Source organism: Vidua chalybeata, chromosome 5 (assembly GCF_026979565.1).
Source record: "Vidua chalybeata isolate OUT-0048 chromosome 5, bVidCha1 merged haplotype, whole genome shotgun sequence".
In the NCBI taxonomy this organism is placed as follows: Eukaryota; Metazoa; Chordata; class Aves; order Passeriformes; family Viduidae; genus Vidua; species Vidua chalybeata.
Genome location: NC_071534.1, coordinates 40,975,260 through 41,047,348, shown reverse-complemented (window position 1 = coordinate 41,047,348; position 72,089 = coordinate 40,975,260). Strand labels below are relative to the sequence as shown.

Genomic DNA, 72,089 nt, shown 5'->3' with positions numbered 1-72,089 from the left:
AAAATCTCATTTAGATGATGCATTTAAGCATCAAGCTTGCTGACATGAATATCAATATTTCCTTCAATGCAATTAGTTAAACTAGATTAAGTTACATTGAAGTAGTGCCAATTTTATCACACCGCTATGGATCATACTATCAGAGTTGTCAAAAGTTTTCAATCTTGCCTATTTTCATTAAATGATAGAATAAAAAGGAGATTGCATTAATAAAGGCCAGTGATCTTCATTTGTGTTATAATGTATTAACAGTGCAAGAGGCTCTGCTGCCCTGTTAAATGAGAGGAAAGCAAAGCCACACACTGGACCCACACAGCAATATCCTCTACAGCAGTCAAAATAAGCATGCTGAGATTTTTGTTGTGTTTCTCACTGTATGATTAGGCTATTCTTCTCATTTACATGCAAGTTTATCACCCAACAAAACTGAAAGAAAGGTAATGGAAACAGATGGGAAGCTTTCAACACTTCCTGGCTCCTGACCACAAACTTTCTTGTTTTCTGCTTTAAATTCAAACATTTCTCATTTTCATTAAACTCATCTTCTGGAGTTTCAAAGACAGAAAAGAAAATTCATAGGTGTGGTGGGGCATGCCTGTCCAGAGAGGGTGTGGAGTCTTCCTCACTGGAGATACTCCAGAATTGTCTGAGTGTTCTAGGATGACCCTGCCTGTGCAGGGAGGTTGGATCAAATGACCCTTCCCAACCTTATACTTTCTGCAATTCTGAGCACAGACACAACTTTTTTCGTGCAACAACAGTAAACAAAGTAAGCACATATAATGAGACAGGAAAAGAAGGTTAGGGTTTCTACTGCTTTACATATTGAAACAAAATATTATTTCTATTTAAATTTAAATTTTAAATTAAGATTCTTATTAGGAGCAATAAGAAAGTCTTCTTCAAATTTAATACACTCAACCTTGGGAATGGGAAAAGAAATACACTAGGACACTAACAAACTTCCACATAAATTTGGTGAAGATTACAGAAATAATGTTCTCAGAACACCCAGTTCTATAAGTATTTGTTTACTTTTACAGACATCCAAAACATCTATTTTTCCATTCAGATATGCATATTATCGCAATGAATTTTTTTGGAAATCAATAGCTAGACACTTTCACAGTAGCTCTGACATATTCCAAGTTTCCTAATTCACCCAAAAGTTTCGAACAACAGTACTGCTAGGCCAAATATATGTAATCGCATAATTTAAGCTCATTTTGCAAAACCTGAATAAATATATACAACTTTACACTTTCTTCTTTCCGTAGTACAGAGAAGTTTGCATTTATATATTTTAAATAATGGAATTTGATAGAAGGATTTTATCAATCCTCATTGAAACTAATAGCACTCGAGATCAATCAGATTTTTTATATTTAGATCTGCACAGCTGGATTTTGTAAGGCATTATTGAACTAAAGAAAATGTTTGACCAACATAGATAAAAGGAAAGAAGTAAAAAGCTGCAGGAGCTCAGACAAGTGAGGTGACAACCAAAAGACACAATAAGACACAGAGAAATGATGAAGAGAAAGGCATCTTGATTTTTACTGTTTTGATTTGTGCATTGCTTACAGCAGCAAAAAGCAAACAGCTAAGCAATGAAGCAAGCAGCAACAAGGAGTGAAAGCAGTGAATACAAGTGTCAATTTACCATCGTGTATTTTGCTGACTAATAAAAAGAACAACTAATTTGATTTAGAATTTGCAGTGAAACTCTTGAATGGACTTCTCATTTTCAACATACTGCAATCTTTTTAAAAAAGAATAGTGTTTGTTTTTTAGAGCAATGTATTTGTTCGTTTCACTGGAAAGAATAAACTGATCTTAAATTCAAACTGGTCTCATAGAGGAAAACTAGAGGAGCATTTTTCTAATTAGAAGCTTTAAATGACACACATAGATTAGTTCAGGTCACATCTGTTTTAAATGGGATTTCATAAATATAATGATTTAAACCTCTTGAACAATAAGTCTAAAAGGAAAGAGTCTTCTTTTCTAAACTACTTCCCCAGAACTAAAATAGAATAAAAGTTAATGCAGTTATCCTCTGGGCAGCTTTGCTGGCATGCTTTATGGTTTGTGATCATAAAACATCTCAGTAAACTGAATTTTAAGTAGCTGAATTCTAGTCAAGAATTTTTTATCCCACTTAAGAATTGGTTCATAGTGACAGAATTTATTCACCTTGTGAGCTCAAACATTGTCAGAGAGGAAAGGCATTTTACTTTCTGGTGATCTGCTTTTGAATATAAAAAGGCATTTATTAAAAACTATTATCTCAGTCATTTAATATATATAATCATGAGTGCTAGAATTTCCTCTGGTTTTCTCTCTAAATAAAAACAATTGGAGAGCTGCTCTGGTCCCAACAAATCCATAAATATTCCTGGCAAAAATAAAGCTTAGGGAAAGGGAGAGGAAAAGCATGCTTGTTCTATTTTGGAGAGTAAAATGTGAAAATTCAGGGCAGAGACTAAATATCCTCTTATTTTCACAGTAGAAGGAAAGTGTCAGTCTTTTCTTATACTGTTCTCTCTCATTTTTTTTTCTAAGGCTGAAAATAATACATACAAAAACTTCTGTCTAATGGTTTCTTTCCATATAAAAGCTCCACCAAAGATGCAAATTAATATCTGTGTAAATATATATTTAAAATAGGGGAAACAGTCTTAAATTAAAGAGAGGGAATATTTGTGAATAAATGTCCTAGGGTTTCCAATTTATCACCTTTTTTTTGGTCCAAAAATCTCAAAAGTCTGCTGAAGTTTACTGGATGGGGAGTAATTTATTTATATATTTATTGTCAAAGGCTGGACCTGAACAAAGAATCAATACAAATAACAACTCTAACCAGCATCAAATAAAGATTTCAGGTTTATTATAGCTTCTATCACTATATCTGAGAGTGACTAGTCAGAAAGGTGATTTATAGTAATGTTTTGCACTGGAGGAACCTGCCAGCTACACTGAGTATAATGAGCTTCATGACAGTTCTCACACAGCCTTGACTTTCTGTGTTGGGTTAACCCTGTCTGGATACCAGGTTCCCACCAAGCCAGTCTATCACTCCCATCCTCAGCAACACAGGGCACGGGGAACAGGAAGTAAGATAGAAAAAAAAAACTCTCATGGCCCAAGATAAAGGTCGTTTAATAAAGTAAAAGCAAAAGTTGTGCATGAAAGCAAAGGAGAAAATAGTTTTTATTCTGTAGTTCCCATCAGCAGGCAGGCAATGCCCAGTCACTTCCTAGGAAGCTGGGCTTCAGTACCTGGTTGCTTTGGATAGCAAACATTGTAATAACAAATGTTTTCTCCTCCTCCTCCTTTCTCTCAGCTTTTAGGGTTGAGCAGATGTCATATGATGTGGAATATTCCTTTGGTCAGAAAGGGTCAGTTATCCTAGCTGTGCTCCCATCCAGGATCTTACCCACCCCCAAGATACTGGTGATGTGTGAATTGGAGAGACAGTGCTGATCAGAATCCATCAATCAGAAACCCAGAGGTCAGGGCTGCTCAGCTGTATCCAAAACACAGATTGTTATCAGCACCTTTCTAGCTACCGATGGAAAGCTCAGCACTATGACAGCTGCTACAGGGAAAAAAAAACTTCATCTCAGCTGGACTCAATACATTTTCAGGTAAGAAATAACTCCTTTTGCACAGGCCTATAGTAGCTGGCAGGAGGCAAGTAACACTTTGGGAAGACACAGGAGAACATCAAGAATGCAGACACTATTGAAGCACAATGAGGGTCAATCTACACACAGTCTGAGAAAAATACAATTAATGGCATTGAACTGAAAGTTATCTTCTCTTTAATGTGTTCACTTTTCTCTTCTTTCCTTTCTTTTTTCTTTTTTTTTTTCTTTTCTTCACTTTAATTGATTGGGTTGTGCAGTCCTATGAGCAAGCTCTCATTTAAAACAGATTTCCTACATAGCAAGGTCAAGCTTTGCTGCACTGATAACCCTGAAGCAAGCTTGGCTGGGAGCCCTCAGTCATGGTGAGGTTTTTATTAGTGAGCAACAGGATATTGAAAAAGAAAACTGAAAATCAGAAAAGAAACTTCTAAGAAGCAAAACTATTAGGATTATCAGGACTAATTTTATTATCTGCATCTCTTTTTTGGGACGTGTGTATGCATATACACTTAGATGGACAGAACTTACATACTTTACTTACATATTTTACTTTACTTACATATTTTTCACTGTACACATGCACACATATGCAAATATATTTGCAAACAGAAGAAATATGCTTGTGCCTTTGCACACTTATGCAAAGTTATAATGCAGACACTTTTATGCACAGGAAAGAGGGGAAATTCTAATACCCTACAGTCTTATCTTACTTTGTCTCCAGGCAAAGTGGCACAATTTTTTAACATTCCAACAAAAATGTGTGCCTGAATTTGTTCCCAGATTTCATATATATATTTATATATATGCATACATGTATGTGCATAATGAATTATGAGTATTGATCTCCCTAAACTGATTTCCCTAAACTTCCTTGATTTCCCTAAACTGTTGTATTAAAATTATCATCCTACATTTCAACACTTGAAAAAGACCAATTATCTACTGTCTATTTTATATTTTGCCTCATATTCAATTCAACAGTTCATCAATTAATTTTGTGGGAAGCAATTATAACATTCTACTTAATGTTCCAGTCTCAGCCCGAGTCTTTTACATTGAATATTGCCTTTACTGCAAGATGGAAAAGTTTAATATTCCAAAGTAACCATTCTTGCTGAGTGATAGATATAAAAAATTGATGTTAAAAGATGTCGTAGCTAGAGATTTTACTGAAACAAAATCCTGAGATGGGCAATAAATTATTTCTATGCAAAAATTGTGAGAATACTTTTGTCAAATTCAAATTTTATCTTTCAGAGTCACAGGCATGGCTCCAACACATACTTTCAGGGATATTCACAACATTTGTTGGAAACAATCATAAAAAGCCCTCAAAAACCAAAACAAAGAAAAACCTCCATACAAATATGTTTGTATCCAAGAAAAACGAGCCACAGAGAAGAGCTAAACTTATAACAGCATTACTTAGAGTTTGGCTAGACAGAGCAGAAGTAGATACTCTTCACTGAAAGAGCCTTATATGGGAAAATATCAATTACTAAAAACCAAAATGTCTTTAGAAAACATAATAGCAAAAGCACAGAAAGCATAAAGAACAGAAGAACACTGAGACTGCGCTTTCAATCAAAGGGGGTTCAATCCAGAAAATTTCTGGGTAGTTGCTCTGATACCATTTCTAGATCACCCTAGTCTTATCTATTCTGTCTAGGAGTTTGGAACACAGTGGAGAGATTTTCCTGGCTTTTCCGGTTGGAGAATTAAATAAATAATAACCATTGTGGCAGGCACCTGAACATCAATTTTTCCTACTCTAATGTTATATCTTCCAGGCTGCTCTTTCTTTCTTGAGATGAAAGATGGTGTAGAAAGTTACTTAGGACCTTTTTTGTCCAATTGTTCCCAATACTTATTTTTCTTTCTATTCAGAATTCATTTTAGCTCATGTTTCTCTCACTTTTCTCTCGATCCCACATACTGTCACTTAATTAAAGCAAACACCTTTAGTTATTTGGCATAAAAGATTTTTACAAAATCTGCGATCATTTTACTTAACAGACACTTCAAAGCCTGTGTTATGAATAAGTCCAAACTGTGACCTGCTCTTCAGGTGTTTTGAGCATTTGTGAAACTTCACAGAAATCTCAGATGAGGAATAGCTCTCAAGATTTCTTACATTTTAACATCAGATTTTTTTTAAAAAAATCTTAGTATTTCAGCTACTTTGACTTCCTGGAGTGTCCAAAGGATCTTATGAAACAACCAAATCCCCAAACTAACAAGCCTGAGAAATGGCACATGTGCTTTACATTGAAAAATGTTCTTGAACATTGACACATCATTTTTTTTTTCCAGATTCACTTCCCATATTTGCTGAGAGAGAATCTTAAGCCTGAAACTTATATCTTCACTAATTCTGCTCCATGCTCAAAACCATCTAAAGTGAAGACCACCATTGTAATGTGGCTGAAGTCTTCAAGATTAAAAAAATCCACCGATGTTCCTGAATGGTGTGAAGCCTGAAAGGTGATTCCAGTAAATGAATGACTGGACACTAAATGATAGGATGAAATTATGTGACTTAGAGGTCTCACCCTAAAGTTCTTTCCCTTTTGAAAACAGCAAGTGGCAGACAAGGTCAGGCTGTAAAAATCACTCACTATCATGGAAATGAGTAAAAGTTCCCTCTACAGGATACTACTTATTTTCTTTGAGGTGGACTTAGAATTACTTTATGTCATATACAGTTACTGGGTTTGAGTCCTCATCAATATGAAAGAAGACAGACACCTTTCTGCCTTCCACAGTTCCTTTTTATGAGCTCTCATCTTTATCCACGTTTCATAGAATTCATTTTAATTAGCAACGAACCTCTCTCACATTCATTTTTGGCACGTATAAATGAAAATTATTGGTCTATATCAGAAATAGCTATTCAAAGGCAGTGTTTTTTCAAAAGTTAAGAAACATTAATATTAGCCAAAAATACTGAAATCTATACTATTTTTGCATTCACCTGCATGTACAGAACTTGGAGATCTTAAGCTTTCTTACATCTACAATAAAATATTCAGAGGTACTAAGCCCACAGAATCAGCTTTTCTGAGTCATTAAAAAAAAAGTAGAAAATAGTCCATGTGGCATAATTAATGTCTCAGAGACTGGTGAAAAAGGATCATTTGTAGACTAAATGGAAGCATCAGAGCCAGAGGAGAGTGTTGTTGTTGATATGACAGTGATTCTCTGCTAAATTTGAGTGAAATGTGTCCTAGGAAATGAGGAGTAAGTTAAAACAGCTGTGAAAGTGGCTTAATTGATGTCAAGGTCAGTGCAAAGTTGGTTTAAAGACATTCCAATTCCCATGCCTGCTCTGAGACCACTACAGGTCTGAGCTTTGTGATTTCAACCCAAACAAACAAAATCAAAAAACAGACAAATAATCAAACCCAAACCACTACAATAACATTTGCTTATTTAAAGATCACAAATAGTTAAATCCTCTGCTCTCATACCAGGACATAAATTCATCCCTTAGGCCTTTTTGGGCAGTAGCTTATTGAGTCTGAAATCACAGTGGCTATGGATAAAGATTCAGCAGTGAGCTTATTACAAACAACTTTGCATTCAATTCCTTCATTTAGATTTCTCAAACCCAATAACTGAACACCCCAGGCTACAGACAGTTGCTACCCTGTTTTAACCAATAAGCAAAGGCATATTAAAAAAAAAAAAAAATCTTTATCCATCCACATGGAACCAAAAGCAGGAAACTCAGAACATACACCCCTGTGGGATTTAGTGGACTACTTCACCAAAGCAGACTTAAGAAAAAAAATTGACAGAACAAAACAACAGCAAAGAAAACAACCAAACAAAAATATAAAAGAGACTACAGATATTTCCCTTTTTTTCAAACTATGTAAATATCAAGTCTTTTTGGATCTCAGCTGAAACTAAGTTCCAAGAGCTACAAAAGCAATGGCAGCAACAGGTGCAGGATATTCAAAGGGATGAGTCATTCGTCTGGAAAATACATACTTTAACAGTTGTAATTGCACTGATTGTTTTGGTTGGTTGGTTTTTTCTAGGAAATCTTTCATCACTCTAAGAGGGCTTGTGTGTAGAAAAATACAAAAATAATTTTTCTTTGCTGGTCCATTTTCTGTGACTATTTATACAAAGAGGAACACCTCAAAAGTGTGTTTCAGATTATTACTAATTATTCAGAGGAAATACAATGTGGATGATTAAGTATTAATATTTCTCTTGGAAACCTAAAGGAGCGATATCATTGTACTGGGACTCTAGAAGCAGTTACAGCTTTGTTTCTTGTGTCTGCCTGTCCATGTCTCCCTTTTGGTGTGGTGTCAGTGTGTCCTTAATCCATGTCCTTAACCCTTGGGAGGCAGGTAGCTGAATTCCAGGATGTTTAGTTTATGTGGGATTAAGAATAAAGTACAAGTCTCAAAAAAGTAGGAAGATAGAACTAAGTAGTAGACAGTGCATCTTCAACAGAAATTACCAGTGCACTAGGAAGTCCTTACAGTTTTAATGAAAACGTGGCTTAATTTGACAACAAAAGAGAGAGGGAAGGAAAAGAGAAGGATCTTTCCTCTGAAGTCCATTTGCCTTGCCCTCATCACTACTGGCATGAGGATGGCATGATCAGTATCATATTATGCATACAAAGTAGATACCTAACTGACTTATGGTGATTAATTGCCTGATTCTGAAATTGAATTACCATTGGCTAGCAAATTTTATTACACCCATTTATGCTGCTCTGCACCTTTTCTGTATTTTACAACAATTCTTCAATTAAATTACAATTTGTTTACAAGTACATAGGTTACGTAACTCAATATAGCACTTGCAGCATTAAGTTACAATAGCAAAAAATTATGACGATAATCAAGAAAAAGAAATTTATAGTACAGTGATGTAAAGTATATCACAGCAGAAGAACAGCATATTAAAGTCATTAACTAAATTAAACATAAAACTTGTAATTTTTCCATATTCTATTTGTTATTAAAAAAAAATTCACTGACTTCAGTGTTCTGTCTGAGTGACAAGAGTTGCATCAATGAAAAGTTAAAATGTTTAAGTTTACTTTGAAGATCAGTCATGGTATCAGTCACTGAAGATTAGAAGTGACAATGACTTCCCTATTAAGAGAAGAATCACATTAGTTCAAAACAGATAACAAGCACAAGGGTTTTAATTATATATTTTAGTGTGATTCTCCAAAGTATTGCTGGTAATTTTAATTAAGCACATGTTATCAAGCTCAAGCAGAATGTTCATCTCAGCAGTGTTAGTATGTTTACTGGATGGAGTAAGTTCCATTCAACTTAATAATTGGTCTCTGAATGCATTAGTGAAAAGAAGGAATAAGATCTTTTTTTAATTTTTTAAGATCTTTTATGTATCAGCTTGCCTTTGCAATCCTTCAGTTACACACATCCCTTGCCTCAGTTACTTTGAGCACATTCTATTCCCATTAATTTCTCTCCTAGCACTCCTAGTATCTTATAGCCATATCTACTCTACATACATCCAAGTATTGCATAATCTCATATTTGTATTTGAGCCCTGAAGTTCTAGTCATTCTATGAAAAATATCAAACTCAAATTATGCGGATAAATAATGCCAAAATTTTGGCATAGCTAGACCTTGGTCTAGTTGAACACAGGCTGACTCCATGTCAGTTTTTCTTTTAGAACAAGGGCTGGCATTCTGTACCAGCATCAGCCAGCCCTGGCCAGAAATTATCATTGCATCAGGCACTGTAAAAAATGAGAACCCAAAAAGTTGGGTACTGAACAAGTTGCTACCTTCCCTTACTGCTTGGTAGATTCTGCAGTCTTAGAGTCAAATATGTAAATGTGTCATTTTTAAGAGAGCAATTTATTTTTGAAAGCCTTGACATGTACCGAAGCAGGAGTCAGTGATAAACTGCTCACAAGGACTGCCAGCAGGCGACTTCACACACTGTAAGCACTTTACTACTGAGTGATTAATACTTATCACAAGGGAAAATAATATGCCATCCTTTCTTGCTAAGAACATAAAAGAAGCTGCTTAGGTCACCAGGAGCAGAGCTGTGGACATGGTCACAGTAGTTACAGCTACACTGAGATGCTCAGGTCAGGAATGGGACATGGTTATTCAAAGCACAAGATAAAAAGTAATGCTTAAAGGCCATATGTGTGTTAGCTGAGTAAATGAATAGTCAAACTACTTATGAACTTCATATTTATTAAAATGCAAATGTCAGTTGGAATTAGACTGCATGAGAAATGTTTTATGTCTCTGTTATGCAAATGGTCCCTTCACAAGTCATTCAAACACTTGCTCAATGTCTGGACAACTCCCACTCACTGAATTGAGTTCTGGACCCCTTGTTCCTAGGGTGACTCCCTAAATCTCAGTAGCTGGCATAGCTTTTGGGAGACATCAATAAAAACCACTGGATACAGATTTGCATTGTTTCAATTCAGACCAAGGGCCATGTGAAATGCAACAATGAAATGTCCTTGCTAACTCACAGTCCTGCTCATGCAGAGAAATAATTTCCCTCAGCCAAGAGAATTTCCTTTGATTCTTTACTTAAATTGGTGATTATTATATATATGTATATATCTCCTCATAATGATATCTAAACTACCTTGCAATCTTTACATTATTAACCTTGCTAGTAAATGGTCCTTCCTTTTTAACAGGTGAGCAAATTGAAGACTAGATCATAGCAAATATTTGGCTGCTTTAAGAACAGGTAGGTGTTAGGTGTGTGGGTATATGTGGCAACTTGAAAGTCAAAAAGAAATCTTTGGCAGAGCAGGAACTGAATCAAAGCCCACAAATATTAATTCTAGAACACATTTCCTTTTCTGCCACATTATCTGTACAAGCAACCTGCTGTACCATTACCAGTTATCTTAAGTTAAGGCTGCTATTTGTGTTGTCACTGCCTGCACAGAATAAAGACAAATCCTATCATCAAACTCAATTCCAGCCCTGAATGAATGTAAAACTTGAAGGGTATTTTCTGGGCATATAAATGCTTTTGTCTGACATCTAATAGGTTCATATTATCTTCATTTCTCAGTTGTAATTAAATGTAATGATTGCATATTTATTTTTATTTACAAAGGCAGTTGCTTGTACAATAAAATTTGATTTAATCGATTGAAGACTCATTTAATGGACTTTTGAGGACCAAATGCATGTAAAAAATGCTCTAATCAGACATCAAAACATGCATAAATCAAAGTAATTAAATCAATGTAACACTAAGAAAATTGTGAACCAGACAAATATTTTAAAAATAAGCAATAAAAGATATGATTTAAGATCTCAGTTAAAAGAACGGCTGCAATACTGATTGCTGTATCCACTGCTACTCTCATTAAATAGCTGTCCCTGATCAGAGCCCTGTGATCAAGGTATCACAATTAGGAACTGAGAACATTATCTTCCTTGTAAGATTTCTTCAGTATAAAATGGATAAGACCATGGAGGAAACCAGAAATAGCTGTCATGGTGGAAAATTATAATTTATCTGTATGTTCAGAATATTAAAGCTATAAACATTTCCTACATCTTAAAAATGACACAAAGAGAAGTAGTTGAAAGTTCAAACTTTCAACTAGGACAGCCAGTGTAATGTTTGACAATCTTCCATATGTGCTTATAGTGCTTTGTGAAAATAAATCTCCAAGTATGTAATTAAATTGAATATTAATTTTCTCATTCCTTTTTACAAGAATATTTCACCTCTCACACATATCCTCACACAAGACAGAAGGGAAAATATATGCCTTTCTCATAGATATTTGTCTGTATGTTTGCATAAACTCTCCATCCAGGTGGCGCCAGGCATGGCTGGAACTAAGGTCTGCTGTACATGTAACCAGCTTAAATGCCCTTTGGTGCATACACAGTGTAAAAGACTTGAGATGCAGCTGTCAGAAATAGACCCACTATGATGGGTTCTCCCCCCTGACACTCATAGTGTCAGGTTGTTCGCAGCACAGTTTCATTTGTACTGTGACATCTCAGTACATGTGGAGGGCAGGTAACAAGAGATTTCTGCTGGTTGTGCAGACAGAAGGACACACAGCTATTTGTCCAGATGATGAAAATCTGATATAAATCAGCAGTCATCACTACAACTGAAAATAATCCAATCCCCCAGGCTATGTCCTCTTTCCCCCAGTGATCCTTTTCCTCAGTTTCTATCACAAAAGAAAGGGAAACCACAGTCTGATTAAGGCCAGGGTTTATCACTTCTAGCTTTAGGTATGTAACAACTGAGGCCAATTTAGAAGCCTCCTTGGCTGTAAGGTACCTTCTACTTTCAGTGGAAACAAGCATCTACTGAGGGCTATTTAGAACACACAAGATTAACTGTTTTAATCCTCCATCAACTAGTGAAAAAGATGGGAAAACACCTCTTACCTGATAAAGGGTACAATGGGTACAAATCCCATGTGGGAATAGAAAAACTGGTGAATGTTTGCAAATTAGTGGATGGTACCCAAGAATGCATTTTCAGGACTGCATCTGTAGATGACAGTGCTCTTACCACTGAAGATTCTTTTGACCTTATGCCCATAAAAATGTTTTTATCCAGGTTCATCCCAATGCAAATGTGCTTTGAGTCACAGTTTTGTCAATCCTACCCTGATGTATCCTTCCTCCACTGTCAGCTCCTATGTTCCACAGTCTTTGCTGATAGTCTTTGCCAGCTTAATGCATTTGTTCATTCCCCTGCCCCCAACAGCTTCTCTCCCACTTGATCTCTGGAAAAGGAGCTTCCCCAGCACCTCACTCCTAAACTGTGCATTTCCAGCCTTACTCAAGAATGCATGCCACTCATCCTTTTTCAATCTGGATGGCAATGCTCTACAGAAGCAGATTCTTTACCTGCTTCAAATGTGTCTACCTGTTTTTCACATGAAATTTTTGTCATCTTTTCCCTGTCAGCATCCAATCCTTTCACCTTTCTTTACTGTTAGGCAATCTACCAGTTCACAATAGTAAACCTAAGATAAAATTATCTTTTCAAATAAACTGGCATGGATTGGTTGATATCAAACCTGAGAATTTAGACCTTTATCATGTTAAAAATGAAAGCTTAACAGATGGCTTGTTAGAAGCTATCTTACTCAAGACAGAATGTCAGTATATTGTGATGAATCTTTAATATAAGCCAGAAGATTCCTGGAAATTTTTGCAGCTATTTGCCAAAATGACCTCAGGTCTTTTGTGCATTTTCAATTTTTTTACTCAATGCACACCAAAAAATACAGATTATCTGAGTGTTTTTCAAAAGTTAAAATAGCAGAAAAACACCTTTTTAGCAAGCAACTTATCTTACTAACAGTAAAACATGAAGGGATTCTGCACCTGAAACCACTTAATGATTTTTATGGAAGCAATAAAATAGCTTCAGGTGTTTCTTGAGGAATGAGTTTTAAAACTGGTGGGGAGAAGATCCATCAAAAATAAATCAAAGCTTGTTTTGCTTGTGCCACAAGAAGTGTGTGTAATAGAAAGTTATTAAGACCAAAGCTACTTGCTGCATTGCCTCTGAACACCGTCCAATTGCCAAAGCATTCTCCAATCAATCAACCGTCAGCCCCATTTCTCCTTGCCAGCACTGACAAGTCACCGTCTGACTGTAGATTATGAGATAAAAGGGAGCCAGTAGCTTTGTTTCCTTCTTTATTAAATTATTTGCAACACTCTGCTCTGTCTTCAAGACCGGTGTGAGCTGATAAGGAAAACCTATACTTTCTAGAAAATTATTTCAAAACATAGATCATAATATGGTCTGATGTCTAGGTATGGTGTTAATTAAAAATGTATAAAAATATAATGGGATTTGAATTGCCAGATATGTAATAGATGAAATAATAATATTCAGCCTTAGAAGAAATCTCATTCTTAAGATACCTACAGGTATCTGTGTTCTTTATTCAAAACCACATATGAAATTTTTTTTTGCTATATACTTCTTTCATAAATTCACTAAAAATTGCTTCTTTTCCCTCTTATTTATAGATGAACTACCCTGTTTGACCCTGAGATTAGCTCAGTTTGTTAGAGCATGGTGCTAACAACTCCAAGATTATTGTGGGTTCAATCCCCATATGGGCCATTCTAATCCTTAAACACCAGGGACATAAGGATAGTCAGAATAACTGGTGTAGTTTACGTTTTATAATACAAATCTGGATTCATACCACAAAAAAAGCACATAGAAAAATAGATTTCCAGATTAAAGTGACTGCATTTTATCAGCTCCTCCTTCACCTATTAGTCCTGTAGCTATACCTGCCATGGTCTTCCAGTGAGCAGGTACAAAAGAAGCCTGGAGGGATCATAGTCAGGACAACTGACCTGAAATTTCTGAAGGAATATTCCATACCACAGAATGTCATATTTGGTGGGCAGTTAGCCAGGAATCTCTGATCTCTGCATGGGAACAGGCTGGGTGTCTGTGCTCAAGTGATGAACAACTGTGTTGTGCACTGCTTGTTTCTCTTGCGTTTTGTTCCTCTCTCTTTTTCATTACAAGTATTATTATCAGTATTATTAGTATTGTATTATATTTTATTACAAATATTAAACCATTCTTATCTCAGCCCACAACATTTACTTTCTTTTCTGATTCTCTGTCCCACTGGGGTGGGGAGCAGGGGCAAGTGGGTGATTGGCTCCATGGTGCTTGGCTACTGGCTGGGGTTAAACCATGATACCTGTTCATTTTCATTGAATATAGCTGTGACTCTGCCAAAGGCATTGGTCTTACACTTATTCATCAAGGAAATGTCTGTGAACACAAAGACCCGCTCAAAGACCCCAGCCTTTGATCTGCTAGACAGCCTAGGCACCAGCGATACATTAAATTGTTAAGGTGTCATAAAGAGCTTCTCCTAGATCTCTATTTTACATACAAATGTGTTTTTCAGTATTTCTTTTTGTCAAGAGTGAGATTTGAACAGCATTTCGTGTAACTAAGTTAAAAGTAATTTCTAACTGCAGTCTTTGCTTGCAAAGATTTATTAAACTATTTTTTTCTTTTCAAGGCTGTATTTATTTTTATTCATTTTGAATGTCATCTGGTCAAATAGCTCACTGGGTGCACATTTGAATTTACAGAAAATTTCATGCATGCTACAAACTCTTTGCAGGAAAAAATACAAGAAAATTAGGAGAAAAAATAATCCTAGTTCATCAGCAAAGTTTTGTGATGAATGTAGTTCCACTCCTGTACAGTATACGCACAGGACTGTTCTGATAAATCAGTAATACCAAGACTCTGTGGGAGTCTTTGAAACACAGAGAGGATGCTTGTTAGAGGATTCTCACTCTCTCTATTTGAAATGCATCAGAAGTTCATTTCAGCTACTCAGCAGATCCTTATTTAGCATGGACCTGCCAGCTTGGGCTTAGTGTGTCAGGGTGCATCAGTGTGTTCAGAAAAGTGATTTATTGTGGCAGCATGAATGTCTAATTATGTGCATAGTTTACAGTTTTTCAACAGGAAAGAGTCCAAACAAGTGAAAAGCTGAAATGAGATTTATATCTTGTTACCAGCATTTGCTTACACACGCCTGTTGTTTTTCCTTTAAATTAAATTATTTTCCATCCCTTTCTCCTCCTGCCTTATCAAAGCTATGTTACATTACAAAGTCTTCCTTATCTGGATATGTTTTTAAAAGCATCTCTATGCCTCAAAGCATCATCTTAATAATTTTTCTCATGTATACTGGCTGACAGTTATTTTCAGTATCTAATATGCTATTAGTTTCACAGACATTAAACTTAAAGGAGAACTATTATTAAATCAAGCCATTACAGCATATAAAACACCACGTTTAAATTGCCTTTAACCTTGGGTTATTTCCTGAATTATACAATTTTTAGCTTAACTCCAGCCTTTCCAGATTTTCAGTCACTGCTTCCCATGCTCAGCCATCTCCAGAGCAGGGCCCCATCGCATGTAATGGTTACTCAGAAAGACAAACACCATCACTCCAAATGTCTCCACCTTTCTCCTCTTTTCCTCCACTTTATGTGCTGAGCATGATGTCATATGATCTGGAACACACCTTTGGTCACTTGGGGTCAGCTGTCCCAGCTGTGTCTCCTCCCAGCCCCCTGTCTTGTCCCCAGCATGGCAATATGAAAAGCAGAAAAGACCTTGACTCTGTACAAGCACCTCTTAGCAAAACCAAAAACGTCTCAGTATTATGAACCCTGTGTTCACCACAAATTCAAAACTTAACCCCATACTAGCCAGTGTGAAAATTCACACTACCCCAGGCAAAAACAGCACAGTTCTGAAGACAGAATTATTAATTCCCATATAGCCTCTTACTGCAGTCTTCACTAAAGTAGCTCACAAATGTGAATTCATTTATCTTCACAGTACTCATGTAAGATAAGTGATTATTAATATCTCCATTTTATAGGAGCAGGGGGAAAAAATTTAAGACAAAGGTTTTGACTTAGTATGCCCAGTTTGAGATATTTGTTATTCCTTTTCACTCTGTGCAGAACATTTACAAAGTCCAGCTCTCAGTGATTTCAGTCACTGCTGTGAATGCTCAGCAATTATGTAGATCCAGGTGGAGGATGCTAAGTTGAAAACACAGCTAATGCCTAAACATACAATTAGTGCCTGACTTTGTAGAGTTTGATTCAAGCAACTTAGCTGTAGGAAAACTCTTACAACAGCAGGACAGAAAATAATTCTACTTATGAGCAACCAATTGCCGTGACTCTCTCATCTCCTACAGTCCCCTTCCTCACTTAATACATAGTTTTCAGTAATAGAAACAAAAGTACAAGAAATGCAAAATGAGATATTCTATTTCTTTTTTTTTTTTTTTTTTTTTTTTTTTCTTAAGCCTCCGGTAATCTTTTCTTGTAAGAAAACTGAAACCAAAGCTGGGAGCTGAAGTCCTGGTCCAGATAATGCAGAACATAGCAGCCTCATACCACTCCTGGACTGTATGACCAATCACCTGTGCTCCTCAGTCCTGTGTACCCTTTGGGAAAACCAAAGCAAAACCACAGGCATACACATCTGTAGCGCACACTGAATGAGCCCAATGTTCTTCAGATATGTCAGACCAACTAATTCTCAGAGTAGCTGTTGTGGACCTTGCATGCACAAATTGTAGGTCCGATGTGTTCACAGTAGATTGGATTACAACTACATGTCTAGTGTGACACCTACCCAGGATCTAGAGAAGAGAGGACTGAGAGGGGACCTCATCAATGTCTGTCAGTATCTGAAGGGAGGGTGTGGAAAGGATGATGTGCTCGTTTCAGTGGTGCCCAGCAACAGGACTAGAGGGAACAGGCAGAAACTGGTGCACAGGGAGTTCCACCTGAACATGAGGAAGAACTTCTTTACTTTGCAGGATTGCCCAGAGAGGTTCTGGTGTCTCCCTCACTAGGAAAAACCCTGCCTGAGCAGGGTTATTAAGTTGGACCAGATGACCCACTATGGTCCCTTCCAACCTTGCCCATTCTTTGATTCTGTGACTTTGCTCTGCCAGGAGACAAAACCTTAACTCTGAGGCAACTAACTGAAATTATGCCATCTGCATTTTTGGTCTATTCACCAATTCTACTCAAATCTATTGCACCAGTCTGTTGTTTCAACTCCTAGGTTATCCTTCAGTGAAGTATACATGGGGAACAATGAGTCATGAATAGAAAAAAACAAGCAGAACACATGCTTTTAATGGTAGTTTCATTCAAAATTTAGAAGACAGTCTTCTTAACATTTGTTGTGTTGATGTTAAAGAAAACATCTCACTGAAAACTTATGATTAAGAAAATAATATTTTGTAGGAAAGATCAGAAACATTTTTTAAAAAGTTAGGATTACAGAAACACCCATCTAAATGTTCACACAAAATTAATTTAAAAAATTGGATCAAAGGGATTTAATTTTCAAGTCTGTAGACCAAGAAGAAACACAAAGCGTATTCCAAGAGAACATTCATCAGTTCTAATTCATAGGCAACTATTAAAAACATAAGTAAATGTGAAAATATATTCCAGATTTTATGTGAGGTTTTGAAAAAAGGCTAACTTACCAGAAGGTCTTGAATGTAAATTCTCTAGAATAAGAAATTATCTGTGGTTAGGCAGATGCAGGTGATAAAAAAAAAAATAAATCATGAGCATATGAGATTAAAGCATTATAGTTAAATTCAGAAGTAATACAAATAGTAGTCTTTTGTAGCACTTACTTTAACTCCCATTTGAGATAACTCATTCACAATGGGCAGATGACTAATGGAATCTGAGCTAGTGAAAATTATCCAGTGATCACAATGTAAACTTACACCTTCATGCATATCTTTGTTAGAGATATGAAGAGAAGAGACATTTAATTGTAATGCACTTAGAGATTTTACACCCTGCCTTCAGCTCATAGCTGAATTATGAAGAATTCAGAATGGTTACCAAAAGAAATAAAAATATTATTTTTTCCTGTTGGTTTTGTGATGATTTAAATGTTCTGCTGCTTTTCTTAAGAGCGAAACAGAGAATGATGCAGGAAGAAATCTAAGGTGTTCTCCTTATCCAAAGAAGCAGTCTTCCTGAGATATTATATCAGATTATATAATATATATTATTATATATATAATCATATATAATAATATTATAATATATATCATTATATGTAATATATAACATATATCTAATATTATTATGATAGATATTATTATATATAATCACATATATTATTATATCCTATCTCCTCCAGAGATATTATATAAGTATTTTTTGTTTCACCAATAAATACTTTTTTTTCCCCAAGAAATGAACGAGTTAACTCAGCCATTAGCCAGCAAATTCTGTGACTCAGAGGAAAAACTTGCAATGGGATGATCAGTAGAACATTGCTTCCGTTACAGAGAACTGTCCTTGTTACAGTAGGTTCAAAATTTAGTGGAATGCAGGCGCTACTTTGAGGGCACCTCTTTAAAAGTCTTGTTGTGCGTGGCATCTCCTATGTGAAATGCCATCATCCCTGTGCAAGTGCTGTATGTCCTGGACTTTTGCTTCCAGCCTCTTCCTTTCAAAACAGGTTCAGCTGTACCCAAACAATTCAAGGAGATGTTTGTCAGATCTTTCAGTAATACTCAAAAGTGATAGAGATCTCAAAATTTATTTGGATTATATATACTCCAGAGGTGTAGTTCTTAAAATAGGAAAATTATTTTAGGAAACTTTACTTCAACAGATGTCTGCTGATTATTATTATTCCTCCAATGGTACAAAATATAATTTTTAAAAATGTAAATAAAGCAAATTGCAGAACATAATAAAAAACACATAATTTAAAAACTTTCAGAGCAGGATTTTTCAAAGCAATTCATGTATTTCTAATATTTTGTCATCTTAAGGAAACAGCATTCAGGCTTAAGCAACTGAAGCGTGTAAAGTATTAAACCTCAACAAACAAACCAGCATGTTTTAACTGATTGTGGCTCCACTTAAATTCCCCTGACCCATTTTTCCCCTCAGCATTCATTAAGATCTCTCCACATAGGCAGCTTAGGTTCGTTCTACCCATGGTGAGCACAAGCTACGAGCACATGGTCGCACGAGGATGGTGCTGTGTTCATACTGACATAATGCTCAGCATCCCAGGGGGATGTGTTAGCTCAGATAAGCATCACCTTAACACAGGTGTATGGTGCTTGCTCACAGCTGATCAGGTCTGGCAGCTCTAAATGTGGGCAAAGTTATTTGTATGTGCTTGTATGTCTGTTTAAAGATATCCCAATTTACATCAAAGCTGTCTTTTTCAGACAGCCCAGAGTGTTTTTAGGAGTCCAAGTGAGAATGGGAAGTGTGTTTGCAAATCTGAGATACTATACATTAGCAAAAACATGTATAGTACTTGAGAATTGTAAGTATAGTAGTGCTTATGTAGAACTTGAGATATCAAGAGGTATAAAGTGATGAGGATGAAAGAAAATGAAGACTTCTTCTAGACCTTATTAATGTATAGGTATTATCAGGAGTCTCATAAATATATTCAATAGACTGCTGTAAAGTTCAGTTGGAGGTTAGGATAGCGAGCAGACTTTGTAGTGTGAAGGTGAGATAGCTAAAATCGGTTTACAGAACAGCTAATCTTCCACTGATATTTCTGAAATTCTTTGTAACTGTCATTTTCTGATGCCCAGTAATTTCAGCCTTGTCCTTTATATGCTGATTGATTCTTCAACTCATAATCTATTTTCCATCTTCAGCTCTTTATTTTTTCACACAGCCTATCCAGGGCACCTAGGAAATTCTCCATCAGTGTAATGCACACTCCCATTATGCAGCCAGCCATAGCAGTGTGACAGGATTGCCATTAATCAAAATTGACTATATCCAGAAGTGTAAGTTGAGCAGGAATTCTGAAAATAGTTGTAACAAATTTCTTCCAAATCTCCTGTAATATTGGGCACTGATCTGGACACAAATATCTTGACTCATTTAAGCATCTTAGAGTTATACCAAGTGAATAAGGACATTACTTGATACTGCGAGTTGCCTTTGAAAGACCCTTGCTGCTGAGGGACTTTATTGAAGACCTCACGAATTCCTTTGTTTCAGTGAATTACCTTGGTGTTTATTAATTGACTTGCAAAGAAAAAGAGATATTTTTAAAATAGGATTCCTGGTGCATTCCCCAAGGAAAGATATCAGTTAAGATTGCAGGGTTACCTCAGATTAATTTTACTTAAACACTGAGTTCAGAATATCAATTCCTTGGTCAGTCTCAGGGTAGCTTTTGGACAGGGAAAAGTAAAGGGTCAGACATTCTGGTCCCTAGGGAAATGACTGTACATACATAAGATATGTATGTATAAACATTTTCCTTTTGCACTTTTCCCTACTTCTAGTAGTTTTCCCTAATGATGAGGCCAGCACAAACAGAAAGGAAAAGCAAATAAATACAAAATTAAAGACTATTTCAAGTATGTTCAATGTACTAACATTATGGGAATTACATGTGGTTTAGCTTTCTTTCCCAGATTCTTTCTTTAAGAAATGGCCTAAACACATGTTCTACTGTCTATTTATACATCTGCTGTGAAAGCATTAATCAGAGATTTCAACTTTGCTGATCTGCCAAGCATTTTAAAATTCATAGTGTTTAATCCCTGGACATTATTTTCAGCCTGCTCAACTTTTTCTCTTTCTAATTGACAGATATCTGGGGAGGGATTTTGCTCATCTATTATTAACTTCTTATATCTAGGATCACATGACATAAGTGGCTTGTAAGTACAAGCTTCTTAAAGTACAAGTAAGACACTTCTTTGTAGTAGGACCTTCAAACATCAGTCCTGCATTTCCTTCTTCTCTACTTCAGTGAGTAGTTGGTGGGTCATTTCTCTTGGGAGTTCGAGGGTATCTGTGACATCTGCCCAGTTTACCATTTTATTGGCATTTTTCTAATTTTGTTCTTTCTGCTACAAAATGTGGGACCTCCAAACCCCCATTGGGAGGCTTGCCATTCAAGCAAGCCTTGATGAATGAATGAACCTAGTGGTAAGAAAATCTATAGAGATCCTTACCAAACTCCTCTAATCAATGATAAACTGTTAAGTAACCTGACTTCTGTAAATTTTAGTGTGCAGAGACAACTCACCGTCGCTAAAACTGCCATCTTTCTTTTTGTTTCAAGGGATTTAAAGCCATTTTTGTCTGCAGTTAGTTAGTGAACCTGAAAACTACAAATGGGGCTTTATATTGATAGCAAATCTGTAGGATACCACCATCATGCACATACCCATCCACATAGAAAAATCAGGATAATTTTTTGTATTTTCAGCTGGAGAGCCAAAAGATGTGCCTGTAAAGTATTGAGTTGTTCTCTTTCATTACTTTTACCTGTTTGTATAAAATGAAATAAGAAATAAAAATTTAGAGGCCTACAAAATAATGCTAAACTGTGGGCTTGTGTCAAGGAGTAGGCACTCATCCCTTCTTGCATCCAAGAAAAATACAATCCTCCAATCCTCTCTCTTATTTTATCACCCAAAATTTCAAGGCTTATCACATTACCTGACTTGATGGTCTGCATGAGACTGGAATGAAATAAGATGAAGAAATACAAAAAGTAACAACTAGTGGAAGCATCTCCAAGCCAGAGGTAGAGCGGCAGTCTGGTGAAGACATGTCTCAAGAACAAGACCAGAAAAATATATAACGAATACAAATTCAAAGTTTATGAAATTTTATTGTTGCTTTTTTGATCTACTGCTCATATTATAAAAAGACTAGCACATAATTAAAATTAATAACAATGATTTTTAAAAAGGAGCATGACAGAACACATTCACACATTATGCTGCTCTAAATCAGTAAGTGTGGAATGTTTAGTCACCAGCAAGTTCTTATTTTGCAAGGGCATGAGAATGGCTATATTTTTTTTCATCCTGAACCTCTGATTAGCCTGTAGGACACAAGTCTATCTAGACCAGAAACCCATGAGAATTCTAGATATATACTCTGTATATAAACATACGTCTTATGTTTTAAAAGTCTCATAAATGACATACCTGGAATGGAGAATACATCACAGGTTTTTTCTATTTCCATCTGGAGACAAGCTTCTCCCTCATCCATGGGCAGAAGCACATTACCAAATTTTCTCTTGCTAAGCCTAGGACATCAGGATTAAGATTTCAAGACAGTAGAAGAAAATAGGAAAAGAAAGGACCAGTAAAAGTTTAAGGTTATCCTAAACTGACCATAATACATTCCTTGAATTCACTGGTCTGTTTGTAACTCCCTTGAACGAATTACATAGGTGACTGGTTGTTACGCTTAGGTGAATTTAAAAGGAATTGGCAGAGCACAGTCACAGATTCACTTCATGATGCAGCTCTGTACACTCCACTGTCAAAGGATTTTACTTATGCTATCTATATAAAAAAATATCTATGAAAACACAAAAAATTGTGTCACATTCCATTTCATCTTATAAAGTAAAGCCACACATCAGACCATGAGGAAAGGATCAGGAGAGCAATGAGTGAGAACAGAAGCATAAGTCAGCTATAGCAGCCATCTCTTTCTCAGGCTGATGTTGTTTAATGATCTACATTGAATCCTCTATAAAATGTGGAAGTGTTGTTGGAAAAACAATGGAGAAAATCTGGCAGCCTAACTAGTTTCAGGGAAAGGGTACTGGTCTTTCTCTCTTCTATAAGTGCTGGTCAGGAACTTTTAGATGAGTAATTAAAAAGATAAATTTCTGGTTTTCATAAGGAAAAGGCTGTAGAAGATATCTAAAGACAACTTTACCAGAAAATCTAAAAAAATTGAAATTTCTGCTTAGGAATAAAAGAATGTGTCCCCACAGAAAAGCTAATAATAATTTGCACAGGAATGAGAGTCTTTACTGTGGTATATCTGGACCATCTCTTTGAACCTGAATCTTCACCCTGAGAGTTGAAGATGGGATCATATTTATGCTTCTGACCATAAATTTCAGCCTGGTTTTGGGACACTTTCACTATAAAAGATTATTTTAAAATATCAAGAGGATTTTCTAACAGAGAAAGACAAAGAGTCTGATTAGTTTTTAGGATCCAGTCCTAAAGAACATTTATATTTTTCTTCACAAAATGAACAGAGAAAATCTAAGGCCTTGCCATTCCTCATCAAATGATTCTCATGTTCTGGTCCGATTTATAAAAAAGAACACAGACAAGCAATACAGAGAAATAAATACCTGAGACAGTTTAATAACTTTCCTTTATCTATGTGTATATTATTTTTTGTTAGCTCCATATACATGGAGAAAGATATAAAACATTCATATACAGTTTTAGTTTAGTCACATGATGCAGCCAGTTCACAATGACTTCCCTATTTAATATAGTGTAGATTTAATCTGACTATTAGAAAACTGCCCTATTTAAAACAAGGTTCAGGGCAATAACTCCTGATTCATATATTTTCCTTCACTTATTTATTCTCTAATGAATTGTGTTTCGTATCTGGAAAGACAGAACATCTTATACATACCAAGCAATACATGTGAAATAATGCTAGAGACAGCCTAGCTATAATGAATAACACTATATCCAACTGTAATTCCCAGATGAAAAGTTAATTCAATAGTGTACCAGGTTCAGCAGATTGAAATTCTGCCTGTTCTGAATTATTCCACACACATTTTTATGAGAGATACAGTGATATTTTTGTGCTCAGGTTGATATATATGACATTTCTTGCAAAAAGAATTGCTACTGTCACTAATATCCCTTGCTGATTTACACATTGGCTTAACCACTGATCAACACACTTTTAAAAATTCCTAGTAAAAAAAACCCCAGATTTTCTGTATTCCAGTGGTGTCAACCTATTAAGTTTTTGCTTAATAAGTTTTTGACAATATACAAGTTCATATACAAGTTCATATCCAGAGTATATTATTAATAGCAATTATATTGCACTATGAAGAGATTATGCATTAACTAGGTGATGGCTAAAGCTTCAAATATGAGGTCCATGACAGAAGCAGTTCACCTCAGTCTGTAGACTGCCTTGAGAAACTGACCCACAGAACTGTTACCTGATACAAGTTCAGACTATCTCAGCATACACAAAGATATTTCCCTGTATTATTTTCAGACTATACAGATCATGGGTGTCAAACATTCAGTGCCTTACTGGAGAAAATCAATCTGAGGCCTGGTGCTTTCAAATTTATAAAATTGAGATTTTCCGATTACTTACACATTTTATATGGACATATTTCTTCAAAATTTGCACAGAATGACCCTTGATGCGTCTTTGCTCTCATCTGACAGGCTATATTTATCCTGACATAATGGGTGTGCAGCTGCATTCTTCCACAATGTAAAGTTCAGACAAGTTAGAACAAACTTAGTCACTGCCTCTGTCTTGCCAGGGAAGCTCTTTCTCAGGAGCACTGCAGCAGGCAGATATGTTGTAGTATCATCCAGAGAATGGTTAGAGGGCTCTGGTAACAATTAACCTATTATTTTAGGGTTTTAAAACATGTTAAAATTATTAACCTCTTTCAGACTAAGGAATAAAAATAGCTATCATTTTATATATATATATATGTTTGATCAACTGGTCTGGAAAACCAGGAATATGATTATATATTTGTTTATGAGTAACAAAGGCTTTGTACCTAGTAAACTAAGCTGTAGCATCTCCTTGTTGGTCACAGCTATTTCATAATAACCTGAAGATGTATCACACCATGCTGGATTTTTGACATATATTATGATGTTGTATTGGCTACATATCAGAAATAACTCTCCAGGTTCACTTTTGTCAGTATCTCTGATGTTTTTCATGGTTTGGCAGACAATACTACCAGAACCCTTTGATTATAATGAATGAGACAAGATCACTTAAATCTGGTTGCATTAATAAAGTACACTGATGTACAGTCCAGGATGCCAGCTAAAACTCTTGGAAAAAGGAATACAGCCAAATGTGTGGTGATGCCAAGCTATTCTATTCACAAAACAAAATAATTTTAGCTTTTCATTCTTCATATTAATGCATTTGAAGGAATTTCCTATTTATAAAGCTGAATTAATAATGTTATAATAATGTTGGCTTGATAATGCAGGCTCAACTCCTGCAGCAGATCAGTTGCATCGACCATCTCATCTCTGAAACTAGACAGGGCAAGAAAAGAAAGAAAAAAGAAAAAAGAAAAAAGAAAAAAAGAAAAAAGAAAAAAGAAGAAAAAGAAGAAAAAAGAAGAAAAAGAAGAAAAAGAAGAAAAAGAAGAAAAAGAAGAAAAAGAAGAAAAAGAAGAAAAAGAAGAAAAAGAAGAAAAAAAGAGAAAAGAGAAAAGAGAAAAGAGAAAAGAGAAAAGAGAAAGGAAAAGGAAAAGGAAAGGAAAAGGAAAAGGAAAAGGAAAAGGAAAAGGAAAAGGAAAAGGAAAAGGAAAAGGAAAAGGAAAAGGAAAAGGAAAAGGAAAAGGAAAAGGAAAAGGAAAAGGAAAAGGAAAAGGAAAGGGCAGGGCAGGGCAGGGCAGGGCAGGGCAGGGCAGGGCAGGGCAGGGAAGGGAAGGGAAGGGAAGGAAGGGAAGGGAAGGGAAGGGAAGGGAAGGGAAGGGAAGGGAAGGGAAGGGAAGGGAAGGGAAGGGAAGGGAAGGGAAGGGAAGGGAAGGGAAGGGAAGGGAAGGGAAGGGAAGGGAAGGGAAGGGAAGGGAAGGGAAGGGAAGGGAAGGGAAGGGAAGGGAAGGGAAGGGAAGGGAAGGGAAGGGAAGGGAAGGGAAGGGAAGGGAAGGGAAGGGAAGGGAAGGGAAGGGAAGGGGATCACTGTCCATCTTTGCTCAGGAAGTAGCTTTTTAACTTAGTGCCCTAGCAGAATGTGTGCATTAGTCCAATGGAACAGCCATCTCTAGCTCTCAGCTTTACCAAACAGACCTCAATTAAATATCGCAACATAGGAGACTTTTTGTTGTCTTACTTCTAGGAAGTCAGAATGCCAGTTGCTGTCACTGGCTCTGAAAAGGCTGGGACTAGTACAGCATCTGTTTAGGTTACCTGAATATCTCCAAAAACTCAGCTTTGGAAAGGCTGGAAAATAATGTAGGCTTTGTGGAAAATTAATGCAGTGAGAAAACAAAAGATGAACGTAAATCCCAGTATACTGAATCCACAAGTAAATAGGTTCAGATAAAGCAACAACAAATAAAAGCATACCTTTATGGAAAGGCTGAAGAAAAAAAAAATAATTAAATTAATTGAAAAGTAAATTATAGAATTAGAAAGCACAACAAACAGAGATAGGTTATGCATGCTGACTTTAGATTAAAATGCCTTAAGCTATCCCAGCATAATTTAGAATGTATTGGATAAAATATGTTCTGCTTTCAGCTGCTTAAAATCGTGATCTGGTATAATGTTTGCCAGAATTAAAAGTACAAAACTAAAAAATCTTAAGTCAGTTCTGAGAAGAAAGGAATGAAAATAAACTGCACTAAAATTCTACAGATATTTGTCTTGCTTGATGCTTTAAGTCACACAGCACTACTACCCTTTTATAAAGGAGTATTACATGTTGTGTGAAAATGAACACTCAGAAATAATATATTCATACAGTGGTTCTTCTGGGAAGAGAAAATCTCTTTCAAAAGTGATAGAGAAGGTTGCTAGAAAGTGTGGGTTGTCAAGAGAAGTTGCAAGTTTTCCCTGTGTGTGACTGTAAATTGTACTCAAGTAAAGTATGGATTCAATTAGTATTTAAGATTTCATCTTATGTTCCCTTCACAGGACTTGCTACATTTCAGAAACAAGTTTTTAAAGATTTTGCTGAGTTTTTTATTATTTTTATTAGATCCCCATTTCAGTAAATATTAACTTTAGCAATTTTTCCAAATATTCTTTCTCTGCATATCAGCTGACTGCTTTACATCTCTTGATGTTTGTGGGGCAACAAAAACCAGCATATCACAGAGCTTTAGGAGAGCTGTACTCCCATCCCACAGCTCTGATAGGGCCACCTACATAGTGAAGTTGGTTGGAAAGCTTATAGGACAGGATATTTTGGAAATTGTTGTGTTCAGAAAAACAGCAGGCACCAAGGTCAAATTGTCAGTCGAGATCTAAAAAAAATACAAGAAAAGAGAGATCCAGAGACAAGAAGACTCAAAGAAATACATGTGATCAACATATATATGAAATATATGATATCATTATTCTGTAAGGAAACAGTGCAAATCATGTGTACTGCATAAGTATGTACATTTTGGAAAGATAAAAGGACAGATTATATAAATGCAAATTACATTCATTTCAGCCTGCATCATAAACAATGGCATTGGAGATGTCAAATGAAGGACCATTCGTTTTCTTGACTAGTGGATGAACTGAAACAACTCTCTCCTTTTTCTTTCTCAGTACTGATAGTAACAAATCCTAATAAAACTAGGACTTTGATGAGCCATTAAGATTCCAAATTCCGCTGTTCATATTCACATTAAGTGGTATTTTAGTCTGTGCAGAGCTGAACAGTTATTGGGAAAATTTGCAGAATAAATGCAGAGATAATGTAGATTATTGCACTTATCTTTAATAAAGGGTTTGAATAGGCTTTTTTAATAAATAACTTATAAACAAGGAAAAAAGTAAAATATGGAAATATGACAGGGAAGATTTATGGGGTAAGGTTTTATTTAACAAGAAAATTGGAGAGACTGAATCTTGTCTTGAAAACTAATGCTAAATTACATACAATAACTATTGTACTCCGTTATATATATGGGTCAATAATTTAATAATATGAATTGTGTACAAGTGTATTTCAACAAGGAAGGGAATGTTTATAAGGAGAAATAATATTATTAGACCATCTATGCTAGTTGAAGAAAAAATTTTAAAACTTTCAGACGGAACCCCTTTGAATAAACTATTTTGTGTAGTACATGAAATGTACACATACACACACACATACACACATATACATCTCCAAATGTCATGTCTACTGTTCTCAGCACTTTTCTGCTTCTTTTGCAACATATAAACTTCCAAAAGACAAAACATGATAGGTGCTATACAAATAAAAGGAGCTTTGAATTTGGGTGAAAGAGAGTATTTTTGTCTTCTAAACTGAGCATAGTGGGGGGCCTTTGAATAATTCACAGTGGATGACATCACCTGAGTTCTACTGTGGTAGTTTGCTGAAGCTGGAAAGTAATGTGCTTTGACTTCATCTACCAAAAAAAAAAAAAAAAAAATCAGTCCAACTTTGTTCTATAGGCATTTCTTATGTCAAGCAGCAGCATCTGTGATTTCCATCGGGAACCATCCAAAAATAAAAACAATAATAATTTAAAAGAACAAAGCCCAATAAATGTGGAACCCCTTCACAGCATAATATCACACTTTTGGGCACTCATCTGTGTGAAAAATGGAAACTTTCTTGCTTTTGCTGGCTTCTACTTCACTGGATGTACCCAGAAGTCTCAGAGAATCACTTGCTAATTAGGTTAGTGTCTTAAAGTTTTTGCAATATTCTAGGAGGTACAAGGACACACTCATCCTTCTGGACTTAGTTTTGAAATAGTAATGTGGCTTCCACCTAGGATATGCCAAAAGGAGGAGGCATTTGCAGACAACCAAGTCAACCACTGAAAAAAATTGATACAATAAAAGCAAAACTCTGGAACTGTTTTTCAAAAAACCACATTTTTGGGACATCTCTGAAGAGCAAGAATTCTTCTTTATTTGATCAAGTAAAAATAAAGTATTGTCATTACCATGACTTAGAGTGGAGCCAGTGAGAAAAAAAATTACTGGACTTAGATCAGAAAGCATTACCTAGAATTCCTGAAGGTGCTTTTACAGATCTAAGTGTGCATACAGAAGTGTTGAGGATCCTGAAGTGTACATACAGAAGTGTTGAGGAAGGAATTATTTCTCCATCTCTAGCATTTTTTCTAGAGTATGTTAATCTTTCACTATAAAATACCAGTCTTTTCTGAAATTTGAATATTAGAAATTTTGTGATCCTTTGGTTTCAAACAACACACAAATCATCAAATGAGAAAAGTGAGAAATATGTCATCTCCCTTACAAACATAGAAGACAAAGCCTTTTGGCAGGGTAAACAATCTGCCACAGGCATCTACTTATCAGTTGATAAAAGAGAACTTCCTTTGTGGAATTCTATTAATCCCTTTACCAACCTGCCAATAATGTTATTCTCTAGAAATCTAGTTTTATTTATTTATAGTCTGCAGAGTGTATTTTCTTCTCTGCCAATTAAATAGAACAGCTCTGTCAGGTCAACTATATATATGAAACTTCAATAAGTTTTCATGAAGACCGTATTTGATGCTCAAATTAAAATATGCTTTGCAACGTAAAAGCATGCACATTAAATCAAAAAATGTATTTTAAATGCTCTTTCACAGTTGTAGATACATAAAAATTTATGCATACTGAAAATGCAGGGCTGGTTTTGCACATAAATGTAGGAAGACTTATGTGTTTAAATTTCTATTTAGTTTTTTTTGAATGATCACCTCATTAAATATACAAAGTATGATTTACCACAAATCCCATGTCTTTACTACTCAAGCTTCAAGTGTATTTATCTAAATGTAGTTAATAGATATGGTAAATGCTTTTTTCTCTTTTGAGTTTGCAAGTTGGCTTCTTTTCAAATATTGAATTTAATGTCGATTTAATGGACTGGAAGAGATACAAAGCAAGTTCACAGACAATACAAAACTGGGAGGAGCTGTTAACTCCCTGGAAGGCAGGGAGTCCCTGCAGAGAGACCTCAACAAATGAGAGGGCTGGGCAATCAGCAACTGTATGAAGTCCAACAAGAGAAAGTGCTGGATTCTGCACCTGGGGTAGGGCAGCTTTGAGTGTATGGACAAACTGGGGAATGAGAAGCTGGAAAGCTGAGCTGTGGAAAGGGACCTAGTGTCCTGGTTGATGGCAAGTTGGATGAGTCAGCAGTGCCCTGGTAGCCAGGAGGGCCAGCCCTGTCCTGGGGTTCATCAGGCACAGCATCACCAGCTGGGCAAGGGAGGGGATTGTCCTGCTCTGCTCTGCACTGGGGCAGCCTCACCTCGAGTGCTGGGGCAGTTTTGGGTGCCACATTAAGCTATTAGAGGGGAGGGCAGCAAAGATAGCAGATAGATAGACTTCATTGCAATCTGCAACTTCCTTGTGAGGGGAAGAGAGGCAGGCACTGATCTCTGCTCTGTGGTGACCAGTGACAGGATCTGAGGGAATGGCCTGAAGTTGTGTCAGGGAAGGTGTAGGTAAGTGTCGCCACAGGCCCCTAGCCAGGTAATAATTAACATTGGCTCCATGATTGCAGAAGGCTGATCAATTGCTTTATTATTATCCTATACTATATTATACTAAAATGCGTAAGAAATTCAGTAACCCTTACAGCCAGTCCGATACAGCTTTGACCTAATTGGTCAATCCATCCAAACACCATCCAGTGTCCAATTAAGAAATCACCCTTTGGTAAACAAATCTCCATAACACATTCCACATGTGCACAACAACAGGTGCAACAAGTGAAGATAAGAATTGTTTCTCATTCTTTTCTCTGATTTTCTCACAACCTTCCCCAGGAAAATGCCTGGGAAAGTCTGTGCCTGCTCTCTGTGGCCAGAGAGCTGCTGCCATAGGTAAGATATTAGAAAAAGGCTCTTGACCCAGGGGGTGGTTGGGCACTGGAAGAGGCTCCCAGGGAAGTGGTCACAGCACCAGCCTGGCAAGAGTTCAAGAAGCATTTGGACAATACTCTTGGGCACACGGTGTGACTTTGGGCATGATTCTGTGCAGGACAAGGAATTGGACTCAATGATCCTTTAAGGTCCCTTCCAACTCAGCTTATCCTGTAATTCTTAAAAAAAAAAAAAATCTTATTTTTGTTTTAGAATTGAAAAATTTTATACTTAAAGTGAATATTTGCATATAAAGAGACCTGAACAGAGTAGGGGAGAATTCCTAACTTTACTGTTGATTCCAGCAGGGCAAAGCACTTAATTGTTGCATCCCGGATTGGGTTCAGATTAGGTGTTCTGATAAATGTCAGTTACCTGGTTCTGTGTACCCCCATTTCCCCTGCGCAGTGGTCCGCTCCGGGTCACTTATTATTGGAGCATCCCCATGTCAGTCTTGTGGCCACCCCCCTGTCCGTTCCTGAGAGTTCTGTGTCTGTTACCCCATCCCTGCATTCCCATTTGTCACAGAACCCTGTACACACCCCTATCTTGTTCCCTTTGGTTGCCGTGGGCCGTGTCATCCTCCCATTGCCTGTCCCCATTGGGCGAGGGGGCTTCCGCCCCTGCCTCCCCGCCCCCTATAAAATTCCATGCGCCCCTTTGTTCTGCCGCCATCTTGTCCACGCGGGCACCGGCAACGGATGCTGCTCTCCACTGCAGCCACCACGCAGCAATAAAAGTTCTCCAGCCAACCGCAGGGCAGGGTGTGCCTTCCTTCGCCTCTTTACCTCCTCCCAGTGTCAGTTACACAACGTGGCAGCCCACGCGGAGGCTCAGCGCTAGAGCCTCCAAACCAGCGGCAGCCCCAGACTCCCGTGTGATACGCTGAGCCTAGCCGGGCTCCCTGAGCCACTCGGGACTGGGAAAAAAGAATGCAATGCCACACTTAATAATGGACTGAGGTTCAATGTGGTTTTAAAGTGTAAGTCAATTTCACCTAGCCTTGACCATCTGTACTGGTTTTGACTAAGATAGGGCTAAATTTATCAGTAGTATCTTGTATGGGGCTATGTTCTGGGTTTGTGCTGAGAACAGTGTTGGTAACACAGGAATGTTTTTGCTACTCCTGGGCAGTGCTGACACAGAGTCAAGGCCTTTCCTGTCTCTCACCCTACCCCATTATAGGCTGAGAGTGCACAAGAGGCTGGAAGGCAATACTGCTGACTCCAAGTGACCCAAGAGATATTCCTGACCAAATGGTGTCATGCTGGTATCATGTATATAAAGCTGAAGGGAAGAGGGAGAAAGTGGGGAAGTGATGGTGTTTTTCTACCAACTGGCCATCACACAAGATGGAGCCCTAGTCTCCTGGTGATTGTTGAACACATGCCTGCCCATGGGAAGCGGTGAATTAATTCCTTGTTTTGCTTTTGCTTGTGTGTGCAGCTTTTGCTTTACCTATCAAACTGTCCTCTCAACTTATGAATTTTCTCACCCCTATCCCACAAGAGCAAAGTAAGCAAATGGCAAGTGGCTGTGTGGGGCTTAGTTGTTGTCTAGGGTAAAATCATTACAACATCCAAAGGCCAAAAGTCAAGCCCAAGCTCTTTTATACCCTAGTAATCAGCAGGAGAGAGCACATCCATATGGTGTCTATTCATATTATATTGAGGCACGTTACACCTCCTAGTAAGATATCCTTTGTTTTGTCAGAAGGATTATCTAGCTGTTTTGACAGCAAGTCAAGAATAATACCTGGCTGAACATGTACTCATCAGATTAGCCTGACTCTGTATCCAGACAATGACGCTATTGGAACTGCTCGGTCACTTTAGCCTATTAATAAATAAAGGATGTATGCTGTAAAAGACTTGTTCATCTGCTTTATGCAAGGAGTAGGCACTGTCTATCTATCTGTCTTTTTAGCAATGGGATTCACATTGTAGTGGGAGCTGGTATTTAACACAAGTAAAGCTAAACTGGAAAAATTTCACCTGAGGCACTTTGCCAATTAAAGATGAAAATACATTATTCTTTTGGTTAAGTGCTGGAATCAACAGAGAAATTATCTGGTGTAACAGTAAAAAGAAATTCAATTATTAATGTGCAAATATGATACTCTACAGCAAAATTTAAAAATTAAAAATGCAACAGAATGCAACAGAAATGATGGAACCTTAATTAAAGGCTGGTAATTTTTTTCTTCTTTATAATATAAAAAACTAATAAAATATTGATGATAGTTTGTTAGAGGAGCCTTCTCTGGTTAACTAAAAAAAATTCTACTCTACAAACATTTTCTCTGCACAATTTATTTGGCCTGTAACTTTGCCAGGTTTGACAGGAAGAATGTGCATTGGGTCATATTTACTTGTAATTCACTTGAAGAACTAGAAACCCTTCCCAGAAAAGAGCCAAAAGGATCAAAAAAAACCAGCAAATTTTTCTGTGTCCTGAGGAAAACCATACAGGGAAAAAAGGCATGTCAGGAAAACTCATCCTGTTTATCACTTCCTGCTATACCATTGCACTGGAAAAGATATGCAAGAGAGGACTATGCTTTTCTGGGGACTCTGCCATTTAATTTACCAGCTAACCACCAAGGAAAAAGATTTCTGCCTTCACTCTTCCTTATTTAATTTTACTTTCCCTGTTTTTTCTCTCATTCATATGGATTCCTTCCTCCCTCCTTCACTCCAAGTAACTTTAAAGTCAATTTATGCCATCATCTGTGGACCTCACAAATAAAATTTTATGCACACATCTCATCGTCCTTTCAACAGCACTTAAATATTGATTAAACATGAGAATCTAAAGATGTCCTAAACAGGGGTAAATTAAACACCTTTAGATGCTTTCTGAACTTAAACTGAAAATGTGACGCAAATCTCATGAGCAACAGGCTTAGTAATCCAAAGATAGCACCACAGGGAGTATTTTACATAAATAAGCTATAAAGGAGACACATGAAGAGACAGTGGTGGATGAGATAAGGTTACAAACTAAGTGCTACAAAGTCAGAGTCCATCCAAAAAACAGCAAAGGCTGACAGATTTTGAATTATTTGAGTGCTTCCCTGTCTGTACTGCTTTCAGAAACTGCCAGTGTATGAGTATCTGTAAGTCATTAGGTCATGAATGCTGTGGATAGCTGGAAAATATGATTATTTGACTCTCTGAACGTCAAATTCCATCCGAAAACTTCAATTAGACTGTTTCAGGGAACTGGATTTAAGTGGATTACTCAGTCTCTATAGGTCCTGAATGAAGGACAACAGTCATTATCTTAAAGAGTGATCTGCAGATGGATATCAGCATAAGAAAGAACTAAAACAAACAATGGGGAGGGAAGAGTCACCAAATAAGATACTTAAATTTTCATGTCTATAGGCGAGCTAACTGCTTTCAATTGCCATGGTAGTTGCTAGATATTTAGTCATTAGAGACAGCAGAGCTTAAAGAATGTGATCAAACTCAACGTAAAAGTTGATGTCTATTAGCTAGCCAGATGAATAAACCCCTAGGTTCCACTGCCTGTATTGATTGTTGACTAGAAAGGAAGTTTACACAACACAGACACCTACAGTTAGCAGTCTTCATCTCAAATTGAATTCTGTCCTTCCTCCCTCCTTGGGTTGCATATAGCAAGAAACAATAAGTACAAAACATAATAAGTAGTGTTTCATTAAGTATGGCCATTATTACTTTAAAATTCAAATTTACAACATTTCAATGCTGCCTAAAAGAAATTTCAGGGGCAAAAAAAAGGAATGAAAAAAAAAAAAAAAGAAATAAAATATTCTCAGAAAAATGATAACCTCAGTCCTCTCAGTCCTAACCAGATGAAGAGTGAGTACACACATTTCCACATCAAATGCTCCCTGACAGTAGGGCCATGAGAAATGTTACGATGTCTTCTAAAATATCTTCCATGAGAGGAAATACTTTTACTTTTAAATACATATGTGAATAACTAGTGATAACACAGAAAAGTCCTTTTCTTCCAAGATCATTTTTAAAAGATATTTAAAGCCAAATCCTTATAAAAATTCTAAATGGACAAACAACCCATTTGGCATAGCCTCCTGGAGCCTCATGCTTCTCTGATAAACAGAATATAATTTATTTTCTCTTAACTCTGTACATCACTAAACACCATTTAGAGATGTCCATGTGATGAAGAGGGTAGGATTTGCGTGTGAGCTAGAATTATGCATTGTTCCTGAAGCAGTGCAAAATATGATTTATCCTTCTCTATATTTGTGTTTGAGCTGGTTTTAACATTTATTTAGTTTTATCCATTATCAACAGTTTTTGTTGGAATTAAGTAATTTTCACAGCAGATGAGGTTGGAGAACTTAACCTCCTAACACCTGAAAGATAAGCTATAAGGCATCCAGAGAAGGGCCTTAAAATGCTTGAACTCTAGCAGTATAAGCTTTTCCCAAGCCATATTTCCACTTTGGTGTGATGGGAATAGTACTAAGATTTTTTTTTTTTTTTCTTTTTCAAAGGGAAATTGTCCCTTTTCTGTTGTATGTTGGGTTGGTTTAGTCAGGGATTTTATGAATGTTAGTTAAGTTAGTTCTCTGTACCCCTATTTTCCCTCACAATGGTTTGCTCCAAGTTGTTTGCCGCAGGAGCTCTTGTCATTCAGGCATGTCAATCTTCTCACCTTACACAGCTTTCTCCTTACAAGGTTCTGTAAGTCAGGGGTTGTCTTCATGAAAGTTCTGCATCAATCACCCCACTTTTGCAATGCTATTTGTCCCAGAACACTGTACCCACCTCTGTTATGTTCCCATAGGTTGTTATAATCCGTGCCACTCCCCTGTTGTCTGTCCCTATTGGACGAGGCAGGTTTCCACCCCTGTCTGCCCGCCCCCTACTTAATCTAGTGCTTTCTTTTGTCCCGTCACCATTTTGCCTTGCATTGCGCTGAGGGCGATTCGCTCCGTCCATGCATGGGGGAATAAACGTTCTCAGGCCAGCAAGCAAAGTGTCCTTCTCTCGTCCCTTCGCTTCCTCTCAGCATGAAGTTACCAAAGCTGCGTTACCCATGCCGCAGCGCTCAGCACTATCAGGGAGGCAAACACCATAACCCTAGAGCACCTGTTCATGTGGCAGCTATGGTCTCACAAAGGCAGCGCTAGTTGGGGCTTTTCGACTGCTTGAGATCGTAGCGGGTACTGCCACACTTTTCCTTTCACTAAATAATAGTCCTTTGCACAGGTGACTGTTACTTTGGTAATCACGTTGCTTTCCTCAGTTGTTAATGACGCATTTTAAAATTTCTTCACAAAGTACACCTAGTAAGAAAACTATATGTATGTGCCAATTGAAAAAGTGATCCAAGGCACAGCTTTCCATTGCATTTCTCTGCATGGAGATCTGTAAATCGCTGATCAAGAACTGTCTAATTGTCGCTTGATGGAAGGTCCTCAGAAGACTACAGGATTCAGCCTCCAGTACTTTGTGTCTCTTGTCTGTGTGTCACAGCAGCTACTAAATTCCTGAGGCTGTCTCAATTTTGCCAACAGTCTGTAGCAGTTCCTAAGTTGCTTCTGATATTAATGCACCAAAAATACTGCTATTCAGTTCAAATGCATGGATGAAGGATTTTTTTTCAAGAAAGAGGGAAAGCATGCAAAAAAAATTAAGCATTTAAAATACAGCTCAAATAAAATGCTGGCTGATTAATAAAACCAAAATAAGTCAAAGAAATATTTAATTGGTGAGAAAAGATGATTGTTGGAAGTTATTTGATGAATGAAATCACTGCTCATTAAAGAGAGGTAGTATACATACCTCAGAGTAAGCAAGTTAAAGGGAGAAATAATTTAAGTTTGCATTGAATAAAAATGACCATTTGAAAGGACCTGTTCAAATCCCTTTTGTCTACACTGCTTGAATGACTACCAAATCTGACAGCTGAAGTTCCCAAAATTCCCTGTTGGTCTGCCATCAGAGGTTGTAGATACTTGCTATGTGAACAAAAGTACAATGAGCCTCCCAAAGGCCATCCCGTGCTCTTCTGTGGTCCTTTTGCCTCTTCTGGGCTTGCACTTATCATCTCAGCTTAAATGTATTTAATGGCCACATCACAGTACCAACAGGATATCAATACTAAGTAAAGTCTGCTTGGAATAAGAGCAAAACAGTCCTGAATACCCAGAAAATGAATAAAAAAAAGAGCCTGTGTCTTGAAGCCCTATGCTGAATGAAAAGTGGCATGCACAATGCTCTGAGGGCCATCAAGGAGCTACTCCTCAAAGTCATAGTAACAGAGACTCCTCAAAGCAAACAAGGCTGGTATTTGCCCATGGTAATGAGCTCACTGTTTGCATGCAAAATGAAGTTTTAATTTATTTTAAATCTCTTCTGTTTCATCTTGGTAATCCAAGGAAGCATAAAATAAAAACGGAAGAGATAGGAAAGTACTAGAAAACTGTCAAAATGCCTTTCATGTTTACAGGTTTTCTTCTGCTCTCAGAGAGACTTAATTTCTGTGTACACATTTAAAAGTAAAATTAATTACACCTAATAGTGTGAGAATAAAGAAGAATAAAATTCATTATAAAGCTCTTTCTCTCAAGTCAGTATTGAGACTCTAAGGAAGTTCCAATCTACAGACTATGCTGCTTAGGTTCAAAATGTAAAGAAACTACTTTAGCTTGCAGCTCCCAAATAACACTTACTAGAAATAAGTTTAGCTGTGTAAGAGTGAATTATTTCTTGAATATCAGTTTATCATTAAAATGGAGCAGTGATTAGCTTTAAGGAAGAATAACCTAGAACCTCTATGTTACTTCTTAGTCCAAATTTAGAAAACACTATATGAAAACTTAAAACATTAAAGGAGTAACTTACTAGAGGAAAAACTCTAGGCATTCGAGAATAAATTTAATTTCCTTTTCTTCAAGATAAACTAGTCTGTAGTCATTCCCAAGGAACCTCTCTCACTTCCTGTATTTCAAATAGGAAACACATGTAACACCATAGGCCACTACTAGCTAAAACCAACCACATTTCTATTTCAACCTTTGTGCTTCTTTCCCTTCTTTTAATGGGAATCAGAACCCCAGCTGTTTAAGTTTAGGAAGGGGAGTCTGCTTGATATAAGGAGAGAGGATTCCACCTCCCATCAGTAAATTATATGAGATTTTTCCTGGAGCACTTGTTGTGGAGACTTACTTGAGAGAAGGTAAGCAAAACCAGCTTTTTCATTTAAGCAACTCTTCAGCCAAGGTTTTTAAGCCAGGGGAGTATATTTCCTTTGCTGTGATCAGCTAAGCTACTAAAACTACAAATAAGCAGAAGAATCTTCAAAAACAATTCAACTGAGCTATTTTGAGTATTTTTGATCTATAATTTCATTACTGTTTTTTCTTCTTTATATTCTTATTTTGCTAAAAACAGGGCTTTACCAAACCAGTTCTTGCACATTCTCACTTTTGAAACTGAGTATATTCTAAAGATCTCATTTTACACTAAAAATAACTGCATCTTGTATTGCTGAAAGGGGTATATGTAATTTAATGTCAATATTTATCCAAAAGAAGGAAATTTTAGCAATATTATAGGCAAAATAACTTTGTATAAGCACAGTTTATGTCAACATTACTAAACCCAAGTTAGCCACCTCTTCCTAACACATTCTATTTCATTTCTTCTCTTTCCCACATCCTAATAATCAAAGGGCAGTTTCACAGCTTCTCTGCCCAACCATTTAATTCTGCTTCACCTTAAACTCTTGACTTCAGTAAAATGTGCTCTCTAGAGCCAACTGTGATGAATCTTAGCTTTGATGATTAAATAGAAAGCAGCAACAGAAAATAATAGGAATAAAGAGAAAGACTATGTTACTAGAAGGTGCTGTCAGCAAGGATGACATTAAATAAATGATTACAGAGGTTCAGTTCACCTGGGCCTGGATCAAAACCAAAACCTACTGGTGTATGACTCATCAGTTTGCCAAATGAGAACAGATGCCAGGCTCCAGGAAGTCAGCAGGATCAAATGCTTCAGTGCAAAGAACAAAAACCTGGCAGTAAATAAACACAGGCTAAATTTGCATTTTAAAAAATATTTTCAATAATTTCTAATCTGATTATTTACTTTGTTTTGATGCTGTGGATTGATTTAATAATACATTTCATCAATTAACGTTCAAGAATCCTACAGGTTTTAACACTGTACACCTCTTACATCTTGCCATATCACAAACCTACAGGAATATTTTAAGAATAAAACCTCATAGATGATTGCAATTAATAATATAAAAGTTTCTCATAGAAACAAACTTCATCAATAACCTAGTCCAAAACTCTAGTGTGACTTCATTCACTTTCTGCATGGGTTTTCTTCTGAGGACACAATTAAGGGACAGTCCTCTGGTTGTAATGAGAATCTGATCACCATTAATTAAAAATGCTTGGGAAGTACTTCTCTGAACCTTAGGTGGCTCCTATCTCATCTAAGCTTAGCAGATGAAAAATTAGCTTCTTAATTTAAGCCTGTTACCTTTGATCCCCATAGAGTAAATGCAGAGGCACACATGACTGAAGAGAATTGCTCCATTCTAACAGAGCTGTATGTCCATAGCTGTACCTTATGTATAGGATGCAGCTGTAGATTATGACATCTAAATTCAGGTGACAGGAGGTAAACTAGATATCCAAGCACCCATTGAACTGGATAATAATGGTCCTACTATCTACAAATTAAAAGATGTTTTACAAAACCATTATGAAAAAATAAAGTTTCTTGCTAAATTCTGTTTAGAAGCTTAATTTTATCTCTGTCTTCTAATGAAGACAGATTTTTTTTTTTTTTTCTTTAAAAAGCTGTTTAGCCTGATCTGGATATAGAAGCATTACTACTCATTAATCACAGCCCTATAATTATTTCATACCCTTGTAGATGTTGTGTGGTCCTGTTCCAGGGAAAAATGAAAATTGGTTTCTGCCATGATTTCTGTTTAATCTGACTCCAGTTCTGGATTTCCTGATTTCGTAGTGTTTAGTTTGAAGATTATTAGAATAGCTTCATAATATTTTTATGCTTTAGTCGCTAATATATATTTGACCTTTGAACCCTTTGAACTCTCTGTTATTTGAAAATAAGAGCTGCACATGAATAGACATATCATGTAATGAATAATTAAAACGTATCTATAAAACTAATTCTCTTGCAGATAGAGCCATTCCTATTTCCACTGCAAGCTGGTGTGATTTAGTGTAAGTTCAATTGAAACACTGCTCTGCCTTCATGTCACATGGATTTAGTGAAATAGATAAGATACGTTCTCAGTTCAGCAATTTATAAGATATTTTTTTCCACCATTCATTATGCTGGTGAATTCTTATTTTTCAATAATATTTCTGGCCCCTGAAACCATGTAGCAGCATCCCCATTAGCTGGAAGTTTATTCCCCATATAACATCTCTGGTATATCAAACAGATTGGCCATCAGGTGCTTGTGCCATACCACTTTCAACCTAAGTAAAAAATACTCTGTAGCAAAATACTTTGGAATGAGTCTGCTTTGACAGTCATTAGCTGTACATCTGGTCAAGACACTTTCCAAACATTCACTGTTGGAAAAGAAGTTTTCATAACTAAAAAGTATAGCACATGACTCAATGAAATACTAATAAAATGTTTTCGTTATTCATTGCCGTTTAAAAATGTCCATGTGGGTTTGTCAGTACAGCTTTTGAAATGTAATGAATTAATATCCTTACTTTGTCTTAATTTGTGGACAGATGGTGTGAAGAGGGCTGAGTGATCCACAGTGCTGTCCCTCAGCTTGTCAAGACTTATTTACAGTACAGGAGCCATCCTCTGATGGCTGATTATCTGCTTCATTTAGTGAAAGTGAAATTAACCTCTGGTTTCTGTGCTGGTGACTCAGCAGGTAGTGCACCAATAATGCAAAAAGTAATACCAGAAAGACATTGGTCTTCAACCCTAACAAGGCCCAATAAAGAGCCAAATTGCTTTATTAGACCCAAGAGATAGAAGCAATCGTTTCAGTCTACTAACTGGAAATAATAAAGTCTGAGGGAAAAGAAGATTAAAAAATTTTCTTTCCATGCCTGACAAAAAAAAAAAAAAAAAGGCTTTTATGTGATTTTTTTTAAAAAAAAAGCTCATAATTCTGTGATTAAGTTCATTGGAAGCAGATCTGTGCACTGAAATTGAAAAATCAGGAAAGATACAAAAGCTTATATACATTGTTTCAGCTACTGTGGTTTTTGCTTCTTGGTTTGCATTGCCTGGTACAGAATAATATGCACAGTGCATCTCTAACAAGAGTAATCTTAGTTAAACAGCTTGATGTTAAGTACACCTGATGCATGATTCTTTATGCTGGTTAATAATATGAGAGTAGTAATAACCCATCCGGAAAAGCAAATTAAATGCTTTCAAAACTGTAACCTCTTTTGAAAGGTTCTTCTAATGATAGCATTTATGAGCTCACAATGGAAAATCAGCACAGAGGAAAGCTAATGATGAGCAATATGAACCCTGTTTAATTGAATGTTCTGAGAACTACCTGAATCTCGAGGGCTATCTGTTAACAGGAGGAAAGGATAGGCTATTTGAAATCAAATTTACATTGTATTTCTGCAAGAAAAACTTCAATGGTAGCTCCTTTCACAATATATTTTGTTTCATCACATGACACATTTACTCCATCTGAAAAAAACCTCTTTAAGTGATGTATCAGAAGTGTTAAAAAAAACCCAATCTTTTTTCTACGCTGAACGTATACAAAATGCTTCAAGTGAAAATATTGATTACCCATTGCTAGTTTTTGAGAGAAAGTATCAAGCAAGAACAGTCATGATACCCACTCATGTTCAGAAAAGCAAGCGCTGAGGTATACACCATATGGGAGATTAAAAAGAGAGTTCAAAAGATTTTCCTGAAATATTGAAAAAGGGTATATATAGAACACACTTAGGAATTCTTCTTATGGAAATGTCTTGGTGGTGTTTGTTTAAAAGCATCAACTCATTCTACAGATGTTTTTTAACCCCTCTTAGTCTTTGAAAGCAGGAAGTATTTTCTTCAGATTATTTTCTAAAAGAAACGTTAATATTTTTATTACACATTTGACTGTGTTGGTGTGTTAAACTTCCTGTCATTTGTTCCTGGACATATTGTGATTTATTTAATTCCACCAAACAAGGCCACAGAGGGAAACTCAGGACAGTTAAACTAGGATAGCACTCAATGCTTCTATACAGTAAAGCATTTCTGAAAGCTGGAATCACCTTTCCAAACATAAAATTGCAAGGAACATTAAAGGTGAAAAGCACACACTTTTTCTTTATGCCAAGATACTTTCCATTTTTATTCCTTTTCCTCTGAGACTTCTTGCCCAACTGAAAAAAAAACCCAAAAAACCCAAAACCTACAGAAGTATTTTCTTGATTAATTTGATCAAAGCTCCAGGACTGTTCAGGGAAATTTGCTGAGCAATAGGTTTTCAGTGTCTTCACAGGGATATGAAAATTTACCATGCCTTCAGAATAAGATTATATAGGAAGGACCTCTAGCATAGCTTATAAATAATATTCAGTTTCTTTCTACCCCAGACAAAATGGCCTGGGTTGAAAGACACACCACAGAGTCTAGAAAGGGATTGTCTCCAAATTAATATTTATCCTTCTCCAGCCTTGCTCCTTACCATGCAGGTTATTTTAACCATGAATGTAAACTACTGTCTCATATAACTGAAAGTAAACAATGCTGTTGCTCTCTCAGAAGATCATAGACTGTCAAAATATGATTACATGTCTGAGATCTCAGAGTAATTGTGGGACTGTGCTGGACTCAGGAGACCTCTACATTTTGAGAAGAGGGTGTTTGGGAAGAACAATTTGACCACCTGTATCCTCATGGAAAATAAGTATATTATTCATATTTTCTGGAGGAAAGATGAGGTACATAACTATTACATGTATCTAAACTTCTCCTGGAAGCTGAAAGCTGCCTTTTTACATTTAACTTAATCTCTAATATTCACCCCACTCTCCACATTTCTATCATGTCACCTTACCAAGCCATCCTGATTTTTTTACTTCCTTTGGAATTGCTTCACCTAAAGTTAGCCTGAGATTTTTGCATCTGAAAAGATGATCATTTGCATATCTTATGTGCAATATTGTGCCAGTCTTTCCCGATTGAAATATCTCCTTCTTGTCACAGTCCTGCCCAGTTAACAGATCACATTCTCCAAAATTTTTTTAGCAATTTCCTGTATGTCCACCTATCATCTCCTTTTTCTACACAAATCAGTCCTCATTTGCTTGACATATTTCAGTTTTCTTCTCAGTCAGATCTTTTGGTGAATCACACTCTTAAAGAATCTATAAAAGATTATATATAGGGACTCTATAAAGAATCCCTGTCTTTATAGGGTAGGATTCAGTCTTGGGATCATCTTCCCTGATGCTAACCCCTACATTTTATCATATTTATCTGTCAAAGCAAGGCATAAGGAATACGATACATTGATGAATGCATTGGACTGTAACAAAAACTATGAGCAGCATCTTCCAGGTTGAGAACAGATTCAAGCCACATTCTGAAAGTTACGGGCAAATCTCTGGCCCTCAGTCAGACTAGTTTCCTTTCTGGCTTTGAGCTTCACATTCCCTCCAGCTAAGAGCAGGAAAGAAATTAAGTCTCAATAATGATTACACATCAGCTTCTCATGGGAGTCCCAAGAGGAAAATCTGTCATTTCACTTCAACATTTACTGTAGCAATATTGACAAAATGTCCCTATGCCACTAGCTCAGAGCATTGGATATATGCATATCTTCACCAAGTGTGTGAACAGGAGTGATCCTCGTTCACTGCCACTTCTTTAAGGACTGTATTCTGTGATTGAGCAATCTAATGTCAGTTTTGTCCAATATTTAGACTGAACTGTACTTTTACCTGAGCATGAGAAAAGTTTGTTCCTAATCTTCTCAATTTCATTATGACAAAATGTCTTTCTACAGTGCTGAAGAGGTAACATTATAAAAAACTAATGAAAATAGTCAATAAATTCCTGTAACAATACATATCACCTATACTGATGCAGTTTGTCTAAACTTAAACAAACTTGTTTTGTGACATTCCTCCCTACACAACTTTTTTCTACTATTCCAGGAGGCTGAAGATCTTCAATTTTTTGTGATTTTATTTTTTTCAATATATGTGATGTCTGAAAGGCTAAATAGTATATAATTCTGTCTCCTGGAATCTCTTACAGCAATAAACTTACTTAAAATGTCTAGCATTCATTGTTTGTCAGAGAAAACTTATTCTAATTGGTTCAGATTCTTGAAGTGGTCCATCTGGAATATTTTTAATTTCACAAAAAGCCATTCCTTCCAGGAACTGGTTCTTTTAGGCTCTTTTTAATTTTTTTTCCTCTAAGATATCTAGGATAAATACATAGTATTTCATGTCCACATGTGTCTACAACATGCACCTGAATCTCCCCAAAAAAACTCCAAATACTCTTTGAGTTTATTTATTTATTAGCATTACAGCAATAAGAGATTGCAAATTTATTTGCAATACGGCGTAAGACAGTTGCTGCAACAACACTTTCCAGACCATCTGAAGCAATAGCTCAGAAATATGGATTGTCATTTTTTTTCTCACAAATTTATTGAGAACAGAGTCACTTTTCCAATATTTAGTATTTAACTGAAATAAATTGCTTAGTCCTTATTCTTTTACTCTTCCAAGAGTTACTAATTACATAAGCTGTCTTAGAAGTCATTATGGCTCAGCAGCTATGTTTCACTTAAAATCCATGGAACTGAGAAGCTAGGAACAATACATAATATCACTTATCAAGGCAAAGAAAATGTGAAGTAATGTACTGATTGGCTTGTTATCTTATGTAAAGTTAATGAAATTCCTGCATTTTAAAATTAATCCAATTCCTCTGCGGGTCTAAAGTGTCTTTTTAGACAATTTGATAAGCTGCACATCAAGCTCTGGGGGAAATACAGTTTTCAGCTGAAAAGCAGAAATAAAAATTCACACTTTCAAGACAAAACATAAACATGTCAAGTCCAAAGATGTAGAGTAGCCCAGATATATGTGAGGAACATTGTCTGCAGGTAGGAGAGTGGAAATTAGTTTTTTTAAAAGGAAACTGTGGATATTCTTAGCTGAGTCAGAGAGAAAGGTTTTCTAACCAGGAGAGAGCCTGGGAAGGAGTTGGGAAAGAATGTAAATAATTCCCTAATCTATCTTGTTATTCATATTGTTTATAGATATGTTCTGCCTCTGTGCATCATTCACTGCCCACCAGTGGTGTGGGATGTTTTTACTCTAAGACCAATGAAATTAATCTTCTCGGTGTTCTCTATATATAGAGCGGTACATTTGAAATAAAGAAAGAGTTCATTTTCTTTGCCTTCTATCTGGAGTTCTTTGTTCCCGTCCTGCTCAACAGCATCAGGAAACACTATTTAATACTAAATGCATAAAGACTATGGGAGAAAAAAAGAAACCTAAATCATATATAGCTTCCCAGCAAACTCACTTTTCTATAGGGCTACAGAGTCACACATGGCTATTTCTCTCCTGGAGGCATGGTTTTGTATAGCACCATGTCTACCTAAACAGGATGGTGTATGTTCTAGCAATTAAAACTTTAGCTGAGTTATCAGAGGTAACCATTAGCCCCATTGAGAAGGGCCTGGAAACCTGGAAAGCATCTTCCTAGCAAGCATCTATTACCCAGAGAGTGCACTCCTCAAGCTTTTAGGTAGGTTCTGGGAAACAAATGAAGCCTAATACTTGAGCATCAAATGGCCTAAGGAATCAAATATATATCTTAGGACTAGAGAGAAGGTTTCCAAAATGAAAGCAATGTTTAAGTCACAAGCAGAAGCAGAAATAGAGAAAGTAAGGATGATTTTTTTTGCATGAAATCCCAACAATCCACAATGTCAAGGGCAAGCTTATCTGGAGAGTTCCTTAACATTAATCCCTCAATGATGCATTCACCAGATTTTAGATCATTACGTTTTGATTCTTACACTGTTTTTTTTTTTTTTTACATATACTTTGTGCCTCTCCAGTATATTTTGTACAGATTTTGCAAGGTTAGCTGTACATTCCTTCTCTTCTGGGGCTTCTCTGTTGCATGACCAAACAAGAACAGGCATAATTTTTTGCATATTCAGTCCCAGGTAGCACTTATTCTTCACTGAAATAGTTCAGTTGACTGGGGCTAACTTTTCTGTCCTAATTTCTTGTTATTTTAATGTTTATTAAAGTGCATACAGCATATTAGCCATTTTTCTTCAAATTTGTATTTACCACAGTTCAAATTTAGTGTGAGGCAACCAGGATTTAAATTAGGAATAATTATCACTAGATGTTTACTTCATAATTTTGCTCATTAACATAATTAAAGTGGTGATGATGTGACTTTATTTCAGTTCAAGAATCTTATATTCATGGATTAGGCAGTTATATTTAATTTTTTTAAACAAGCAACTTCAGATAAAAAAGATGCTATGAAATAGAGTTGCTTTCTCCTTTCAGGCTTTGAGCAGTAAGGTACACACAGCATAGCATGGCTTTATTTTGTACAGTTTATGCCACACTTGTTATATCACAAAATATTTTACTGTGAATATCATAGGAATATTAGCAAGCAGACAGGTTATACTCTCAGAGAAATGTAGGGTAGCTATGTTTGTTCAAAAAGGAATAAGATCTGGCAATTTAGAAGAAAAATAATAGGACAAAGAAAATTATTCTAAATATCACCTGGGGATCTGTAAGTTCTTAAGTGATGACCTGGCAGCAAGCTGTAATGAGGAGGGAGGCTTACTTTGGTAGTGGCCTAGCCAAAGGGAAAAGCTGATTCCTCAGTAGTAAGAGCCCAATTGGAATCCTTGTCCTTTTCATAAGGGGGATAAGGAGAGCTGAAGAGCTGGCCCTAGATGTTATATGATCTACAGATTGCACTGAAGATGGCAAATAGTAAATACTAATGTATTTAAGTGTCTGCAACTATTTGATTCATAAATAATGACCTAATAAGAAACGCGTTTTCTTGACTATTTTATCTGCACCAGTAGAGACAGAATATGTTTTATACATGTAAAACAACATGAAGATAACGTTCTCCTGAGTTCAGCTGACATTGGTGTATGTGGAACAGCTGCAGCTAAACAGGGAATGCCAAATGTGGCTTAGCCCAGTACATTATTGAGATACAATTATTAGAACAGCTATGAAAAATGAAGTCAAAGTCAATGTATCTCTGCCTTGCTGTTATGATTCACTTACACCTGGCAAAAAAGAGCTGCTTCAGAAGAAAACTCAACAAAGTTCAGACAACACCAACATCCTAAATCTTAGAAAATATGAAAATGTGTCTAGAATAACTGGAATATGGTGAAAGCTGAACTATAATGACTAAGATGATGACAACCTTAATCCTTACTGAGAGATGGTATTTTGAGTAGTATGAAGCACCCATAAATCCCATTGAAATCATCAGGAGCTGTGCCTGTTCCTGTGATGAATGAGAATATTTCTACTTTTATTAAAATATCAGATTAGGTGCTCATATATCAAAATCAAATTTTGCCGCACTGAAGTCTGCAAAACAAATACACACTTACAGTGCTTTTTCCCTGGGATTTTGCTATTTCTGCCCACTGAGCTACAAAACAGAAAGACCAAATCATTTAAAATACAAGTCTGGCAAAGGGGTGGGGAGAGGGAAGAAGCCAAAGCTGTAGAAAACATCCCTTAATTTCATTTTTTAAATCCTGTTATTTTTAAGTGTTACATGGAAAATAAAAGGTAAAAAACCCATACAAAACTGATATTCAAAAGACTAGGATTTTACAGCTCAAGACTTTAAGAAATATTCTAATGCATTCTAGAACTGATGGAATTTTGAACCTAGTAAATACTGAAATTTTTATTTTCTAACTTAGTATTATAGTATCAGTGTTGAAATATACAAACTAAATGGGAACTCAAAGGAGCTGGGTACCAGCAGTCTAGATTTCACATTATAATTTGTAGGATGTAATCCTACAATCATATAAGAAGTACTTTTAGGTGCACTGTTATTAATTTACTTATATGTATTATAAATCTGAAAAGGAAAGATAATGAATTGGACAACATATTTTCTGTATCTCCAGCAGTTTTACTAAAATCATAGTTCATCACAACTGTAATGCGATGCAGAAAAATATTACTGTCTATAGCTAAACCACGGTCAAACAGTAACCCTTATTTAATCTTGTTTCCATGCATCCTTGAATCTTCTGTGTGACATTAATGGTTTTTACAAAATTAAATCAAAGACAGGTATGATGATAAAAAAGGTCTTCAAATAGATTATCATTAAACATCATATGTAAGCTGATACCTATTTCTGTTTAAATGGGTGAATAACAGCAAATTGCTCTTCTTTCCTAAACAAGTTAAGAAACCTTTGCATTTCACACTAACATAAATTAGCCAGGTATCCACTGAAACAAGTAAATCAAGTCACAAAAAATTGCATATACAGGTTCTGTATTATTAAAAATATAAACATAAGGTAGGAAAGTGCTACAGCATGAGCTTGGTAAAGTTAAGTGCATATGAATGTAAGTGGCATTTTCATTTCGTTCCTGAAAATATTTAAAATTATATCTATGGCATTAGCAGCAATAATTTATTTTTTTTAACTTCTTGCTGTTTCTCAGAAAGTGTGATACTTTTTAGCATCACAGATGGCATCTAACTGCAGTTCTAGAGTTCAACTTCAGAATCTACATTGACAAATGTCAATGTATTAGAATAGAACAATTTTTGTATTAGAATAGAACAAATTTATATACTTCATAGTTTTTTTTTTTTTTTCCACTGATAGTTTTCCTTAAGCATCTACAGATTCACTAAGGTTGAAAACTAATGAAATAAAATGTAACCAAAATCCTGGAGATCCCAGGGAGAATTCTTCCTTTTTCTTCTATGTCTGCTAGAAACAGTCAATCAAATCCTGGAGATGATTCCACCATGAAATCTAACTATTCATGATTATAACACTTCCCACTCTCAAAAACCCATCCCTTACTCCACAGAATTTGGTAAACTCCTGTTTTCATGTTTACATGTAAAAATTTCAGTTTCATTTAGAAAAAGTGTTCTTCACAGTTTTAGGGAACAGGGTGAAAAATATAGCTAGAAAAGGGCAAGTCAATAATATCATTCATGTCTCATACCTGGAAGAACCCAACTGGCTCAGCCTTAGCATTAACAATATTGTCATGAATCCCCCTATTGATGTAACAAACCCCCACTACTAGGAGGCAGATTTACAGGAATATACTGCAAAACAGAACTGAAATACTTAACTGGAAATTTCCTGTGTACTTTACAAATCAGAATGAAATCCATTTCATCCTCCCTTTGCTTTCTAGATAAGATCAAAAAGCTAGAATCATATCTTTTTAATATCAGCAGCCAAGCTCTGTGTTTAAACCAAGGAATTAAACATCCCAGGAACAGTCATAGCATTGGTGTGGAAGAGTCATTGTCACTGTTGGTAAACTCCTACAAAAAAAAAAAAAAAAAAAGTGATTATGTACAAACTGTCGACTGTGAGTAGTTCCTGGAATGTTTAAAGTTCCACACCGTGCCCAGAATAATTTGGGAGAGTGCCTGACACCAGGAGCCAAAAGCAGGCTAGCAATCATTCTCACAGTTCAGCAGCACAAATGACTGCACTCTACTAGACTTTGCTTAATCTGCTAAAATAGCCCTAAGGAAGGAGCCCAGCAGAGTGCTTCATTCATTGCTGCATAACTTTGAGCCTCTGCATCACAAGAAAATAAGCTACAGCTTTTTCATTTTCATTATATTTACATACAGACAGACCCATTTTTCCCAGTCTCACTTTCAATATGGAATACCATTAAGTGATAAATAGCAGAGCTGCTCCAACTGTGCAACTTCACAGATACACAGGTACACAGATATATTATAAACTAGAAAAATGTGCTCTAAGTTCCCTACTGCCAGTGCTTTAAAAGGGTTCTAAAATGTCCTACCCCAGGACTACCACACAATGGATCTCCCACAGGTGCACAAAAGGTGAGAGTAAAAGGTGAGTCCAGGTTTCACTGATTTGTATGCATCAGACACTGAGATGCTGCAACAGTGAACACACACAATACTCCTCATTCAGCTGAGGTCTCCCGCAACAGGAGCATTTGAACACTCCGCTTTAATGGATTTTTTTCACAATATTTTTACTTTCATCTTGGGAAACTGGAAGATATGAAGATGAAGATGGTTTTCAAAGGCCAGCTTGCCTAGGGTGACTCCAAAATTTCAACTCAAAGCTCAAAACAATTATACATTCTTTAACTATTGTTTTCTCCACATAATAATTTCCCAGTTCTTGCCTGCTGAGTACATACAGATACCTTTACAAATGCGTACAAATAGGTACCAAAAAAAAATCCATTGTTGCAAATAACAAAGGAAGATTTTCTTTTTTTTTTTTTTTTTTAGAAAGATTTTCTTCACAGGAAAGGTTGTCAGGCACTGTAACTGACTTCCTAGGGAGGTGGTGGAGTCACCATCCCTGGAGATGTTGAATGAAGGACTGGATGTGTCACTTAGTGCTCTTGTCTAGTTGACAATGCAGTCACAGATTGGACTCAAAAGTCTTGGAGACCTTTTTCAACCTAAATGATACTGCAATACTCTAGAAAAAAAGAGATTGATCATTAATGTTTCACATCTAATTCAGTCTGTGAATTTGTCAATTAAGCAGTGAAAAATTTTTAGTTTACAAGAGTAATATAGAATATATGAACTAACACTGTAAGAACACAATTTTTAGAGAACACATTTTACTTTACTGGGTTTTACAATTATTTTAAACTGTGTAATTTAAAAGAAAAAATGAGTTTTCATGCCTTTTGTAGAGAAAATTGTAATTGTTTATTTTTCAGTCACAATTAACTTGGAAATTACTTTTGATCATGGATATCAAAATTATTAGCAAGACAACCCAAGAAATGTTACCCTTAATTTACATTGCAATTTGTACTACACAGCAAAACATGGTATATAAATATAAATAAATTTCACAATGTACAGATGAGAAAAATTCAGGGCAATGAAACCACATTTGAGAGCTGTTAAGACATAAGTCTGTCAACCTAACTCATTCCTTATTCTGATCATTTTATCTGAAGTAACATTTTCTACATACATGAAAGAAAGCACTAAGATTTCTTTTTCCTCTTAAACTATATCAACACAAAATTACTCAATTGTAGTGACTGCCTGGAGCCAAGTGGTATCCAAATATCATAAAGAACAATATTATACAGCAGTAGAGAGAGTATAACAATCAGTATAAATTACACACCATGCAAAGATAAAAAAAGGGAATGTGAGGCCTTGCACTCTGCTTGCTAGTAGCATTAATGTATTAATATTACTGCACTTTCTTACCCAGGATGTAATCCCTGAAAATATATGTTCTCTTAAGTCTTATCTTCTTAAGCCTGCCACAAATTAACAGAAATTAGAAAAATAAGATCTAGAAAGGCTGGAGATCCTTTCCCCGCTAGTCAAAAAGTTCTCCCTTCTGTAACATTTTAGAAGAAAGACATGACCTGTACTAGGCCACTGAGAGGAGAAGTAAGGAATATCTTAAATTTACAACTGTGTTCTTTCTCTTCTGTGAATATGAAACCAAATTTAAAATCACATCCGATAAGAAAATTCCTCTTTGCTACAAGTCTTCTACACTGTCTCTGTATTGCTACTGCAGTCCTGCTAATTGATGGAAGCCAGAAACATTAAACTTACAATCGTGTCATAAGCACATCTTTTTTTTTTTGTGTTATTTACAGGGAAATTAGTGAATAGTTCTTGTGAAGGATTGTAGAGGATTTATTTTGGCTCACTGAGTATGGCTGCTCTCAAGTGACACAACCAGGAGCAATGAGATACAGAGCCCAAAAGACTGAGGAAGAGTTTTTAGCAGTAAGATAGAACAAAGCTTTCTTTCTGCATTATGTGGCTCACTTGCAAAGTCTCAATGAGACATCCCTTTTATTTTCAGCCTTGAAATTAGTTGCTGCATTTCACATCTATAACAGTCCTTGTTGATAGTAATACAAAGTGGATAGTTCACTAAAACCACAAGAATGATGATTCTTCCTTTCTACCCCTGGCACTAGGCTGAGCATCCAGTTGTGAAACACAGACACAATTCTCAATGTTCCTGGACTGGGATCCTGGTGCGGACCTGGTGGGTGTGCATAAACAATGAAGTCCCTACAGGATTTTTTTCTTTTTTTTCCCTCTTCTCTCATAGATATCACCTAATCCACTTCCCTGAGCTAGGTCATGGTTAAGTTCCTCCATTTGATGAAGCAATTTTTATCTGAATGCCCTGGCTATGAGCCATCATAGCTGCTACCTGGCACTGAAAAGATGGATAAGGGAAAGTATAAATGTGAGCTTTGGTCTTGAAACAGACTGAGTGGTTCAGTACAGGAAATTTCAGCAGGTATTTCAGTACAGGAATATTCAGAAGGTGTTTCAGCAGACTTTAGTTATCCTATTTTTATATACAAAGCTGCTATATGCTATACAGTAGAAATAGGAAAAAAAAATAGGCATCAGTTTGCAATATTTTCATAGCTCCTCTTATTGCCATTCTTTCTTTTTTAGCTAGTAATGAGTTGTCCAGGAGACCTACTGTTACTCAGCTCACCAGAGTTTGGATTGCAAGAGATTGCAAGGAATTGCAAAAGATAACCAAAAAATCATAACCAAATACCTGTATTGTGGTGAAAATACTGATGCTAATGGTACTCATTTACTTGTGCTACAAAAACATAATAAATTAGTTGAAATATGCTGCAAATATGTGAATCATCTACATGTTAATAATTAAACAAGATACATTTACATAGGAATACATATTTCAGATGCATTTCCAAATGAGATTTCAATGATGAAAGAAACTGTAATTAAATCATTTTAATAAAAATGTGGAAGACATAGTTGCATATTACTTTTTTGCTTCATTGAGGTTAAAATAACTCAGACCCCATTAAAAATTGAAAGAGAACCGATGCACAGTGGGAATAAGCCTGGGCATATAACTGCAGTTTCTGTGGAACAAAAAATGCTAACTGAATTGGCATTGAAAAGTAAGAGCAAACTCCAAAACCTAAATGAAAAGATTATTTACATTCTCAATACCTAGAAAGAAACCATATTAACTGAGGGTAAACTTTGCTTCTTAAGAAACACATATCAATAATATCACAAAAGCAAGGTTTGGGCTTTTTGAAACAGATAACATTATTTATTCCATTCCTATCTTTTCCTGCCATTTTGGAAGTGTATTTCTGTTTAATTTCACCATCATATGAATTCTTTTGCTTAAAAAGAAGAGCAAAAAGAAACATTTCTCCATGCGCTGTTTTTTTTTCTTAAGCTTTAAATAACGAAACAGTGTTTTCTATAAACAAAAAAACCCAAATCAAACAAACATTAGACAAGGCCAAGAAAAATCCCCCACCAAATCCAAACAAACCAACAAAACCAAATGCAGATTAATTGTGTCTCCAGCACTCTAGCACCCTATGCAACCTCACATAATACTAAGAAGGAAAAAAAAAAAATTCAAATTTGTAGCCTGACCTTTTAGCTCAGGAATGAAAATATTGATTAAAGCTAAATTGTTTAAACAAATTTTTACTATAAGTCTAAATCATTTGCAAATAGAGAAATTCTGAAGGACAACCGAAATCAGTTTTATGTTCTTTCAGTGTCATACAAATAGTAAAAATACAGCTTCCAAACACACACATTGATTCACAGCAGTCCTAAAATAAATGCCTTATGATCATGATAGATGGATTTCAAGTAGAAGGGAAAAGGCATTCCCTAAAATGTCTAAAAATATCTATGCAATTTACTAGCCACACAAGGTTATCCCCACAATTGGTTTTAGCTGGCAAGACTGGTCTCTGCAGAGTCCTTTATTCAGGAAGGGAAAGACACATGTGAAGAGTGATTGAAAACTTCTAAAATTAGGCTCCAACTCTGAATTTCTCTGCAAAATCATGTTTCTGTCTGTTTACTCAAAAAGCACCTGGTGGCTCTGTGTGGTTTTGCAGGCACTGTCCAAGCCCCAGGAAGACAGTCTCTTAAGGGTTATTCTCCAAAGTGTTCAAGGGCACAAATCACTCTGACAGACTAGGTACTGTAGAAATTGTCTCTCTTTTACTATAAATATTTAAGCTTTGAGCAAGTTAATTTCAAAGCAACAAAACCCTGAGAATTCCCACGTGGATCTGCCAGGATTACCGAGTGGTTTAAGAAGTGACCATGCAGATTATCAGTAAAATAATTAATCAAATTAACAAGTACGGGAATATGAATTACATGAAGATCATCAGTTCCTCAATAACAAAATCTTTAGCCTGAGGAAATTTTGTGACATTTCAGTACAAAAATTTACTAATAAAGAAAAAAGTGAGAAGGATGCTTAACAATCCTTCCCAGTCTGTTACTGATGAGAGAGATTTAGACAAACGGTTTTGCTTGCTAGCCCAGGCTCCTGACCTTCAATCTTCTCCCTTGTTTGTCCTAAGATTAAATACTCAAGCTTCAGTTCTTCCAAGAATTAGAGCTTTTTCTGCAAATCTTCAAACTAAAAATTCCCCTGCTGACTCAGAGACAAAGAGAAAGAAGATATTCAATATGAAAAAGAAACATAATAAAGTAATCAAAGAAGCAGCAAAACCTGTATTTTCTGGATTTCTTTATCTGGTTTGCTAAATAAATATTTTTCTACCATTGAACTAAAACAAATTTTAAAAATGTATTATGTCCAAGGATATTCCAGAAGCAAAAATGTACTTCTCTGCAGGAAGCTAGCTTTATGGGCCACATCAATTACCTAAAGGTATATCCTTTTAATTGCAACAAGCCCTTGGAAAGGTCTGAGAGTAGTCTTGCTGCAAAAATAAATTTCACATCAGGAAAACATCAAGCATAGATAAAATAGAAACTGCAAGCATCTCTACCTTAAAGGCATTAGGGATAGCTTTCAAAAATTTCAGAAAAGATGAGCATCAGAACCAGGATTCTCCTATTAGTATTCCTAGCAGCACTCTCAGTCCAAGAATGCACACACTCCTCATGCTACAAAACTGGAAGGACTGTAGTTTATTCCACAGCAAAGCATTCTAATAAATGGTGCTGAATAAGTCCTCCTAGGGCTACACTAATTTTCATGACTGTGAACAAATTAAGTGAAAATTGCTGTGAATGCAAGGCAATCATCTGAGCTGGTTGTGTTTTGAAAATACTTTTGGTAGTAGCAAAGAGAAGCTGTGAAGAAGCACCCCTTGCTTAAGGGAGTACTGTTAAGACTGCTTCTGAAATTGTAGGTTGCATCAAATGGCCTATTTTGCTTCTTTTAAAAAAGGAAATCTTGGTTGAAATAATAAAGTAGCAACGAAGTCAAAATAGAAACATTATAAAGAGCTAAATAGGACTAGATGCTGAGCTTTTGCTGTAGCCCCACAAAGACAAATTTGCAGTCTGTGGGCTCCTTCAAACAAAAGAATCCATCAATCCTAAGAAATATCACAGAAACATGCGGGGGGGTGGTGACCAAAGCAAAGCTGGGAGAAGAGACTGACCTATGAACTCTTTAATGTCACAGGACAAGAAACTTATGTTTTGTAAGTATCCCTGTGCTAGTAATCGCCACATAGATTTTTCTAAACATTTGCTGCCAGAGTATGCTGGGAAAGAGGGAAGTTTGGTATGCCCAGACCATTGCAGGTTCATAGCCATCTGTCTCAGCTGTGACAAGATCTGCCCAGGCTTTAGTTTAGGTGCAGGTTTTCTCTAACTTTGGTGGTGGATCCAGCCTTTTGAAGGGCATCTCATTTTCTGGAAGCAGTGAAGGCACCTGGAGAGGATCCCATTCATCCCCCTTTCTGTGGCTAAGCTAAAACCAGCCATCCAGGCTCTCCTTACAGTCAGGAGAGTCAACTGCTGAAAGCCCTGTCCGACACAAAGTGTCTGTGAGGTAAGCACAGGATTAATTTTCTCCAGGGAGCTTAATTATATAACCCTGGACTATTGAAAGAGTCTGGGTTTCTACTCTGAGCAGAAATAATGATTCTCAAGGAAAACAGGCTCACAGAGGCCAGAGAGATTCCATAACCAGAAATTTCAGGGAAGTAAGTTATTCCAGCATAGAGGTGATAGACGTGGAATAAAAACAAGTAGAAGTGTATAACTTGCAGGTAAGAGAGCAACACAGCACTCTACACAGCTGGAAAAAAAAAAAAAAAAGTGAGTACAGCTCTATTTTGCTCAAAGTACAATTCTTTTCATACAAAAATATTCAGTAGTTTGGTTTAACCTAGACACGGCTTGTACATCATCTTGTCTTTCCTCTTTCTAACAGCTGTGTAAAGTAACCCAGCACACTGAACCATAAGAAAACATTTTTGTTGGGGCTTGTCTACAGCAGATAACACTGATCACTGACTTTCTCTCTAATGATTTATTCTTTCCATTCCCAAAGAATGATTGTTGTATTCCTTAAGGCAAAATAATAACAAGAGGACAATAAATAATTACAGGCACCATAGAAAGATTAACAGCTAACAGTCAATAAAGAAGGTAGATGTCAATACTTTGCTGTGTTTGAATTGTCCACATAAAAAATATAGCTTCTGTAGTTATACAAACATGTAAAACAGGAAAAGATGACAACATTAAAAACAATATGACAATTGTAATTCGATTCCTTGTAACTAATGGGCCTTTTAAATCTTCATTTATGAAATGCGCAACAATTGTTCAGCTATATGTACTTTAAAAATTTCAAAGCAAAAAAGTTTTCTATTGTTGTCATCTGTAAGAAAAGACATTGAGAGGTAAACTGAAGTCCTGAGTTTCTCATTCTACAGTTTTGCTTCAGCAGATGAATCTTCCCCAAAGAAGTCAAAATCTTCCCAGTCAATATGCTGGGGATTATCTTCATTGTAAGTATGATGATCCTCTATATTTATCCTTAAAACATAAATTCCCTAGACCCCTTTCACTCCACTAAACTTGATTAAATCCAGGAATGATCTCTATTGTCAGAAGGCAGCTTTTGATATTCTGGAGTAGTAAACTTGAAGTAATTCCTCATTCTTGACTGCATTCTTGGTGGTATAGCCCAGTATATGTGATCAGACACCTCTGCCATTCTGGCTAAGACACTGCATATGAGAATGGGTTTTGAGTGCTAAAAACAAGAGAAGAAATTCAGAACTTTTGCAAATATAGGAAAAGATTTTTCAAATATCACTTAACTTTATATAAATGTGCCATTGGTTTGCATAGTTCTGACAGTTTTTCAGTGATCTGTATTGTCATTGATCCATGGGTTAACTCATGGAGGTTCAGTGACTGCAATATTGCAATATTGCTCTATGAGTATTACTTTTGGCTGGTAGTATTTCAAAATGCTACAATGCATTAGGAATCAGCACAATTGTTTTCTGGTGTAATGAAGAAACAATACTTGAAGTCATGATAGTTTTTCCATTATGATGAATATATGGGAAACTAAATTTGTGTCTAAAGCACACTAGCTCATATTTTCTTCTTATATGGTTAAACTACTCTGTCTTCACCTAAGATTATTATATACAGATTTTCTCGCAACAAAAGAAGCAGGAAAAATCTTGAACTGCAAAAGAAAATTCTCTAAGAATTCATCAAGAATATTTTTTCCTCAAATAGTCTTCTCCTTAGAGAAGACTATATCCCCAGGATACAGTCCTATGATCTTCAATAATAATGAATATTCATTACCCTCCATCATTCTATAATCTTCAGCCATCTTAGATTAAAAATCCTCTTTAATTTTAACCAAAATCAATTTTAACTATGTATTTTATCACAAAACGGAAAAAATCCCTGAAATTAAAAGAATCTTAGTAGAAGTCCCAGCATAAAGACCTTTAAAGCTTGCTGCAAGAGATTTAATCTACATTTTATAACCAAGTCTGCAAAGATGCTTATCAGAACCAGTTTAAACCCAGCTAACTTTAATATGTGAAATTTGCAAGATGTTTTATTTTAACACAAGAAAGAAACCATTAGTGATATCAGTTTCACAAGCTCATTTTCATGAGATGTACCCTGATCCAGGCAAATAAGGATCTGGAATATCTGTTCTCTAGGAATTAACATGGGATCCTTCATTTGTAATATTATGTACATGTACTGATTAGAAAATAAAAAACTGTAAAACAGATTAATACTACATTCAAAAAATACGAGTCAGACATCCACTAAATCTTTCAAGACCTCTTTAAGGAGGTATGAGCTGCACTGTAGTTAGTACACAATGAATCAGTATATTGCAGGTTTTAAAAAGTTGCTCATCTGCAAAAAAAGTGAAAGGATAACAGTTTTCACAATGAATGGGCATTCATCAATTTTATAGGTCACCAGCAAATATTAAAATAAAAAAGCTGAAACCAAACCAGTCATAGGATTAACTGCTCAATGCCCCAAATAGCAACAGACAGGAGAGTGGACTCAGTGTGTTCTCTCTCTTCTCTCTGCACAGGAAGCTCTGATCAGCACATTGCCACTGCAGTTTATTGATTATATTCTTTTTTCTTGTGACTCTAGGGAATAAAACCAAAACTGTTCCAAAGGCATCCACAGCACTTCAATGCATTAGGGGTGTTTGCAGCACCATCATTTTATGGGACCAGCATGAATTTTGCCCTTAACTTGAAGGGTGCAATAGCAGAGAGACAGTAATATGCATTTTGATCACGAAACTTGTAAACTCTTTTAAGGTTTGAAGGTCTTTGTTTGGCTGACAACTTTCTCACAACCCTTCAATACAAATTGATAGATTATGCTAAAGCTTGACATTGTCATTTCAACCTTAGAAATGAAGGATAGGGAATAATAAGAAATTGCATTAAAAAATAATTATTAAGGATTTCTATAGAGAATGAGTCTATTAAAGAGGTCATGGAACTCTCTAAAAGTTGGTGTCTCAGATAGATTGTTAGATATCACAAAAGAACCAGGAGATAAAAACATTTAATCATTAAAGTGAACAGTCTAGCACAGTTACAATAAATTGGGCAGTGATATGCTTGTTTACAGAAGATGGAATCCAGTGGATAGACATAGTCATTATTTCTTCAGAGAGCTGAAATATCTTGGGATGGGCATAGCAAAGCTGATTTGGGCTTTAATCCCATTTTTGATGCAGTGACTAATGAAGACAATTGGTTTTTAAAGATTGGTATATTACAGCTGCTGGAAGGCGCTTGCTTCATCGATGTTCTGTCATTCTTCAGAAGCAAATCCAAAGTTGAGATCAAGCTTGGTACTCCTTGAAGGCCTGGAAGTAACTCCCTTAGGACCGATTAGAGCATTGTTTTTCTACAGTATTTCTGTCCCTCTGAAGGTCCACATCAGTCTTCCTTGGCTCCTGAGGCTTTCATCTCATCAGTTATCTAGATCAGGAATAGAGGGAAGGAAAAATTAAAGGAAATATCTGGGTTTTTTCACTGTTATGAAGATTTGCTCATATGTTTTTACATTGGGTTGTCATATTTCTGTCATGTCCTGCTATCTTTTTAAGCACTGTGCTAGTTTCCATCGTAACTAAATTTCTGTTTATATTCACAAATGGTAATTAAAAGGAAGTACCTGGGACAGTTCTTGCAGCACCTATATGTGCACACACACAGAGATATATATATATACACATAAACCTATTTTACATCTAGACATTCAGTGTCTTGAGTTGTTTATCTAGTTAGCTCAATAGCTCTCGGGTGTTTCAAATGACTTTTTCCTATGAGTATGATCTATCAATTTTGGCATAATGAACTCCTGCAAAGGTCAAATTTAAAGGATAAATGCTGCAGGAAATGATGACTCTACAATAATCCTGTTACCCTCCTACAACTCTAATTTCATTTTATTGAGTTGAACAGTGTAAGGGTAAAAGGGTAACTACTTTCTCTCTGCTAACACCCATATACCCAAGTCCCCGGAGCATGGTATTATGTTGAATCACTCCTGTAAATGTATTAGCAATAACAATCTGTTACAAAAATAATTGTTATCTGGTTTTTATTTGTTTATGGTGGCTTTTTTTTTAAATTTTACAAATATCAGCAAAGTATTATTTAGTTAGCTTTTAGTGGTGGGGGGAGGAGCATGGGGGGAGCATGGTCTAAGAGGGAATTTTATCCTGATAAAATACTGTAAATGGAAGGCAAACTGTGTTGTGAACAGCAGCATTTTTGTGGCTGTTATCAACTGTTCATACTGCTACTGGGCAGAAGTTCTGCTAAATATTTGCATATACTGATGCTTAAAGTTTTAGCTATCATATTTTCCAGATTTTGTATTGCACTAGTATATAACTTGGAATTTCATATAAAGTGTTAGCAAGTTCTCTTCACAGTTTAGTTAGACAAAACAATCCCTTTCCAGCCTGAGAACCAAGGACACCGTTGCAGCTTCAGGCCCAAAAAGTGTAAACAGTGAATTGAGAGAGCAATCTGGAGGATGGGACTTCAAAACCTGAAGGTGTAATTGGACAATTGACCCCAATATGTAAATAGACCAAAACACATAAAAGTGTGAAAACTCATGACCAGTCATTCATCTTGGGTGTAGCTATGGCCAGGCTCCTGTACTGCCCAAGGTGTATCCTTTGAAGGTCTTTTAATAAATACCTACTTTATTCCTTTCACATTGTCTAGCCTCTGTTCTAGGTAGCCTCTCAAGGAATCAATACAGGATGGAACAAAACTTCCAGAAAATATTTTAAAAAAAGATTCCTAATATCTTCCTAACCCTGCACTGTTTAAAACTTGCAGAACCTTATTTGTGCAAACAGACTGGGGTTTTCTTGGTTTTCCTTTTTTTTTTTTTTTTTTAACTTAATAGTTCTACTAATTCATTAGTACTTCTCATTAACTGTGATTTTCTCTGGTTGATGCATCCATACTTTCTGTTCCAGTAATGTTAAAAAAAATTCCTGGATAAAAATGTAGCACACACAGGGCATCAGAAAGTCGTGTCTTTTCTAGAATGATCAAGAAGGAAAACAAGGCTTCACTGGTCTCCTGCTAGATGAGCCCTTTCATCTTACCACAACATAATTATCTTATCAAATGCATTCAGTAGCTTACCCATATTCAAGCCAACATGTACATTACTTTATCCTAAGGTAGGGGCAACACTTGAGCTGTTTAAGAAGCACTTCCCCTGCTTTGTAGTTCTCTTTCCAAGCTATGCTTGCTATCAAAAAACCATTTAACAGATACCTGTGTGAGGTGATATCCCCTCTCTCTGTTGTCTGGTGGTTAAATGGAACTCTGCTTTTCTAAGGACATGTATCCAGTGGTATGCAGAGCAGTCCAGCTACGGCAATACCACACAGGCTATTTACTAGCCCACAGGTAGCCCATCCTTGGAACAGCTTTGGCATCCTGTGGTAAACAACCCACAACTTTTAATTAGAAGCAGCACTGTGTGCAGTAAGGTGAGCATAGGCATACCCAGAAAAAGTTACTTTAAGAAAGCCCAGTTGAATATCTGTATATAAAAAACTTTAAGTTTTACTTCTGCACATCTCCAGGGTGGCCAAACAAAATTTCAGGAGGTGCTGCAGAAACCAAATACAGAATAGGCAGAAATATAAAGTCAATTAATTTGTTAAAATCATTAACATATGCTTATAGACAAGTATACTCATTTTCAAACTTTTAATCATATCAAATACATTGATATTTGGGTGTTCTGTGTGCACTGCTACAATAAGAATTTAGCCCAGTCTAAAATCTCACAAGAAAATGCAGGAATTTTTTAACAATTCACTAGCTAGGAAGACACAGGAGGTACTGGAGGTGCTCAAAAGGGCTACTGAAGTTGTAGTCTCCCACTGATTTTTTTTTTCCTGGAGAACTCCTCAGTGACTACAGACAAGATAGGCCACAAAGAAGATAAAATCAATTTCATGTCGTTGTTTCTGCTTATTCTAAAACATGTGAAGGCCCTGTGTAAAGGACCCATTTCAACAGCTGTGGCTATTAACTCATACTTTTTATGTTTCCATTAGGTGTGTATCTCAGCAGAGGTTTGTTGCTTTCTTTGGCAGCTTGTGGCAATAGGTTGAAGAGATGAGTTTACTTAGATATTGAAAACAGAGAAACTTGAAAACACATGAAAGATTGCAATGACAAGGTAGGAATTCACTGCTTCTGATGTAGTGAAATTAAATTCTTGCCCCATGCACCTAGTGTGTCTGCATAGGCAATAGATCCCACGCAGAGGCTGGAGTGATATTTGTTTAAAACTAGCTTTCATCCCTCCATAAACAATATAAATGTCAGCTTCCCATAATCTCCCTTGCACACTTTTGACCTTGCAAAAATTTTGAACTAAACTTCACCCCCAAGCCCTCAGAAAGGTCTTTCACTTGCTGAGTATTAATCAAGAGCTCCTGAGCCCAGAAACAGCAACATGTGGATTATTGACAGAGTAATACATATAGAACAATACACAAGCTAGACAATCATTACCTAACAAAAATTATATCTGCCATCAAAGCAAGCTGCTAGCAAAGTCACCCTTAGTTTTAAAAAAAATGGTCCATTGCATGCAACCCAACTGCCCCCCATTATTAACCTTCTCATTATCTATGATGAAGACTAATTCAAAATCATCAAAATATGCATCATGACTAGCTGTTGGGAAGCAAAAACTCAATAAATTAGAATAATGAAATAAATTGAGGCTTCGAGATCATATAATCACAGAAAGGTAAGGGTTGAAAGGGACCTTAAAATCACCTGGTTCCAACCTCCCTGCCACAGGTAGGGACACCTTTCATTAGACCAGGCTGCTCAAAGCCTCATCCAACCTGGCCTTGAACAGTTCCAGGGATGGGACCTCCAGAACTTCTCTGGGCAACCTGTTCCAGTGCCTCACCGGCCTCACAGTAAAGAATTTATTTGTAACATCCAATCTAATTTCTTTCATCTTAAAACCAATCCTCATTGTCCTATCACTACATGTCCTTGTAAGCAGACATGAGAGCCTACATTTTAGGAGTAATAAAAAGGTGGTGTCTAGCTAGTACAAGAGAAGACCCATGTGGCAATTTTATTACATGAGCATCTGAAGCAATGTGTTTGGATCCTTGGAATGGGGTAGAGCTCAAACAAAAAGCTCCCGGACTGGATGACAGTGAGCATTTGAGAGGTGTTAACAGGAGTCCTCTCTGTGACTGCCTTGTGCAAGCACCCTCAGCCCATCAGGCAAGACTCCCCAGAAGAGGCATGCTGGCAACTTATATGAGTCCTGTCTACCACACATATGTATATTTTATATGTGACCAGCTAAAAAACTGAACAAAGTTTCTGTATTTTTCTCTGTCTAAGCACTAACTGGCTACACTTTAGGTTGTAGGAGCAGGTAAATAATTTAGGAACTCTTTTCCATATGCATTAAAAGATTATATGAGTTCATATTATTGGGTTACACCAAGTTACATAAATTCACACTCATTTTAATGTAAGCTTGACTGGGCAGAGTCAAGGCTGGACATTCTACATAACACTGAGGACAGATTTTAAGGCAAAATCCTTTCTCTCACACTCTCTTTCCCACTTGGGTAAAGTTCTCCCTAAAAGTACATAAGTCATCTCAGTACTATCCTTTAATTCCTTTCATAAAAATCTTTTTTGCACATAAGCTCTATATTACAGATTTATAGGAATCTGGTTATTTACTTGTGTGAAAATGGACTATTCTCTTGTTCTCTCTCTGAACTGGATGCAGGGTAGACTTTAAAAGGCTTCTGGACAATCTTCGAAAATATGCTGATGGCCATAATTCACACAAGTGTAAGAGGATAGAAGAAACAATCCAAAGAAAATATTGGGCTGTTATATAAAGATAACAAAGCAATTCTTTAGATGTTCCAACTGTCACTGGCAAAATAAGATTTAAAAAAAAAAACAGAGAAGATACATAGTAAGAAACTGGTGTAGAACAGAGTAGTTTTAATTCACTATGAGCTGAGGAAATAAGGAAATCCAGAACTACTAGTGGGTGTGTAATCTCTCCCTTGCAAGAACAGATATCACAGTTTGTAACTCAGAATTTTCTTACTGTCTATTATGCTAAGAAAATACTCTAAATTCACTTTATGAGAAAACAAATGCTAACTAGAAGTGAAATCTGTATGCTAGTGGCCACAGAAAGGAATTTTCTTCTACGTCCTAGGATAGAGACTAGACTCTACCTAGAGGTAGAGACTTCAGAATATTCAAAATGAGGAAAAAAAAGAGAGAGAGAGACTTGCTTCACTTTACTTAAAAAGAAATTGCTGACAGAAATATTTATTCTGTAGAAAGAGCTGGAAAGCACAGTGCAATGTCATCTTTTTTAAGAACAGGATTCAGTTTAATGTTCAGACTTTTTGCAGCACCGTTGCCAATTGGATAAAATATTTAATGGCATTGTATTCTGAACTGTAGAATACAATGAACTATATATTTTTGATAATGTATTTCATGCCTTGTATGTCACTGAAGTTATGAGATTGGAGTGAATAATGAAAGAATAACTCAGCATTCTTCATGCTGTTGCATTCAGATTTGTTATTTTTCATTGATGTGACACTAGCTACATCAAGCCTTGACAATCCATAACTATTTCTTACTTTATAGAAATTATATTAAGGTATAAGAGCATCTTAACCTTCTGTCTTTTTCTATGCAATGTTAAAATTATATTAATATTTGAAGCTTTGGAAGCTTCCATTGCAGGAAATAAAATTTTAAAGAGCATGTACAAATCTGTGCTACAAAAATTTGATTTAAGAGCTTTAGTTTTCATACCAATGTTATCTGTTCACAAAACAATTCATCCAGGAAGAAAGAACAGTAAAGTTAAAAAAAGCTTTCAAAATGTTTATTATAGTGTTTTAGGAACACTATATTTCTTAAAAGCAAATATATTGCAGAAATACAAACCTTTTCCATGGTGATTTAAAGAGCACATAAGGAGTATGGAGGATTTCAACACCATTTGATTTTAAAATATAAAAGGAAAAGCTTGAAAGGAAAGGAAGTTATTAAAGAGAAAAATGTAAATTCAAGAGAAAAATGCTGCCCTGTTCTTGCAAAGCATTCTGCTAGTAAAGCAGATTATAGAAGGGTGTTGTACTGTTAAGGTCAAATGACCTGCTGTGATCTACATCTTCATATTGAGACATTCGGTGCTCCATTGGCATCCTTTCAGCATGTTAAATGGTCTGTCATAATCACAGAGAAAGGCAGGACAGTAGGAACAGTTTGTTGGAGACTTTCAGATAGATTGTTCAGGGACATCTAGGAATGAAAAGAAACCACCCTGTGCTGTATAATTATCTTGGCTCAATCCATAGGAGTTCCTCCTGAAATTACTATCTGGATAAATCCAAGGGTGCACATGGATATGTACTCAGGATATGGGTGTAGGATGCTGGTTCTTCTTATTTAGGGGAGTCGCCCATTTCAATTTTAAAGTGAAATTCAGATAGGTCATGTATGGCAACTAAGAGAGGGACTGGTTAAAGATTCATTTCAGCTAGCATTGGTATCATATATCTAGCAGACTTTTACAGAGCTATAGAAACCAACAAGTTGATTCAAACATTTGAAAACAGGTGTTGTCAACCAGGAAAATATTTTCAATAAAAATCCTTCTCATGATTCCCCCTTTTCGTAAGTGCTGTTAACTCAAATTTGTCTAGGTTTCCACTGAAGCAAGCTGCATTTCTGGAAAGGCACATGTTGGTCAGGCATCCAGGACCAGCACTTCATCTAAAGCTTTAGGAACAGTTTAGGAACGTGGTCTCCGTGGGCAGACACTGAGATGAGGTGAGATCACACATGTGATGAGGACCCACAACATCCTAGAAGAGGTGAGCTCTACAAATAGAGGATGGCTGGCTGAGCCCATGGGTGCCTCTGTCTGCAGAGGAGGGATGCAGCTTACTGCAGCACTGCACCACATCAGCCCTGAGTTTGCACTGCCTTCATCCATATAAAATGCTCCCTAATCAGTATTGTAATAACAGGAAAATATTGAGTTTTGTCACTGAGCAAGTAACAGTTTTAAACATAATGCATAGCCTGGAAAAAAACCCAAACAAACCATGACTGAATCCTATATTGTTAATTTAAGTAAAATATATTTAAGAAATATGAGAAAATGTTACTAATTAGGTGGTGATAAAGGAGAGGATCAACATCTTTAAATATATATATAAATATATATTATATATTAATATTATAATATATTATATTATATATACTATATATACTACATTATACATTATATAATATTTATATATTAATATATAAATATAAATATATATATAAATAACACAAAGAATGTAATTGCATTTTAAAGGAGAAATAGTACCTCTCCCAAGTTAACAAAGTAATAAAACTTTAATTTCAAAAATGTCTTTGTCATATTTCTTTTATGTACTGGATACACCAAATTCCATTTATTTTCCCCAGTATTTAATATCCTGATAAGGTTTTCTTTGCTGACTTCATCATATGTAACCATTGAGTGACTATGGCTAATTGTGAAGAATGAACACAAATACCAAGAGGAAAAGGTGGAAAATTTCTGCGATCAGCTGCCCTATGTACATAATTTATTAAATGACAGGTGATATAGGCCCAAAGCTGTTGGTCTGCTAAGACAAAACCACTAGCAAATATTCCATCTGCCTGTAATTTAAAGAGAGTGTTTAGCATTGTAACATATTTATTTGATCAGCTGTAAAACAATGACAGCTTGGATAAACTCTTAGTACGTGACACACTCTGTTGCTAAAGCCATGACAGTAATCATGGGTGGGATGGATTCCACAGAGAGACATAAAGAAATACTCACGAGTTTTCATTATATCAAAACTAATGTGAAAAATGCACATATGCTGATCCTTTAAAAGTATATCATAATTTGGGGTTTACAATTTTAAAATAACAGATTTTCAAAGGATAGATGTTCATTAGATTCCCAGAAAAAAAAAAAAAAAAAGAAGAAGAAGGAAATAACAGCTTTATGACAGGTATTTCATATAAAATACTCAAAACATAGAACCAAGAAATCACTTTTATAAGTGATTCACTTGCATTTATGCAAGATTGTAAACAGAAAGACATCAGAAAGATAATGTCAAAATGAGGGAAAAGCAATTGAGAACACACCTTACTATATTAATCTTCAGTTTTATAATTTTTATTTTTAATCCCCTTCACATTTCTTATTGGAGAAATGAAAGGCATATTGTTGGCAGAAAAATGTTTTTAGAGAAACTATAAGTGACTCTAAATTTCTACATTTGTCATACCAACATTTGTTTGTCACATTATGGTAGGGCTACTTTATTGAGCAAAATATCCTTTTCTGACATGGTGGATCACTTTAACGGCTTCTTATTTTCACATGGTGTGAATTCCATTCCTAAATATATATATATATAACCTGAACAACTTCTATTGCATGAAGAATTACTTTGAGCTTAATGTAAGACTATGTGATAGTTTGTTCTTGAAAAAAAATTAAAACAAATTGTTGGGTAACATGAGGACTGAGTAATACCTTGTGAAGTGCCCTTGGATGTCAGTAGTTAAGGTTAATAATCCCTCCAAATAATGGGATGTAAGATGATAATTTTGCTAAGAAAATAATAGGTAGTAGATAAATAGGATTTCTACTTCAGCAACCCGCCGAGGACACATGCAGCTTAACTTCTGAGTGGAAAATATGGATTTCAAAAAGTTATATTCAAAGACACCATAATGTTATGTTTAAATATATTATTCCTACATTGTACCTTCATACTCTTCATAACCACTGCATTATACTTGGGCTCCTGCAGGGCTGAAGAAGACAGCGGCTTTCCTTGTGACAAGTCATAAATACTTTCCTGCTGTGCAATGCTTTACAGGGTTGAGGGTAATTGTGTGAAGCTTAAAAACACACTGGTAACACGACCTCCAGACCCTATGAGCTCAACACAGACACACAAAGAACAAGCTAAGTAGGAATGGTCCAAACTTTATTTACATTTTATAAAAGACAACAAAAAAGATTTAGGCATTTAACAAATTTATATCTGCCATGGGCTTGTGAAAAGTGATTTATACCATTAAAAAAAAAAAATTATCATGCTTCCCATGTTTCTGTTTCTTTCTATCTTTGTTGTGGATCTTTGTTGTAAATCAAACAGGTTTACTCCTGTTTGGCTTCATCACCAACATTTTGCCCAACATGAGTATACCATACTTTGTTTCAAGTAGCTGTAGAGACCATTAAAAATATATATACTTAATATTGAAATAGAAAAATAGACTTAATTGAAAACAGACTTACATATTGAAATATGAATTTTACTTTCCCAGGGCTGTGAATTACAAGCAGATCACATTTGTTGGACACACACTAATTTTAAGTGTTTCTGTACTAGAGACTGCCCAACACAGAGATCGACAGGACCCAGAAAGTACTCCTGACCTAGCCATGAACATGTGAGGCAGTGTCAAGGCTAAACCCAACATGTACACATGCAATTGCATGCACATACATACTATAAACACACAGCTGGATACACAGACCAACACAGAGAGAATAAAGCATATTTTATGGCATCCACTTAAGCACAAAGAACACCCACACAAACATGAACAGTGTGAAAGGCTCAGCCCCGGCCCTTCCCTATGGATGATCAGATCAAAATATGTTTGTGGAATATACCCACAGTAGGGGTCTTGCCAGAAGCTGGTCCTGGACATTCAATCTACCTGATAGCAGTCTTCAAGACCCAGGTCTTCCTGCCTTCCTATTACCACAGGTTCTTAAGCCTCTGAGACTCATGGTCCCACCTCATTTGCTGGTTATCAGATGTCTTAGTCTATCAACTTATCTATTCAACCAGTCCAGGCTGAATTTCTGTAACATCCACATATATGAAAAAAAAAAAAAAAAACCAAAAACCAAAAACCAAAAACCAAAAACCAAAAACCAAAAACCAAAAAAAAAAAAAAAAAAAAAAAAAGAAAAAAAGTAATTTAGCTAGAATATAAGACAGGTTGCAGTGATAAAGCACAGGATTTAGCCACACAAATGTACCAGCCAACACCTATTTATAGTCAACTGGCCTTTACCTTTTCTCCTTTCTTTACCCACACTTATTCCTCCAATGTACTGTCAAGCCCCACCTTTTCCTTTACTTTTTTTCCATTCACTAAACATCCCATTATAAAAGTTTCACATCATCCCAAAATTCCCACATTTAAAGCATCTGATAATAAATATCACACAATCCCAAAATACTTTTCCCCCTGCATCCCATCATAGTCTCTGTACGCTGTATTCTGCAAGGCATTCAGAAGAGGCAGTTCCTTGGGCTGACTCATCCTGGTGGGTTCCCCATTAGCTCCAGGGGTTCATCCCTCACCATGGAAGATGCTGGGAGTGCCAGGTCAGATACTCTATTGCCAGTTCTTAGCTTCTTGGGGTCCCTCTACCTGCCACAGTTCCCCTGATCCCCACAAATCCTTTTGTTTATGGGCATTAGCCTTTAATCATAAAATCTAATACTCTGAGCTCTTGAGCAGACAAACGTCAAAAAATTTCAGGACCATGTGTTGAAAGTGGAAGTGAAGACAAATTAACTTGAAAAATTTTGCCAAAAGTTATAAAACTTGGCAGTGTTTCACTGTCTACAATAACTTCATAAACCAGAGATGCAAAGCTGAGTTAGAAACAAAAGGCAACTGGTAATCTTCAGAGGCTTTCTGACCCACCCAAACCACAGGAGAGAAAAAAACATAATCTCCTTGAAAGAAGTCCTACTCCGTCACTGCCTGAATACTTTCACCAATAAACCAGTATGTCTGGGGAAAAAGGTAGGGATTGTGCTCCAGAGGTGGCATACCTTTCAGGGTATCTGACAAACCAGGCTGTGTTTCCCTCATTTTTTGACTGTCAGAGGCTGCAGATTCTGAAAGTTGAATTATGCTATCATTAGTCCACTCTCTCTCAACACCAAGGATGAGTCTTCACTACTTAAAAGATAAGTGTAAGAATTTTTTACTGCAAATTTATTTATACACATTTCTTTTACCAACAGTGAAACCTAGGGAGGGACAAGGAATTGCAATTCCACTCAGAGGTAAACCGGATAAGGTCAGCCCAGCAGGGCAGCTTGACTGCTGCTGGTGTCATGTAGATATTTCATGATAAAAATACAAGTACTCAATCTTCATCTGAATCTTTCAATGTATTTTCATGTAGCAGTGTTCCCATTTGTAAAACGCACATCTTTTTATAGACAGCAACAAACCAGCCCCCAAGTGCCACCCACAGTATGCAAGTCCAAATGAACAACAGGAACAACAGAAGATTTTAAGCTGACAATTTTGCACTTTTTTTTTCTTTTGCAGAGGCCTGTACTAAATAACTTTTCGTACACGACACACTGGGAAAAAATATCACAGATAACATATGGTAGTCTTCCTGAACAAAAATGTCAAATGAGATACACTGGAGATGAATAAAAAGAAATCCAGAATAGTGCTCAGGGAATGTGGATGATTCAGACATGTGTAACATTTGAAGTTACATTGAATACCATAGGGGTGCATCCTGAGACAGAACAAAGTGAAAATGCAACATGGTAATACACAGGGACCAGATATGTTAGAGGTTCATGCTCTAACACCTGTATAGAAGAAGACATAATAAACCAATGGTGAAGAAGAAGGCAAAAATAAGTAATTTTCAAGACTAAGGAAAATAAAGCTTAGGAAGACACCAGAATTCACTGACAGTAATGAGGAAGGGATTGCACAGAGGAATGACGAGTAAGGTAAATTGCTGGCATGATAATGAGTCCTCATAGAGTTTAAATAAACCCACAGCTGTAAAGTAGTCCTGAAGGAGCCCCCATTCTTTGTGTCAAGAGTTGAAAGAAACAAAACTAATGTTCACAGCCATGAATATTAACATGACATACCTACAATATCAATGTGAAATTCTGGCATACTTCAATTACTTAATATAAAGCAAATAGCTTTTTAATAATTTAGTATCTAGAAGATGAGATCACAATAAAATAAATATATATCATATATAATAAATATATAGTAAATATACAATATAGCAAGTATATTCATCATACATATATGCAGTACCCTCACATCAGGCTGTCAGACAACACTGATTTATTCCTACAGATAATTCACAAAGTAAAACTATTTTACTTCCAGAATTCTGTTTTAAATGAGCCGGAATTTTTCTCTCAGTTGTTAAATATATAATATATCAGTGACTTTTATGTTATTATATCTAACTTTTCTGAAAAGGGTGTGTTGCTGATCCCACTGTGCTAACTTTGAAGTTTGATGCTTCTCTAAGAATAATTTTGACTGCAACACAAACAGTTCATTTCAGGATTTCCACTGAACAGGAAGAGCAATTAGGAAATTCTCTGAGATACTGAAGTAAAAGAAGAAAAGTAGAAAATTGAGTCATATTCTCCCATACATAATACACCACGTACTGGGAAGTAACTGGAGTCACTGTGGTCTGTTTCAAATATTCCACATTGCATCCCTTTTACTGCAGTAAAAAAAAAAAAAAACCCAAAAAAACCCCAAAAACCTTTATTAAAGATTCTCTCTAGAACTAGAATTTTTTTAATAATTAGTGTCCTAGTCCCTCTAATTTGCTCTGAAAATGCTAGAAATTAAAGTGCTCTGAAAATCTAAAGTGATTAAAAAAATCAAATGTTGTCTGCAATTGCCTCTAAGTCCAAATAAATATGAGGAACAAACTTCGTTGAGAAATGGATTGATAATTTTCTTAGAAATAATAATTTCTTCAGCTGCAATTCCAGTCTCTATGCACTTGATGTACTTAATAAAAAAGAATGTGGCAAAGACAAAACGATGCAAGAAATACTGGGGTATAAAGATATGAAGTGTCAATTTCTATGTACTTTCCTTGGAGGGGTTATTTTTCCAGTATTTC

General features: G+C 36.1%; 2 long non-coding RNA genes across 2 annotated transcripts; one reads left to right on the top strand and one right to left on the bottom strand.

The window, feature by feature from the left end:
* Window positions 1-26,985: 26,985 nt before the first annotated feature.
* Window positions 26,986-31,348, bottom strand: LOC128788280 (uncharacterized). Its single transcript, XR_008431013.1, has 3 exons — window positions 31,247-31,348; window positions 28,329-28,384; window positions 26,986-27,277 (listed from the first exon to the last, which is right to left on the bottom strand). It is a non-coding gene; the product is annotated as an uncharacterized LOC128788280 (long non-coding RNA).
* A 126-nt stretch (window positions 31,349-31,474) lies between these two features.
* LOC128788281 (uncharacterized) lies at window positions 31,475-32,178 on the top strand. The gene is made up of 2 exons (XR_008431014.1): window positions 31,475-31,853; window positions 32,057-32,178. It is a non-coding gene; the product is annotated as an uncharacterized LOC128788281 (long non-coding RNA).
* The last annotated feature ends 39,911 nt before the right edge of the window (window positions 32,179-72,089 follow it).